This window comes from Dicentrarchus labrax, unplaced genomic scaffold, assembly GCF_905237075.1.
Source record: "Dicentrarchus labrax unplaced genomic scaffold, dlabrax2021, whole genome shotgun sequence".
Lineage (NCBI taxonomy): Eukaryota > Metazoa > Chordata > Actinopteri > Moronidae > Dicentrarchus > Dicentrarchus labrax.
In genome coordinates, this window is record NW_026136707.1 from 17193192 (window position 1) to 17265280 (window position 72089).

At 38.7% G+C, this 72089-nt stretch overlaps 4 protein-coding genes across 5 annotated transcripts in view; 1 reads left to right on the forward strand and 3 right to left on the reverse strand.

Moving 5' to 3' along the window:
• Nucleotides 1–1315: 1315 nt before the first annotated feature.
• On the forward strand, nucleotides 1316–8983 carry nrsn1 (neurensin 1). Its single transcript, XM_051406381.1, has 6 exons — nucleotides 1316–1429; nucleotides 4915–5034; nucleotides 5273–5365; nucleotides 5494–5612; nucleotides 6007–6194; nucleotides 6336–8983. Exons 2-6 carry the CDS (start codon nucleotides 4936–4938, stop codon nucleotides 6437–6439), a joined length of 603 nt encoding a protein of 200 aa, XP_051262341.1. The 5' UTR covers nucleotides 1316–1429; nucleotides 4915–4935; the 3' UTR covers nucleotides 6440–8983.
• Nucleotides 8984–10916: 1933 nt separating this feature from the next.
• LOC127366920 (doublecortin domain-containing protein 2-like) lies at nucleotides 10917–33437 on the reverse strand. 2 transcript variants are annotated; one of them, XM_051406370.1, is made up of 10 exons: nucleotides 32525–33437; nucleotides 31535–31589; nucleotides 27910–27986; nucleotides 27615–27749; nucleotides 27002–27151; nucleotides 25894–25948; nucleotides 25195–25381; nucleotides 13821–13885; nucleotides 13399–13569; nucleotides 10917–12604 (listed from the first exon to the last, which is right to left on the reverse strand). In XM_051406370.1, the coding sequence occupies exons 1-10, from the start codon at nucleotides 32809–32811 to the stop codon at nucleotides 11861–11863; spliced, it is 1926 nt and encodes a 641-aa protein (XP_051262330.1). In that variant the 5' UTR covers nucleotides 32812–33437; the 3' UTR covers nucleotides 10917–11860. The 2 variants fall into 2 exon arrangements, with proteins under 2 accessions (XP_051262330.1, XP_051262331.1); XM_051406371.1 differs by lacking the exon at nucleotides 13399–13569 and having other exon boundaries at nucleotides 32525–33432.
• Nucleotides 33438–38540: 5103 nt separating this feature from the next.
• Nucleotides 38541–56964, reverse strand: slc6a3 (solute carrier family 6 member 3). The gene is made up of 16 exons (XM_051406372.1): nucleotides 56618–56964; nucleotides 55599–55757; nucleotides 54958–55168; nucleotides 53525–53656; nucleotides 50624–50840; nucleotides 48901–49039; nucleotides 48138–48272; nucleotides 46621–46724; nucleotides 45685–45809; nucleotides 44945–45057; nucleotides 44427–44555; nucleotides 44102–44201; nucleotides 42230–42330; nucleotides 41106–41273; nucleotides 40876–40947; nucleotides 38541–40697 (listed from the first exon to the last, which is right to left on the reverse strand). Exons 2-16 carry the CDS (start codon nucleotides 55683–55685, stop codon nucleotides 40674–40676), a joined length of 1857 nt encoding a protein of 618 aa, XP_051262332.1. The 5' UTR covers nucleotides 55686–55757; nucleotides 56618–56964; the 3' UTR covers nucleotides 38541–40673.
• Nucleotides 56965–60500: 3536 nt separating this feature from the next.
• LOC127366923 (lysophosphatidylcholine acyltransferase 1) overlaps nucleotides 60501–72089 on the reverse strand; it is a 24381-nt gene continuing 12792 nt past the window's right edge. Inside the window, exons 7-14 of the mRNA XM_051406375.1 lie at nucleotides 69412–69446; nucleotides 68366–68420; nucleotides 67962–68044; nucleotides 67207–67332; nucleotides 66350–66503; nucleotides 65736–65834; nucleotides 65029–65170; nucleotides 60501–64815 (exon numbers count right to left, since the gene is read on the reverse strand). Of these exons, the coding sequence (XP_051262335.1) occupies nucleotides 64586–64815; nucleotides 65029–65170; nucleotides 65736–65834; nucleotides 66350–66503; nucleotides 67207–67332; nucleotides 67962–68044; nucleotides 68366–68420; nucleotides 69412–69446 (924 nt within the window). The 3' untranslated portion in view covers nucleotides 60501–64585. The remainder of the gene's footprint in view (nucleotides 64816–65028; nucleotides 65171–65735; nucleotides 65835–66349; nucleotides 66504–67206; nucleotides 67333–67961; nucleotides 68045–68365; nucleotides 68421–69411; nucleotides 69447–72089) is intronic.

A 72089-nucleotide genomic window follows, 5' to 3' on the forward strand; every position in this document is an offset into this window, starting at 1 on the left:
ATTACCATTTAATATTTAACATTTAATATTAACTACAAATGTGCAAGGAGAGTTATGTAACTGTATCTCAATTTGTGTGTGCATAATCTGATTTGTAAACGTGTAAAATAATGTGTAAATATGCACTGAGATTTGTGAATGTGTACAGGAATCTTCAAATGTGTATCCAATCTCTCCTCACACACAAATCTCCACACGAGTTTGCAGATCTCTGCCACGTCATAAGTGTAGCAAAAGCCACAACAGCCAATTGAGAGTCCTGTCTGAGTTGTAAGTGAATCATCTGTATTTCCAGCTCTAGGAGCAAATACTTAGACTCCTCAGCCATTAATATGTATGTGTGCACTTACAGATTTAGCCACATGTAGATATTTTTTTTACACTTATAAATCTGATTAAGCTCACACAGAGTCTCAACACACATTTGCAGATTCCTGTACACAGTCACAAATCTCAGTACACATTGACGGATTATTTTACACATTTACAAATCTGATCACACACACACGGATTGAGATACAGTTACACAACTCTCCTCGCACATTTGCAAATAGGTTTGCTACAGTAATAGCTACATAATCAAGGCTCATACTACTACAATAATATGAACCTAATAGAAGTTTGCAGGAAATGAACTACAACATTTGGTGCTGAACTTCCAAGAAAATGTTGATTATTTTATGTCATTACAGAAGGCCCACATAGACGATGCCCGGAGGTCAGCTTGATCTGTGAGAAAACTTAAAAACCTGGAAAGTAAAAAGTTTCTGATGTGCTGACTGAATGAATAACTCATGAGAGTGAGTTTGACTCAACAGCGGGCTCCTTCTCATTCTTTATTGAACGGGGATTTCGTAGCTGCATCGTGATGTGGTTTGTCTCTTCAGGTCATCGTACCTTCCTCGAGAGGAGCACTAAGATGATGACTAACACTTCCTTCAAAAGTTTTTACGTCAACGACAATGCTAAAAATAGACTTCACTGGAATGTGACTGGAATTCTGGAAACGGTGTGTGTATGTGGGTGTGTGTTGTGCATTATTGTGTACCTGCTGTGGATTGTGATACACAAAGCAAATGCCCTTGATCAGTCTGTCAGTCTATACATACATACATACATACACACACACACAAATACATAGATACATGCATTAACTCATTCATTCATTCATGAATCCATCCAGGCATGAATGTTCAATCTTGAATGGATGTCTTTCTGTTCTGCCTGGTTATTTATATTCGCCACTGAATCATAGTTTGTCATGTATGTGACGCCTGCGCAGTAGACAGCGTGGAAATCTGAATCATCGAAAGAGAGAGAGCGAGAGAGAGAGAGAGAGAGAGAGAGAGAGAGAGAGGTGACCGTAGAGTGATGGGACCCGGCTGAGGGAAGAGCAGCGAGTGATCACTCTCCGAGCTGGTAATGACAGGTAAATGGCTATTTGAATGATTTCCAGGCATATTTCTGGATGTATGGAAGCTCAGCTGATTGTTGTTGTTTGTACACAACATGTAGGGAAATCAGATTTTCTGCATAGATGCCTTCAACGATGTCATCCTCGCACACCATTATCATCTCGCACATCTGGAAGTAACGTTCGTGTGTGTGTGTGTGTGTGTGTGTGTGGGGGGGGGGTGATGTGGAAGAAAATGTTCTTTTCAACTTTATGTCACCTTTCACTGAAGTCGTCGGTGTGAATGTTGAGTCGCAGGTGTCTGTATGTTCATTTATGAGCGTTTCGGGCGTTGATCTGTATCATATGGAATAAAACTTCCACCCTGAGCTTGTACCAGCGGATGTTATTTTGTAGAGATTACGTTGTTCAGGTGTTGAAGGCGTCAGACGACGTGATTTAGTCCAAATGCTTTGATGCAGCTCGAGTTTTTAAGCTGAAAAGCGTGTGTGTCTATTTGTGTCTCCTTGGTGGGGGGGGGGTTAGGAGGACGACTGGATGAGGTCTGTTTTCAGACTGGCGTCACATATGACGTGTGTATGTTTTCCTGCTGGGTGCTGGGTGCTGGATGGGAATAATGGCGCTCCCGGTTCAACGGTTGAAATGACACGCTGGAGGCAGGGTTACTACATCGTTACTCCGCCATTTAAATCTCCATTTTGATGATTGTTTTGGATGTATTGTGTTTTATTTTTCAGAACCCTACTTTGATTTAGGTCCAGACAGGTTGCGGTTTGGTGTTGTGGGTGAGGAAAAATGTCAAAATAGGAGAGGATCCAGGCGGATGAGAATCTAAATGACCTTTTGGGAGTCATCTGCGAGCTGGTAGCTCATCCGAATTTAGTATTTAACCATTTTCACAGTTCGTTTTGATAGTATTGTTGCATATGGTTGCAGTTATCTTGATCAGTCTATCAAATAACCTAGCTATAGGTCAGTTTTGGCCATTTACTGTAAGTCTGTATCTGGGTGACTGTTGTCCTGGACCACATGAGGTCAAGGACACTGAAGGTCATTTTATGTTGTTTCAAAAACGTTTAATTGTAAATGCAAATATGATCGAGGAAAATTGGCCAGTTTTTAAAAGGAAAATCCTAACATAAATTCAAGTTTAGGGTTTGAATGGAAAATAAATTGATAAAAATAAATAAATAAATTGGAGTTTCTATAAATTGGAAAGTAATTGCAGTTCATACTCTGCAATCTCTCGTATTACCACATTTCACCTTTTTCATTTTCATTTAGTTTGATGGATGATGGATATTTAAACTTTCCTGAATGTATGCAGATATGGGTACATAGAGGCTTCCCAGCATCTGGGCAGAGGCAGATGTTCATGAGAGTTCTCATCAGGTACAAATCAGGCAGTAATATGATTAACATGAGGTTCCTGGGAACAGTGTGCCTCATCCTAATGTAGCATTTCACTCATCGCACTCATATTATGCTATCTGACTAAAACCCTGATGTTTTACATATACAGTGTGAATTCATGATTGGCAATTTATAGACACTAGACACTCTCCTCTATACATTTTTCACCAACATCTATCAACTGTGTTATCCAAACATTTACTGTATAAGGATTTCAGATAACAAAGACAGATTGTTTGACATTTAATCAAACCAATGAAACAGGTCAATCCTAAATCAAGGGTCTAAGGCTTGAGGGTGTTGTAGGCTTTACATATTTTTAAGTTTTTTGGGTAAATTTGTGATTTCGGGCTGTATAAACAAAATTCACTTGACTAGCTGCATCAAGAGACATATGTGAATGTGTAATGTCAGCTGTCAATGATGAGGAAAAGTGAGCAAGACATGTCCTCTATGGATTAGTTATTACTAAGGCCTTAAAAGTAACACATTTCATCCACAGACTAAACACACAACTTTGTGTAATGACACTGATGGCAACTCAGGCTGGAGGTTAAATGTGATTCTTTTGTTTTTAGGCCCCTTTCCTCCCATGTGACACTAGAAACGATCATATGGCCTTTTTACTGTACGACTTGCATCAATAAATTTTTGGCGATTGAAGGTTTAACTTCTCACCTGCATATCATTGCATATACAGCACCCTGAGCTCAGAGTGATTCCCTACAGTATTTAATTAGTCAACAAGAATTCAGGGATATCATTCATGCTTTTTCCTCCAGAGGTGTGTTATCATTGCTACTTTATTTTACATTGCAATGCCCACTAGATCTAGTTGATGTACATACCTCTCCTGATGCCTACTAAGCCTACTAAACCACTGGCTTTGTTTTTTTTAGATTTAATCTGGTGAATCACATCAGCTACAAATAGTGTTTCTTTGTTTACAGCTGTTGATTGTGTTTGTCACATGTGTCATAAGAGTACAGGATGCTGCTTTGGAATCATAACATGCTGAAAACAAATGTGTTACTTGGATGTGTGTCTTCACGTTATACTTCTTTTGGCATTTACAATAAACATGGCCAACACTGAGATCAATGTTTTATTCCCACCTCTGTTCCTGAAGTAGTGCAACAGAAACACCAGTTGAGATTTAGTGCTAGCTGACAAAAACTTGAAAAATAGTTATATATGTGTTTCAATAGAGGCAGTGAGCTGTGAAATGTCTCTGGATCTCAAATGGATACTGAGGGAATTGCAGGTGTGTGTGTGTGTGTGTGTGTGTAAAATAACATTTCCTAGATAGGTAGATGATTTATTGTCTCTTTTTTTTATCAGGATACAAGAGTTACTTTTATAGCAACAAAACAAAGTGGTAAGCAATATAATACATGGCAGTGTACATTCAGCTGTGACAAAATAGCTAGTTACATAACTTGAATGACCTTTATGTAAAACCACGAGTTTGGGCAAATGACTTCCTACTGCACATTATTGATTCATTAAAAAAAAAAACTTTTCCAAACCGCTCACATTAAGATTTGATAGCACATATAACTTCACATGCACTGTGATATACACAGTACTTCTTTATTTGGAAAACCATTAATTGTTATTTTTGTTGGCTTATTTGTTATGTGAATGGCAAACCTGATACATTATCTGTCTTGGAAGCACAATATGAAAAGAAAAGGAGGTTAACTCTGTGCATCTTCGGCACTCCCTGTATTCAGCCGACACAATATTAAATCTAACAAGGAGGGCCAATGTAATGTTTCATGGCTTATTTCATAACAGCAGACAAGGAGAATGCATCATTAATCTCAATCTCAATGTACTGAGGCAGCCATGCTTCAATTACAATGTTACATAACTTTCTGGTGCTGTGTGTGTGAGAGTATATGCTTGTGTGGATGAATAAATACATGTACTGAATACATGTGTGTACATGTTTATGCATGGGTAAAAGCTGGGAAGAGTTTGTCCACAAATTGTGTGGGTGGTTCCTTCAAGCAAGTGTGTGTAGTCAGGCATTCATGCATATGTGTGTGTGTGTGTGTGTGTGTGTTTGTGTGTGTCCTCAGGCAGGTAGACAGATGTGAAGGATGACTTCTTGCTCAGAGATCTGTGGGTCAGAGTATGCTGAGCAAGCTCAAGCCAGCGGGAACTGTCAGCAGTATGGAGTCCGCTCCTACCTACACCAGGTACAATGCACACACACACACACACACACATATGTGCACACATACAGAAGAGAGAGATGAGTATAGGGCATCCCTCTACAAATATAAACCATTCTCTTACATCCCAAAAAGCTTTTCTTGACAGTCTCATATTGTTCTAATTTACTTTATTTTTTTAACGTTAACAGGTTTTGTTTTTAGAATTTTATTTTTTTATATTTGCAAGGTAAAAAAAATATTTCTCTGATCCCTCATCCAGTTTTATGAGGAGTGCACAGCTTCTATCTGGGAACGTGATGAAGATTTTCAGATTCAGAGATCGCCTAGCAGGTGGAGCTCTTTACTCTGGAAGGTGAGGTGAAACAAACAAAACCACATCTCACCTGCCATTATTTGGACGGTCATGTCTTACTGCAAGCAATCTGTAATCACAACAAGACTATAGAGAACATAACAGACTTCTCTTTTTCCCCCCACCAGGTCTGTCTCGCGTTTGGCACCCTGATCTTGTTTGCAGGCCTCATCGTTGTTTTGGTGGGTTATGCCACTCCAGCCAGGATTGAAGCATTTGGCGAGGATGATCTCCTTTTTGTTGACAGGTACAGGAACAATACAATATATTAATGGGAGGGAGTGGATGTAATCTCTAATATTCTTACACAGATGTTCTGTATATTTAATTGTAATCTGTACAGTACATTCTTCCAACGGATGATCAAAATGGAGAACACATTGTTTTAATGGAATGCAAAAAGTCTTTGATATGCCCCCACTGGACAGCTGGTATTTCAGCCTAAGAAAAAAATTGCAATAAATTAACAGAGATCAAAAATCTCATATTTTACCAGTCAGTTAATTTAGTTTGAATTTGAAAATAGTTTTTAAAAAAAGATAAAATGTTTTTTCCAGTTTCACAACTGTAATCTGGTTGCACAAATATTGCTGATACACTTCTGAATAATGCTTTGAACTAAATGTCTTTTTATTGAACAGCCATGCTGTCAGTTTCAACCGCGCACTCGATGTCTGTAAGCTGACTGGTGCTGTGCTGTTCTGTGTGGGAGGCACCGCCATGGCTGTAGGTCTCCTGCTGTCTGCCTTTGCCAAAAGTTACTCCAAAGAAGAACTGTATCTGCAGCAGAAGTTTAAGGAGAGGTTGGCCGATCTGCACGCAACAGTTGGTAAGGTTTCACTCTCTACTGTCTTATTATGGCACATAGTGGGATAAAGGTTACACTGCCAGTGAGTAAATAAGGGGAATAGGTTACTGTTATACTTTTTGCGCATGAATATCCCACCTAGCAGGACTGCTTTTATCACAGGTACCCCCATAATGAGAGCACCGACCCCCGGAGAGGGAAAGGTTCCAGTCACACTTTCCAAAGTCCAGAATATCCAGCCAACGACCACAAAATCAGAGACCTGACAGAAGTCCAGATGAAGGCATAAAGTGAAGAAGTGCGTGTGTGTGTAATGACTGATCGGTGTGCAGACTGCACGTGAGTGCAAACACGTGTGTGTATGTCGCTCTATGTGTGCATTTTCTCTTTTGAAAGGTCAGCTTACATGACTGATAGTATTGGCTCTTCATCTTTATTAGCTGTGTTTGACATTAAAGCTTGATTTTAAGGTTATATGAGCGCAGAGTTAATATAGCTGAGCAAAGTTTAAATCTGCTGTTTGAACATCAGCTGTATGAAATTCATAGTAATCTCACAAAGCACATGCAGGACTTGGAGCCCTACCCAGAAAACAAACAACAAAACAAATCAATAGAACTCATCCACTGAACAACAACATCATAGATTCCACTGAGTATCTCTCTGTCCAGAGGATTCACATTTTGTAAAAGGGGTTGGTGATTCTGCTGGAGGGTGCAGAGCAGCAGATGCAATGTTTGAAGTGGTGATTGGCCCCCAAACACAGAAATGATCAAAAGAGGTAGTGAACTCAACAACCATTATCTCTGCCTTGTGTCTAAAAGGACATCAGAGGAGTGTGTCTATGTTCAGAATACTTTGCGTGTATATGTATGTGCAGCGCAAATTCATTACAACACTCACAGTGAGAGCTGTCGATCAAAACCGCACAATACGAACACATTATTATTATTAGCTTATAAATACTTCTTTTAAATCCTGTTTCCATGCAACAACAAGTCAAGAAAAGTCTTAACAGATTATCTGCTTTTAGTTCACACATCATCAGAACAGATTAGAGATAAACACATATTAGAACAGACCTTAAGGGTAGATTTCACATTTGGCATTTTCTTCTGCCGTAAGGCCTCTGACCTTGTCTCTTTCAGTGAATCTTCAGACAGGATCAATAGGCGAGACCAGACAGGCTGATGAAAGTACAATGAAGCAGACAGAACATGCAGAACTACATAGTCTGTCACTTAAAAAAGAAAAAAATTACAGATTCAAACAGATTACTTCTCAGATAATACAAATAAGGCATTCATCTTGCCTTGTATCTCATATGAAAATATTTTTTCTTTTTTACTTTACCCATGTTCTTCTTACTTTCCTCTAGACACACACCTATCCATCCAAGCATACACATTTTTGCAACATTTTGAATGAAATTGTTGTCAGCTATGAGTCACGAGTCGGTAAAAAGATGAGCAGGTGCTGCACGTTAAAATGAAGAGAGACAACAACAACAACAACAGATGTGTTACGTAACAGGCAGATGAAGAGAGCACATTCAGCTCTCCAATGTGTGACCTGTTGTTCGACAGTGCTCATTGTTTTCGGTCTATCTGGAACCCGCAGACGATTTAGATACAGTAACTGCCTTCCTGTGGTAAGACACACATTTCAAACTACCTAGGATATTTTGCTGTGTAAGCTGAACAGTATTCCGTATGTAATACTGTCGAAATGTTGCATCATCAAAGCTTTTTATTAACTGGTTGCATATTCACTTACATATTACAGTATACTTGATGTCAAAAAAGAGGTTACATCAAGAAGGTTTTATCTGTTATATATAAGCTTGGCAGTCACACACTGTAACTTTAACTTAGAAGCACAACAAAGCTGTTAATGGTCATGTTTTGCTGCTTTTTAAAACTTTTTTGTCTATATTTATTCTAAATATGTTTTTGAATATTGTGACCACGCCACTTTACATTGTTCTGTTTGTTGTTTATCTTTTGAATTCATTGCACACAGATACAACTTATACTGTAAGTTTATTACCGTACTTGGTTAGAACAATGTTATAGTGGTAGTCACAATCCAAGTGCCATCAAGCTACACGCCTCCTACTGTGCATCAGTGCTGCAGGTCCTTCCAAACAGTTCCCCCTCTTCAGATACATGCAGCAACAATGCCAGATACTTACTGTATAAAATAACAAACTTCTGTATTGGCTACTTACTCTACGTTCATGTAAGTTGACCTTTTAATTATTATTCCTACCGCCTCCACTTTTCTGTCTTTCTACTTTTACGTAGAAAAATCCTGTGATATCATTTAAAAGCATTTGGTCTTAGATACAACATGTAGCTATAACTACAATGAACAATCTGTTAACAATTAAGACATTTCCAAGAAACTTACTCAGAAACCCACAGTACAAAAAGAAAAAGACAACGTGTTATAAACAAACCCTCCTGTGTGGTCGGAGCATCATTTAGTGGTCAAAAAATGTGCCGACTTGTAGTTCCATGCTGTAAATTGTGTTTATTTTCATCCTTACATTGACCAAAGTTGAGTTCTACATTACAATACCACATTCACAATGCATACTTTTTTCTGTTTTTAATCTGACCATGAAAAAAATGGTCTCCCAGTTTAAGTGTGTCCTGATGTAACAGTGGATTCTCCCAGTAAATAAAAAAATATATACTGTAGGTACTGGAGGTTGGATTGGATAAAGAACAAATATATATCAATGTCTATACAGTATGTCTATTTTTCAAAGAACACAATAAAATTGAAATATCCACCGCTCAAAATGTGTGAAGATTGTATTTATCTTTTTATTAAAAACACACACTATAAATGAACTATGAATAGAAATGAACAGAAAATGTATCTCCCCATCACCACTGAATTTGTATACACATCACATATTGTATACATATCATATACTTTGACTGATAATAGACCTAACAATACTGGCAACAGAAATAAAAGTAATCACATGTGCTATTAGGCCTTCCAAAATGGGCCAAATTATTGTTTTTATACTAAATATTTATTTTTTTAGTCTTGCACTTCTGTACTAATTTGTCAACTTTCTCTTCACTTTGTATCCTCCTAAAATTTTAAGTACTAGTGATACAGCATTCAGTATACTGTACATGTTTAGGCAACATCTTTTTTGTTAAAGATTAAGTGTACCCCCTTCACTTCATGGAGAAAAACATAGAAAAGAGTCATCATAGGATTTGGTTTTCAATGATAAAAGACTGTCATTGGTGTTCAAACATGCTATGCCTTGATTACACTGTGTAGAAGCTCTTACCGTAATCAAGCGACACAGTCATTTAGCTAGGGGAAGTGCAGAAAGGTGTCATTGCTATCCAGAGCCTTATTAACACACACGCACACGCACACGCACACACACACACACACACACACTTAAAGGGGGCAGTGGAGGAGATAACACATAATTGATGGTAACTCCAGAAATAGCACCTTGAGGATCATCACCTCGACCAGTCAGACCGTATGACTCACATGCACATCCCCGCCCCTGCCTCCTCTGCCTTCCTGTGTCTCTTGCTCTTTGCTCTCTCCTTCTACCTCACCCTCTATCTCTCTCTATCTCTCTCTCTCTCTCTCTCTCTCTCTCTCTCTCTCACCTGTGTTCTCCCTCTCTCGTGGGATGGTGACTCACAAACACATTGACTGCATGAATCCCAATTTGAACAGCTGCAGGGATGAGAGGGTGCTGAGGCCACCATAGACACCGAATTAGATCACAGTTCACACTACAGTTTCCTGCCTGTGGGAGGCAGTTTATAGTGGCTCTGTGCAACCTTGTGCCATGGGAAAACTGAGAGGCAAAATGACTGAATAAAAATAAAAACAGTGTTATACAGTGTTAGCTACAGTACATTACTTTCTAAATCTTGTCCTGCCTGTCTTTCTGCCATAATTAAAGTTGTTCAAAACTCAAGACTCTTTGCTAACCTTTGCATCTTGGATTAAAGGCCTAAATAAGTTATGGTGAATACACATTAGCATATTAAATATACAATACAAGTAGTGAATGTACCTGACAAAAATCCCCCTAGTACATATACTGTTGTAATATTATGCTGTGTGTTCTGAGGTTTAAAATGTTATTGTAAGCACTTGAGCTCATAATATTGTTATTAAGTGTATGTGTTGCAAAGATCTAACTCCTTAGTGAACAATTCATTTGCAGATGACCATTTAAAACATAAAATGAGAATATAAAACATCACCTATTGTTTTACAGTAGGCTAAATTTAACTAACTTCAATGAACTACAATATTGAAAGGCTGCATATAGTATAACAAAACAGAACAAATACTTTTGATTTTGATAGTTTAAAGTACATTTTTACCTTAATGGAATAATACGTTTTGATACTGCTTCTTTTACTTACAGTAAAAATAGTTCTTCCACAACAGTAGTGTGTACAGTAACAACAGGTTACTAATTTTATTGTGAATGCTAAATCCTTTTCTTGGCTCACTACATTTGCCTTAAACTTGCCCACAGTGACAGTAATTGCACATCGTTAAAATAATCAAGCTTTTGTGAAAGGAGAGCATTTGAAATAAAAACTACTTACCGAAGAACGATTCCAGAAATGTGACTGAGGTGAACATAAATATCCATCCACTGTGCGTGCAATATGACAAACACTAACCATATCCACTGCCACAAAAAAGTTATTATCAGACTTTAAGTATCATTTAATTTTTTATTATGTTTGGACAAATTTAAGTCATTTTATAATGAGTTGACAGATATAAGGAGATGGAGCAAAGTCTCTTTTATTAAAGCATCTGGTAACTATGTAATTATTATTATTAACCATCATTTTCTCTTTTATTTTCTGGTAGAAGATATATATATATATATATATATAAATAAACAAAAATGCATAAGACACAGTGACAGGATTATGATTAGAAATATGACTATATTAACACATAACTTGTTGGACATTCAGACAAATACAGTAGGCTTACAATATTACACATAGCTTATTGTGCTTACTTAAAAAGTTCATTTGTATCACTTTCTTTGGGACAAAACTTCCATACATACAAAAAACATCTTTAAAAACAAGCATCTAGTATAATCATACATGTTAAAAATAAATAGATTTTTTGAACATGTAATGTATGATGGTTTATGAACTACACTTTAATTTCCCAAGTATCACTCACTACAGTGCTCACAGACAGTTGTATATTGAAACAATCAAGCAGCCCAAGAGGTAATAGTGTGTCTTAATGAAAAATAAGAGTATATTATTATAGCTTTTATTTGTTTTGTCCATTTCAAACATGATAGTTTTGAACAAATTAATAATGTTTTGATAAATAACTTTTGAATACATACCTGAAATTTTGATGGTGCTTTTTTTTTCTCTTTTTTTCTTTGTTTTTTTTACTTTTGGACATAATTTAGCAGTCAGCCATGCAAAACATCTATTAGAGGCTCCATATTGGGACACTCTCTTATCAGTGCAGATTTTACAAGACCATCTAGTAAAAAATATCTCTGAATATGTCTTGGCTTTGCTTTCTGCTCTGCCACCTTCATTATTTTTAGATTGCATTGTAAAATATTGCTTGCTATTTTCAGCACGGCTCATCTATCAACTCCATTTTCTCTTTCTTTTCTACTTCTTCCCTTTCCCGCTTTTATCTTGGTTGTCTTTATCATTCTCCTCCCCTTTCTCTCCATTTGCTGTGGCATCTTTGCGACTGGCTGAGTGTTCCTCCTCCATGTCAAGCTCTGCTTCACTTTCCACCTCTTCATCTTCTCCACTTACCTTTCCGTTCACCTTTCTCTCCTCTTCTCCGGACTCTTTGGTAGCTCCCTCTTTTGTTTTGCTCACATCTTCTTCCTGGTTACTGTTGCTACTGTTACTTCTGCTGCTATTATTCTCTTTTGTCTCGTTATCTGACTGAGTCTTCCCCGGGTCATTGCTGTTTTCTGTCTCTTTCTGTTCCTCCCCCGTGTCTACATCATTAACTTGGTCCTCACTGCTTTTCTCCCCCTTTGCACTGTCTTTATCTTGCTTCTCTTCTTCTATATCTTTGTCTTGCTCATCCTTTTCACCCTCGGAAGATGTATGGCCTCCATCTTTTTTCTCTTGACTGTCCCGGGTCTTATCGCTGTTGCTACTGCTGGACGCCTGCTCCTCGCTCTTAACCTGCTCCTTACTCTCATCCGTGACCTCCTCCTTTACTTCTGCTTCTACCTCCTTTTTCTTCTCTTCCCCTCCCTCTTTTTCACCGTTTGTCTCCTGGTTTCCCATCTTTTCATCGTTGCTAGCGTTTTCAGCAGCAGCAGACTCTTCCTTCTGTGCTTCCCTTTCATCATTCTCTTCTGTGGCTTTTGCATCATCATCTGCAGGTTTCTGTAATGCAATAATACCACAGAAACAATTTATAATCTCTAAATATTTTAACAGGCATACAGTGTAATTGGATTGTTTACAGTAATTCTCCCTGTGACCTACACTTTCCTGAAAGAGAGCGACAGCGCTATTGAGTCATGAGCACTTACAAATGAAGTGGAGCCAAGGCATTATGGGTTTTTTTCTTGAAGACTCTTTTTTTATGGCATGTCAATCAATATGCAACAAGTAGTGGGAAAACAGCAGCCATTTGTGCTTCGTAATGGCCCATGGTGTATCTAACATAAGGTAAAAGAATATGTAAATGACTGGGTAATTAAACACTAGGTAATGCACAATTATATAGTGATACATTTGTTAACAAATACAATTCAAACTAATTCTTCACATAACACATGAGTGATATAATAATAATATGACTAATATGAATGAGTTACAGCAATTATGGGTACTAGGGGTGTAAGAAAATATTGATACACTTGAGTATCCACTGTATCCACTCTCAAAAACACGATTGATTTTTGTGTTTAAATCCCCAACCGCTAGATAACAGTAGGGCTGTCCCTTAATAGTCAAAGAGAACAGTCTTAGTCGACCCAATCGGTCAATCAGATGGTCACAGAAAAACAAAAACAATGTTAAACTCCATTCGGGAGCTTGTCACCAGCTGAAAATATCAGGGGAATGTTGAATTGCAGACCTTTTCTCTTGTAACACAGGAAGTCACTTATTGGTGCACTGATGTGCTAACTGTACTAGCTGCTGCCACTAGCGGCCCTATGAGCTCACAGTACCTGGACTGCGAGCATAAGAGCCTCCCAGGGACCACGGCCAGGACCCTGTCGGAGGCCAGGTGATTTACAGCGGCTCCAACCAGGACTATGACTCCGGGACAACGGTGACACGGCGAGTTCAGGCAGGGATGGGAGTGGCGTGAGGTGGAAGAGGAGCAAGTTTGGAGCAAGCTGATTTGTAAGTAACGTTATACATCATCCATTGACTTATGACTTATTGACTAATGACTTTACCTAATGACGGAAAATATTTAGTCTGGGAAATATATAGCAGTGTTATAAACGTAAACTGAGTACTATGATGTTGTAGGCACTGTGATAAATACAAATGCTGTGTTCCCTAATGAGAGATTTACACCTAAATTTCTACAAAGATGTATTTGACGCTCCCTGTAATAGTCTTATGTACATTATCAGTTTACCTCTTCAGCCAGTTGGTCTTGAGGGGTTTTGGGTTTTGTGTCATCAGCCTTTGATTCTGGGTCATCTAGGAAATTGTGAGAAAACAGAGGTATTTTAAAATAAGCATAGCAAACGTCAGAGAGGTGGGGGCTGATTTTAAAGAAAGGTGGCTGTTTCTTGAAAGTAAAGAAACAGGTTTAAAGCACATTTCAGTGTGTGATATGACATATAGAAACCCATCTTAATGTGTGATATTGTATCCTGAATGGGCTTGTTAGGGGGGGAAAAATACATGAAGGTGAGTGATGGCTGTCATCCTGGTGTAAATACTTTGACATTTATTCCATCTCACATGTGCTTCCACGGCAAATCAGGCACAATAGACACAGAGATGTAATAAAATGATAGGAATTGCATCAAAGACATGAATAATATTGTGATGCAAGGAGTTCCATTTGAAAAGGCTCAACAAGACTAAATGAAGCAGAATACAAATCTGCACATCACAGCACTATGTTTGACTGTAATATAAAACTACCCCAAATAGGTTGCTGGTTAATTCAGATGAATCTATTGCCACTCTTGTTATGTAAAAGCTTCATGCCATCAGTTTTGTTTTTCATTCCCTAATGCAATTTTACAGGTTCATTTTTCCTTTATGTGCTGACTACTTTTCAAGACCCTAAACCCTGAATTGCTCAGTCAGAGTCCATTACATCATTTCAGAAATCCATAAAGCCTCTCCTATAAATAAGGGAGCTTTTATTCATCCTCCAGTAAGTGACTTGTTGAAATTATATGTCTTTTATACCACAGATGTGTTTTCAGGTTTGAACAAATACAGCCCAAGAGTGACACCTGGTGGTGATGAGAAAAAACAACCCAAGACTAGTTCTAGCACGAAAACAACCTCCCCAGACAATGGAAGTGTGCCAAAGAGAACCAGAAAACATTTTACGAGCAAGAAGATCAAGGTCGTGAGGAGATTCAGAGTACAAATGCCACAATAGATCACTATCTTCCTCTTTATTATTATTACTATTATTATTATTGCTGTACCTTACCACACATATACAGAAACATAATCCAGTCCCATTAAAAAGATTCTCTCAGGTCCCCAGCAGGGCTGATTGATGTTCATGTCTGATACTGGTATTCAATATTCAAAACTGACCTGAAAGGAGAAATGGGTGCCACGTTTTATCTGCTGAAGCTATTTCATTTCCTACCTTTTAACAAAGCTTATTCCATCCAAGACACAATGTGTAAGACAGACTGAATAAAGTACTTGATTGCTTGCAAGAAAAAAGGAAAATAAAAGCAGGACTACAAAAACATATCTCGCACAATTTGCCAGAGGAAACACCTGTCATTATTTAACTGTGATACTGTGTGTTTGTATCATATTAAAATTCAATTCTTAGCAACACACAGATTTGTTGGAGTACAAAATGAATATGAGTTTTTGTTTTAGTTTTCATGTGAGCATGTGCATCAAACGCCTTGGAGTAATTAACCTAAAACATCATAAGAGGAATACAACTATACGCTCTGATAAACAACATAATTACACACTTGTTTTGAAACACTGGATGAGAGAGAAATTTCCAATCAGAAATAAGCGGCAAAAGAGTGTCGTAAAAAGAAAAAAAAAAAGAACAGAACAGTGTAATTAATGTCTTTAATATTAGTTTCCATTTCTACACATACCAGTTAAAGAAGAAAAATGACTTGGGTAGAGATTAGAAGACTTTATGGAGACATTTAATGCATTTCAAATGCAAAACTGATTGAAGTTTAGCTATGGTGGGAGATGAAACGTTATGGTAATAATAACGGACCTCTTTAAGAATATTTTATGGAAATCGCCCGCATTCATTAACAGAGAGGGCCGAACGATTGAGTGTAAGCAGTAAGCAGTGGATGATCCGCCACGACTCTAAACATCTTAACGTGATTTAAGGATGAGGCACGGGCTCATGAAAATGCTAAATCAAATTAAACGCAATATTTAGAATCTCCCTCTTGCTCTTCATTAAATCCAGTAGATTTGTGTTTTGGCACTGCAAATGGCTAGCCAGTTTGTGTACAGTATGTGTGTGCATAAATGTGAATGTCTCTTTTTTTTTTTTTTTCATAATCAAGCAAACACACACACACACACACACACACACACACACACACACACACACACACACACACACACACACACACTCACTCACTCACACACACATTGCTTCTGTCACTTATACACTACTGGCACACAAACACAGACAGAGCAAACCCACATTTCAGGAGTAATGCTACATCTCATCCATCAGTGTAAGGTAAAACAAGGATGCAAGTGTAAGTGGGTATAATTACTCATATAAATGGCTCTCGCTGCCTTTATTATGAAAGGTAAAGTTATAAATGGCTGTTGTTCCAGAGAAATGTAATAAAACACAACTGAAGATGAAGTGATAGCAGGTAGTAAACTACAATAACCTCCCACTCCTCAACAATCAAATTCAAGTTCTTGCTTTAGAAACACAATAATGCATATATTCTGCTGCAGGATTTTAGCTTTGTTGGACTGCTTTGTGAAAACAAAAAAAACGACTTTACTACACCTCAGCTACATACAGTAAGACTGTGCAGCTTTGATCTGTTTTTCCATTTTATGTGCTCATCCAATTCTAGTAGCCCTAACACACTGGGGGGGGATCCAGTGTGTGGTTTACACCAGGTAACATGATGTAAATATTATACCATGAAATATGTATGGATTATATTCATCAGCTTAATTAATAAAACAGCAATATGTATGACAGCAGAAACAACCCCTTGTCGTCCCCTGTGCTCAGATGAACCCCGCACCAGAACTACATTGTCAACAAGATTTATTTTATTCAAGTGCACAGTGTACGCAACAGGTACGTCTTCTCATTCCTTCTACAGGATATGAATTTGCTGTCAATCTTCTCTTGTTTACAGAAGTTGAAGCAATGAGTTTAAACTCAGCAGGGAACCAATATGCTAATAAAGATTTTCCTTTGTTGGGCAGAATTACAGAGCTACATTGTATATTATGCCACTGCATCTTTTCATGGAAAGGCTCTTATTCTAATGAAAAAAAATGAGACAAGGTTGATGTGCATTACATCAGTGTTTACTTCAGTCCTCCACTGCAGAGTTTGAGTGGGCAACAATGTCTAGCAGAGACTTGCTGGGTCTAATATCATGTTTAAAAGCTTTTCCACTCCTCCAGGAAGCGTTTCTGAATAAAACCCACACAGTGCTGTGCAATCAAGTTCTCGACTCCACAGGAAATCTGTAGCACACCAGGGCATGAATAATTTTTTTTTCATTGCAAATGGAACTATGAATAGGTTTATTGAGGATGTATGTTGCTTTTAACAGCTCCGAAGTCACTATGCTGAAGAAACCTGCTGCTTTTAATGTTGGGCAAATCTTTTATTCCAGTTTCTCTGGTAGCCTTTATGGCATTTTTCTAGGATTAGAAGATGTCCCCAGTGCTGTGACACAAACTTGCTGAACTGAATAAAGCTTTTGACACATTACTAGAAAACCACATTATTATAGAAAGAGTACTGGACATCTCAAAGAAAACAAAACATCAAATAATGGAAAACAATCGGCTTTTGTTTCTTTTGTATTTATCCCACTTCTTGCATCGCTTGATGATGAAAAATATCCAGCATTTACTGTGCAAGCTTGTATTTACCACCCAACATCCACAGCAGGTCAATCACAGTTGGTTGTTTAGTCCTTGAAATGAAAGGAATGCTGAACAAAATCAAGCCTCTTTCACCACAACTTAATGGAATTCACATTTTGTATTGCATCCTTTTCGTTGCTGATGTGCACCATGAGACACTTATGCTTTATAAACTCTGATAGGCTGACATCTGCCTCACAAGCATACTGGGTGTTCTTGATATACTTTGGATGCCATGGACGCCAATGCTACTGTTTGTTTTGTTTTTATTTGTTGTTGGCTGCAGAAGAGCAGAATCTTTATTTTGTCAAATCCGCTTCTCACAAGTCAATCCCTTAATGGTAGAGGTTGTAGTTCTAAGTAAAAACAAATCACTGCTTTAAAGCCCACTATATTTATGCTTACAAACCAAAGCAAAAATCGTTCACATGGCCTTCACGAGCCAGTTCTTTCAGCAGATTAGCTCTGCAGTGTTAAATAAACACTCAAGTCTTGATGTACTACCTAAATCACTCCACACAACACTCCCTGTATATGACCATACTGTACAGTGTATTGCTTATTTACACCCAGCTGATTTAACCCACTCAGCACATAGCTGAGTTATGGTGGGCTGTAAAACAACATGGGTAGTAACTCTGAATGGTAATTATGAAATGTTGCCACTCAGCAAGTGGGCTCCAGTCACTGACCAGGTCTTGTTAAAACATTTAATGACTGTGTGGCTGGCCACCATGAGAAGGCCCTGTTGGCACTGAGTGTATAGTGATTTGAGACACAGAAATACAACCCAGCTGCTTTGTGTAAAATCTGATGATTTGACATTGTGCTTGTTCATCAGTTTCCCTCTCTCTGTCATGCATACACAAAATATATTTCCATGTTATTCTTAGGTTTATACAGAAAAATAGCAGACAAAAGTTTGCAATGCTAATGCTTTGGAAACACAAAATTCCAACATTGATTTTACCCATGAAATCCAGTTGTCTGCTTGTCTACTTGACACAGAGCAATACTTAAAAACTATAAAAACTGTTGCACAGTGTTTAAAAAACTTTTCTAATGACAGATATTGAACTGCATTATTAGATCTGTAGGATCCAGTGTTTTTGGAGCTTTCTTGACCCATTAAAAGTCACAATATGTCAGCCTCTGCTGCTTTGATTTTGACCTTTCTTTTTTTGTCTCTTGTGAGTCCCCCACGTTTATGGAAGTGCAATGAAATCCTGAGTCTCCCTTTAAAAGCTTTCAGTTAATCAGCCTGGTGGAAACTCTTTTTAATGCATCTTGAATACATTAAAAAGAGATATACAGGGCTTATATTGTATATAATGTCCACTAAGAATACCACTAAACATATTTAGAGTGTGTAACATAATTTGCAGTAAGGTTTGTTTTCAAGATGCATTTAAAAAGATGAAAACCGTACAGTGTCTGGAGTGTACCTTTTCAGTAGTGTAGAAAATGCTTCTTACCAAAAGCAGTGTGCAGCCCTGTGCTTAAATAGCTTTGACGTTAAATCAGAGGAAAGCTCTTCTTATCAACGTTGCAGTCAGACAGACAGAGTAATATTTATAAAGGTCATGGCTTCAGTTAAATATTTTAATATTTAATGGAGTTTGTTCTCTCACTTTTCTCACAGTTGCCTGAAATGTTACCATCCAGTGTGTTCTTGATATGAAGGTTTTATTCTGAGTGCCCTCTGTCTAATCATGATGGCACAAAAAAAGATAATGTAGAGTGTATCTATTTTATAGCAATACATTTTAAAGTCATACTAATCAATAAGTTCAGTAGCATTCAGTATGGTTGCATGTTTAATTATGGAATTATAGAACTCACGGTACGAATAATGCACTAAAACAGTCACTAAAATGGAGACAGACTAATTATGACTTGAATTAAATTTGTGTTAACACAAGCAGAACCATTTATGAAGCAGAAATACTTACACTGCTCATTCCTCGCCTTAAATCATTGTCTAGTTGTGATTTATATTTTTTGGGATATATTTCATGTTCTCTTTGCACCCTAAATTCCATTATTTGGACTTAAATTAGTAAATGACAGAAACGTATGCGACTGCATAATGACTGACAGCGACGAGCGCAGAGCACTTTGCTCTGGCAACACAGCAACTTCAGATGTCCTCCTAAGCCCCGGCTCCAACACATGATGTAAACTTTAGATCTCCACAAATGTCAGATATTTACTCTTGCCATTTAGGTTGAATGTCAAAGCTGTTTCAGTGTCTCAGGCTGATACAAACCCTGCAGACGATGATGTCCCTATCACAACTCCTCCAGATGTGCATTTACCAGCTCAAGCTAAAAAAATTACTAAAATGCGCAAGGCAGGCTAGATTAGAAGTGACAGAAATGAAGAAAATTTGTGTCATCGAAAGTGTCACACGTTACCCTAACCCTGTGCTTTACATGTCACAGCCGGCACTGTTGTATGTCACAGCTGAAACACTTGTTAACAGATTAATGTGGCAGATTAGTACAGCTACCCTGCTCTTTAATCCAGTAATCCTGCATCAAAGGGTCATAAAGAACCTTTTTCTGCCGTAGTGAAAAGGGAAAGATGAAAGAAGAGGAAGAATGAAGGAGGGATTGGGAAGGATGGCCGTGTTGTCTGAAATGTGACATATACGAGCGCGTGCACGGATGCACATAAAAACAGGCACGCACGTGACACACAAATAAATACTGTTCAGCACAGTGCTCATAAACCACATTTTTTAAGGACTTCTAAAAAACTTCCTCTAAATGTTGCCATCTCTCATCCTTTGCTGCTGAGGCTCTTTTTTTCTGACATAGGCACACAGTTTAAGACATACTGCCTCTTTGTGTGCATGTCTCCTGCCTCCCAACGCTGTTTTGAACCCTGTTTCACTCTGACAGGAATTATACGTACATATGCTAACAGGGCTAATTCCCCAAGGCAGCGTCGCATTTTATGACACCAGAGGCAGAAGGTTGATTTGGCTGGATGGCTTGTGCATGTGCTATGGCACGCATAAACCAACAGACACACGCTCACATACAGCAGTCCTCATTTCTCACACATTCAGCTTGCAAATAATACCAAGAATGTTTCCATTTGGATTTTTTTAAATACATTTTTTCTGCAAAATAAAAGATTAAAACTTTCTAGACTTTAAATCAAATTCCCTTCAAGGAAAATAACAGGAATGGACATAATGTGGATCCATCATGTAGTGTAAATTGAATTGGGTCCTGCTACATTAAAAAGATGGAGGCGAGTACATGAAAGGGAGGAAGCAGACACAAGGCATCCACTTTACGCACATATGGTTGTGTTCAAAGTGGATGTCCTTGAGGTTTCAATGCTTGTGCTGCCTAGTGTTACTGTACCTGCGTTATTTTGAAACTCACCATCTCCACACTTAGAGATTTGAAGCAAAAGGCAAGATGAACCATACTGAGCTATTGAGACTGCACAATCGGGATACAAAACTGCTCTGTAGGTGTTGTTGTGTAAAAGGACACAGTAAGAAGACCTCAGGATGTGTTTGATCAATTTGCTTGTTGTAAAATCTACTGTGAACCGAAACTGCTTTTAGATTTGTTGAACCAGCCATTTTTACCACATTGCTTTGTTTCAGGCGCATAGAATCCATAGCTGCCAGTGAAAAAAGCACTATAAATTACTACTGTATAGCTTACATGGTACACAAGTCACTTAAAATATTATGCCCTATGATTGTCTTCCAACAAATAAACTTGTATGGACTGTAAAAATATGTTTGTGGGTTGTCTGAATCATCAGATAAGTCAATCACCATATCTACAGTATCATCAGCCCCTAGTATTGAGTTAATATTCTGGCTCTGCAACCATTACTAAAAACTAACTATGAATATAGGCGCTACATCATGTTCTGTGTGATTGCATTGGTTACATTGAGACTCTGCAATCATTGTTCAGTTCAGACAAATGAATTACAACATGCCTACCTGTGCCAAAAGTATATGCCATATATCAATACTGTAATTCTCTCCATTATCTGAAGCGGCAATCTGCTTATTTTGACAGATACCAATCGTATTATACCTGACAAGGACACACAGACAAAACACACACATATCATTTTGCAAATCAAAAAGCCAACAATAGTGTCCCCCCCTCATTAATGCATGTACAGAGGCATATGCAACTTGTGTAAGAGTTCAGATAATTAGTAGACACACTTCTCTCTCTGTCAGCGGACCCCTTTCTCCTTCCCCTTCTGTTCTCTCTTTGCCTTTCCTCTCTCTCCATACCTTTCTGGCTGGCCCTCCTTCTTGAAGTACGAGGCTCTTTTGTTGATTTTCAGAGCAGCAATTTGGCCCCAGCAAGGGGCAGAGGCAAGTAAGATTCTGCTTTGATGACTCTAAATGGAGAGATTATCCAAATGAAAGGCAATTATCCAAACCCCACCCACCCCTTTACCCTTCACTATCTCTCAGCCTCTTTATTCAACCCAATGCTCATGCTCCACCATCTCAGGCTATTCATCATATTCACCACTTGATTCCACCTGTACTCTTTTTTCTTCTCCTTCTCTTCTCCTTCGACATAATATTTTCCCCCCTTCATCATCTCAACCTTTTATTTTCCTTTCTCTTTACATCCTATGTCCCCTCACCTGTCAAAACACATTATTTACTCTACTCTTTTATTCTTGTCCCTTTTCCCATTCCTGCTGATTCTCTTTATACGTATTATTCTCTCCTCTCTTCTCAAGAGAGCCACTAACTGAACTGGTCACTTAGGCCCTTAAAGAAAGGGAACACTGATAAACATCCTATTTCTATTTTGAGGTTAGCAACAACGCATATTGGTTATACACAATCTGAACATGTTTCTGAAAGCAAAAGCTAACACTGGCCAGATAATGTTTACCCAATTGAAAAGCGCTTCCATAAAGTATAACTATGTTGGGTGAAGCGTACAACAGGCAATGTGTCTTGTTGGCTAAGTCTTTTAAGCCAAATGTCTTTGTTATAGTGAGTTCAAATTCATTCCATGACCTTTGCTGCATGAGTTGTCGCACTGCCTCCCCCTTGTCTTTGCTGTCACTCACCACTGTGTTCACTCTAATGAAGCAGAAAAGTCAGAAGCTTTACAATACACCAGACAGAAACTGCTGGAGTTATCCTCAGTCTGGCTCCCAGCAGCTGATAGACAGTGAATAATGGGGACTGGCGTACCGACACACACACATAGACACACACAAAAACTAACCTCCCTGACTGTCACAACAGAGTCAGCACAGAACAGAGGGAGAATCTCCAGTTACGGGGTCACTGTCTCATTTTTTTTTTCATCTATCGCTCTCTCTATCCATCGTCCGTCTCAGTGTCTTTCAGTCTGTACATCTCTCACTCATCTCTTTTCCCCCACCCGCCCCTTTCTCCCTCTATCAAAAATGCATTTATAATGACATGACACCTTTATAATAATCTTTTGTTTTCATTCCAATGTTCCAGCACACCAGAGATCTGAAGTGTGAGTTTCATGCTGTGTTCTTTCCACAGCCTCTGCCAGTCAGCCAACTTTTTTGGCTGTGTTCCTTTTGGCACCAGAATGGGATGTGTTTACCTCATAACCAAGCTAGGGCAGGATTTCCCAAAGGTAAAATAAAACCAAAAACACCTCAGTGCTGTTGTGAATCACTAAACAAAGGTGATGTGCACACTGTTCCTACTGAGGATCTATAACCTGACCATAAGACTAAACTTAGCCGCTAATGGGTACAGAGCTCATTTGTTTTCCGTACACCAATGGGCAGCTATGATTTCAGAATCTTTTGAGAAACAGAAAGAGTGAAGATACCTGTGAGAACTGTATCTTCCAACAAGTCTCTTCAGCACCATGGACAGAGACAGCCTGCACTACACACACTACACCCAGCTTTGAAGCCAAATACATGAGGACAACATTAATTCTTCTAAACACGACAGCATTTAAAAAAATATCTCATAGGTCAAACAGTGAAGGGTGCATAAGAATGTGATATAAACAATCTTGTCTAATGCCTGATCTTGTTTTCCGAGCTGTCTGTCTGTTAATTCAATCTTTGCTCAATGTCACCCGAGGGGACCAATAATGCAACATATTTTTCTCTGCCTGTAATGCGACATGCCATGCGACCTCTTGTAGAGAGGATTTTGAGGGTGACATTACAGGTTTCAAATGCACACACAGACAAAGACACCCGCACACACATTCCTCATCCCTCTCTTTTGATGCAAAATGCCAGCTCCCTGAACCACAGGCACAATTCTCCACGCTCCTTTGGACTTCTGCTGTCAACTCTCTTGCCAGACGAGAAAACGGGCAACATCTATCATGAGCCACGAGATGACGTAATGTGGTTCACACCGCAGTAGGCGTTACAATAAGGTCAATAAGCAGTCTGCAGAAAATCAAATGCTCTCAATTCACTCTCTCATTGTTATATTCAATGTATATACCGTTAATGGAAAACATCTGTTAGTGTCCCAGAGCAACAAAGCATCTTAATGTTTAGAGGCATGCCAGCTGCCAACGAGCACACAAGTAAAGACTAACTGGAGATACGGAGTTTCTGCAGGACATTATAATATACTGATCATAAGCCCAGAAGATGACGTAATGTGTTTCTTGTAAAAGTTGTCATGCTAGACCTACTTTCAATATTTCTTGCTGCATCTTTTTGCAGAGCAACAGTGCCACTATGTGGCCATATTAGGGTACAGCAGGTTACATAAGATTTCAAAGGCCATGCATTACATCATATATCTATATCGTATAATCAAACTGGTATGGAAGCTCATGTTATGGTAATTCAGACATTGAAAGGCCAGGAAGCAGTATGAGAGGTGTCCTTAAGAAGGAGTATCTTATGAGCCACGCACTCATCTTCCTAATTGAATGCGCATGTGCAGCCACACATTTACACATATACCTACTTAGATTTTCACATTATCCTGGATTCATAAACAGCAACACACAGATAGTTTTAAACTCTTTCCCACTTTCAACAGCACATGTAGACAAGAAAATGGTGATTGGAATGATTAGGATAATGTTTAGAATAATGTTTAGATGAATACAAAATGCTACTTATAACTGTGGTAATATTTAACCCTTCTTTACTTTGGTAGCCTCTGGGTGCTGCTAGACACACATACTGTACACTCAACTGAACAACACACAATTAATGCATTATCCCCCAGCGACCCAGGAGGCCTGGAAATATTCCATCAAGGCATACCAATGAGACAGGAATAAAACAATGCATGAAAATGCATTAGTTTTTGTGAAACACATTAAATGTCTGAATCTAAGAAACAAGGTTTTTTTTATTTGGATCCAAATAGCATGTTTTAGCATGTAGGCCAACTTATAACTTATATTGTATATTAAAGTATAGATACAATTATTTTTTTCTTGTTTTTACTGCATCATTATAAAAATACTAGTTATTTTGTACCATTTTACACATATAGATATATATTGTTCTAATAATACTGATGTTTTTTTATACAGAAAACACACTAGCTTCAGTACTATCTCTCATGTCTTCTGACTTTGACTATGGTGCTGTTAAGCTCCAAAGCCACACTGTATTTGTCAGGCCTGTTTGGAATGAGCATACCATTCTGTTTGTTTTTGCATTACCATTGTCAGAGACGCCGAGGGTCATGCTTTGTCCACTTCTCTTCTTCCTGAGGGAGATGAGTCTGGCCTGAGAGATCTCTCTGACAATGGAGGACAGGTGCTCCTTACTGTTGTTACCATTGTAGCCCGGAGGAGAGGCCTTGGAGTCTCCATCACCACTATCACTGCTTCTGACTATAGACTTACTCTGGAAGAAATAGAAATCTAGTTCAGTTGATGAGAAATGTGTTGAAAAAATGACCAACAGTGCACGGCATATGATTATATACTAAAATGTACACATTATTTTGTCTCTAAACTGTCTGCTACTGTTTATCTAAAGTTTGCAACCTCCCATTTAGACATAAATGCGCAGTTTTAAGTTAAGACCAAATATTGTAAGGGATGGAGAAATGAGAACTGTGTAAACTTATTAAGTATTTAAACAACAATGTCAAATACATCCTTAAGACTGACAGGTTCTCAAGATCTTTCAACCATCTACCCATCCACTCAAAACAACTAAATGATACAGAAAATCAAAAACTGTCAGTTTTAGTTTGTGTATGTTCAAAAAGGGCTATTTCTAAAATAAAGGTTTGTTTATCTAATGCAAGCTTTTAATATGCAGAATTATTTCCAATTCTGGGATACTAAAAGAAAACTAAATAATAGTAATAATAAAAAGTAATTTATGCAAAAAGTGAGTAGAATTCTTACGTTTCCATTTTGCTTGGAGAATCTGTAGATAGGTGGTAGAGAGTAAGCTTTCATGCTGTAAATGAAACAGACATAAATCATTTTATTTTCATAAACAGTCTACATCATATGAAGTTATTGCCTTATGACACTAGTTCCAAACACAGGCATATGAAATTAAATTTGCCATGTCATTTTGGAAATCCCAATAGAAAGTTCACCTGAAAATGAAAAAATTGGAGGTTTATACACCGTTTGATATTTATTTATTATATTAATATAGGATGGAAAAGCCTGTTAATTAATGTGTGAAATGTTTTACACTACAGAGCTCTGTGCATGTGAAATGTATAATAGTACCGTTTCTTCTAAGTTTTTGATTCAAATAGCATGAACATTATTTTAACATGGCAGTAGGAAAGGCACCACTTCTATTCACAAGCAGCAAATCATCCATCTTTAAAATAATATTTGGTGCTAAGGGATGTAGGGTACAGGATATGTGAAAGCAGGAATTAGCCCTGGAGGAGTAATTAGTTTCCACACTTGAACACAAACACAAACTGAACGGTCTCCAAGAACCATCCCTGGTCGCCATAACATTCCATTTTAAGATTTCCACAACTTTTCATGACGGACTTGGGAATCTACATACTGAGGAATATTAAAAATGTGTATCATTGGTGAATGTTGTTGTTGTTGTAAAATGAATAACTTGCTTAATATAAATTAATTGTTTAAGTTTAGTTAGTATATATTGAGAAATAAGCACAATATGCACCTCTGCTGGTTTCATGTAGGATCTACTCACATGCAAAATTTGAAACTTACATATCAGTTTTTCAAGCTTTTCCTATCTGTACTGCAGGACAGATATGAGTATAGATAAGCAAGAAAATAAATTATTTTGCACTTGGCCGTGATATAAATACTATACTGTTATATACACTACTATAAACAATATTCTTTTAAATAATGACTTTCTGAATACATTCAAATATGATATCAAATAACTACAAATACAATTACAGATGTGTGGCTAATTGAATTACTTAGTAACTTTTCCTATTAGGTTATCTGTCTTCACAATATATTTAGTATCAGTATATTTCCAATATGCAGTGCTTACCCACTGACCCTCCTTGTCCCTCTGGGTTTAGTGAAGAGTAGGTCACTATAGGGCAGCTTCTTAAACCTTTCTCTTCCCACAGCCACATAAAGCTGGCCGCCTTCCAGCTGATTCCCATCAGTTACCTGGTGGCCTTCATAGGTGTACAAACTACAAAACAGACACAAAGTCAAAAGTCCCACAGCTTCCATCATGTGTTTGTACCCGCTTGTCAAAACAAGATGCACTTAAATTGCCCAATATCCTCCCATAATCATCATGTGGTAATTTATTGAGATAGTTGAAACATTAAATAAGCACATACAAGTACATACAGTTTTTATGTATCAACATAGTGAATATTCCTGTTCATATAACACCAGAGTTAAGATATGCCCATGTTAACATTGGTAATGTGAAGTAGTTTAAAGAAAATCTTTCTTTAATTTATATGCAAATGTATGCTGCTAGGTGCTGTGAAAATCTAATGAGATCATCTGCTCTAATGAAAGAACATGTGGTTTAACTCTGAAACTTCTGTGTATAGCTCTTAATTATTATTTTGTTAACAAGACAGAAATTATATCATAATGTATGGAAACAATACAGTCCATATGTAAATTTTAAGCTGTACCTTCTAACACCCCCCAGGACTTTCAAACCCATCTTCTCTGTGATCATCTCTAGTATTTTGTCGAACTGGCCAAGCATCCTCTGTTGGATCAGCAGCCTCATGGCGGGGTTCAAGACATCACCATTTGCTACCACACTAAGTGAAGAAAATACACAGGGTTGAGAGTTACATACGTATTATATATTATACTCAAATGAAGGGATAAACAAATATATATTCATGAGTGAATCTTGCTTTTGCAAAAACAAAACATGCAGCTGTCAAAACAGTGTAAAATAGTTCAAACTGAACTTACAATATTGTACATGGCTCCTTGATGGGTTTGAGGAATCGAGCTGACACAATAATTCGATTTGGTGGGAGTGGTCTGGCCTGGAAAAGAAGGAAAAAGAGTGAACTGAGTCAAAGGGTGTGTATGTGAAGCATACAGCTGCTCAAAGATTACTGAAGGATAAGTATGTAGGATTTAGTAGTTAGTTTCAACACATCACATACCCTCCCCTTCCAAGCGCAAAGGAGGAACTATAGTGGCTACAAAATGCATGGCAAATGCAGCCCTATCTGGAGCCAGTGTTTGGTTTGATAGTTCTGGACTAACTGTAGAAACATGCTGGTTCAACATAACAGCCTCCACAGAAGGCAACCTCTGATGTCAGTAGATATAAAAGAGTTATTCTGAGGTAATGAAAACACAAATAATCTTATTTGCATGTGATCATGCACTCATAAAAACATAGTTAACATATTATAAAGATTATCTGGCACACAAATACAGCTATTTTATTCTTTTTTATTTATTTATGGGTCCTAATAAGAGGGGCATATGACTGTTCTGAAAGCTTGTTAGCAGACTAGTGAATCCAGTTGGGATTTAGGGACAGCCCTTGTTTCCCAGCGGAGACTCAGAACAACAGACATGTACAAACTTTAGGGACTTTTGCTTTGGGGACCAACGCTTATACTGGAGTCCAGATGGTAAGGACAACATTTAAGCTAACTCCAGCTCCTAAATATAGCTGCCCATGTCAGAGCAGTCATCAAAGCTAATACAGTACATGCTCCAGAGTTAGACCTGCTTGGAGAATCAGAGCCACCAAGAGTGGCAAAAGCTTGATGTAGCGCAATGTGTTTATATTAGACAATAATGTGTTTATTAATTTAGAAATCCATCAACTTTTTAAATTGTTGTTATGCTTTCTTCTCCTTTTGCTGTGAGAAATTTCAGCAAATGGTACAAAAAACAAGATTGTATCACATCAAAACCTTTTACCCCTAAAGCCAAAGAGAAAGAGCTATTGTGCACACTAAAAGAATCTGACTCATCTCTGCGACAGCAAAAGAATGAGCCCCTGGTAATCCTTTGAGGTTGTGAGGTTGTGAGGTTGTGAGGTTGCAAAGAGTGAGCAATGCAGGTCATATCCCATAACACCTGGTAACCCGCTGTGACTCTAAGACTAAGATTTGGATCCTGTGAGAGAGAGAGGGAGAGATAAGGGAGGGGGTATATTAAAGGTCTTCTGGGGTCTGTTAGTGCATCCTGGCAACAGAGATGTGCAGGCCTGAAGTAGAATTAAAAAACTTCATAAACCAAGGTGTGGGACACATTCAGAGGTACTGACTGCACAAAATACCATAGAGATGCTCTTACAACGCAGAAGATCATTAAACTTTAAACGGCATTTAATTTTACATATTTGCTGAAATAATCAAATTTCCCGAAAACGCTGCTTGTTAAGAGCATGCAACTGCACTTTCATTTTAACCATTACACTTTTATGTGAACACACAAACCACAGAGACTACTTTACACCACATAGCTAGTAACCACCGCAAGCCGGGAACAAACAGACACCAGCAAGTCGAGGCATGGATCAGTCACTAGGGAGCTATTAGAAGTACTAGATTTGTTTTTCTATTGACATTAGATCATTTTAATCATTTCAGTATCCATGCACATATTTAGCCAGGCAAACAGCATCCCTTTGCACTGTTAGTGCTTTGATTACACAGATTTAATAAGCAAAATGATGAAACCTACAGTAAAGCAGATACCTTCAACGGAAAACCAGGACCAAGGAAATACTACATCTCACACTTGCTTGATTCCGTCTAGAGAGCACAGATATTAGATGTAGTTAAATGAATAAGCAAGGTCAGTACTTATTCATGATTTTGTGTATAACTAGGTACATCTTGTCTGGTGGGTGACCAATGTTCATCTCACTTAAACACTCCACCGGCATACTCACATCACTGTTTACTGAAACGAGCATGTTTGAGCACTACTTGAAGTGGGTACTCTCAAACCCATCCAATCAAGCATGAAGCATTTCTTATAATAGCAAAGACCATTATCAAAGTGTGGATCCTGAGCTGTGGTCAAAATAAGCCACATACTGAATGGTACATCTGAGGAAGCAACCTTCTTAAGTCCTTCCTATAACGCTCCGGAATCAATAAGGACAAGAACAAACTTGCCAACCATCCAGCAAGCTAAGAGTTCTCATCATTAATCGACACAATCAGGCAGGTTAAGTGGGGTAGTGATGGGGAAGCAGGGTCCTCATGAACTAAATTGGCTCATTTTATGCTTGCCACGTAATCACAGCGGCAACAACAAGCCCTTGAGGTTATCTGTGATGAATGTGCTCCTTGCTAGCGGGTGATAAGACAAAATCAAGAACACAGAGAGTAGCTCCTGATTCTCTTTATATTATTAACATGTTACAGTGGACAAGCAGGGCACACACAACCAAAACTTCTGAGGGTCTGGCCAGGTACAGAAGTCAAAGAAAAAAATGGGCTGCACGCTTGTAATGCAGTATACCCTGACAAAGGTCTTGTGTGACCCATTGTTTTCTCTGAATAGAATGAGCATGTCAAAACTTTGTACCTGTTTTTTTGCCATATTGTCCCCATAATAACATGAATGGAGTTAATATGGCTTGGTATTGAGTGCCAGTACACATATCTGTGCCTTAGCTCATTTTTGGAAAGAGGACCTTCAGCTGACTTTCAAAGTAGATGAGCTTGTGGGCTGCCTGACTTTAAGCTGCTCTTGTTTTGGCTGTGACTTCATAGCTGGTGATTAAAGATGCATTGAAAGGAGGGATGATTATGATCCATAAATCAATAATGCATGGCCACTGAGACGACAACAAAGTGATTCTTCACAGAGAACAATAGAGAAGAATGCTAAACATTACACCTTGCTTAAATGATCTTTCTAAAACCTTAACACTGTGGGTGGGGACGGGAGTGCAGAGGTGATGTTCCCAAATCCTCATGTATCTTGCATTTAGTGTCCGTTTCAGATGTTGAAAAGTTGGACTGAGTGAGGATAATGTAACTGAAACTCTGCCCCTATGTCGAAAACATAGCCGGTGAAGGGTTTCCATGTGGCTTACAAAGAAAAACAAAAAAATAAAAACATCTCAAACATGTTCAGTGTCTGGAGTCTGGAGAGTTCTGGCACGGAGAGTTCCACAGTGCATGAGTGACAAAATGAAGAAGTAAAAGACACGAAGGTGGAGTGGAACCTGAGGATCTAATCTGGCAAGGGCATGTGACGATGCACCACACCCCACGCCTGTCTGGATGATTGACATCGATATGTAAATTATGTAAACAGGTTCCATCTCTGCAGATTGTGTTTATATGATGCCAAGGATTATACAGATTTGGAATCCCAGGCTACAGCTATTTAGCAGCTGTACCTTCATGAAGTGACACAGTAAAATGGAAACTTTCTGATTATATGTTTCCTTGTTACACTTAGAAACATTTCACAAGTAATAGTGATTGATATTTGATCTGGATGAATTCATCTGTACAAAGCTGGGGTCAAGTCTAAAAGCAAATACACACATGAACACATTGCAATTAGCTACAGCTACTGTACTACTTTACTTTTTTTTTACCTGCATAGGAAGAGTCTGCATCATCCTCTTCCTTCTTGAGCCAATATGTTGGTAACTATAGACAAAACATAAAGTGAAACAAAGAGGTAAAAGAGTAATTATGTAACAAGCACAAACTAAAAAGTGTTTCATCAATTAGGGATGTGAATGCCCTGGCAAGTTAACTTATAGGAAGACATATCCTTTAACTTGGGTTTTGTTAGCTGTGCTGCCATAACACAGCTAAAGTAATATCTACCTTTTGTCTAAGCACAAGTAATTTAAAGCAGAACGCAGTGTGTGTACTGTAGCTACTTATTATGCAAAATAAGTGCAAACATATTTACTGTCCATAAATGGTTAATTGATGAATGTATTTATCATCTCTTGCATTAGAACTGATTTTTACACAATTCCTCCGGGTATTGAAGCAACAATGTGGTACGCAGTTCATTATATATTCTATCTTTTGATCGATACAACTTTCCCAGACAATTTAAAAATACCATTGTCAAGGAGCATGGTAACAGTTTACAAATTTTGTGGCGCTAGAAAACCTTCACCACAGCATCCTATGAATAACTTGCAGCATAAATCTAATTATATGCAGTATAAGTCCACTTTATTTTTAGGCAAGGGCAAAGCATGCTTCTCTAGAGTGCTGATCTAATTCTACCTCATGCTGTGACTCAGCTCTGGTGTAAAACTGTTGAGTCACATAAACTTTAAGAACATGACTCAGTGAACAGGCCTGATGCCCAGTGACTAAATGTATGTATCTATAGAGTGGCTGTCTGACTGTGGAACCCAGTTAGTGTGTGCAGTGTATCTCAGCTGAGATTTAAATCACTTACTATTAACAGTAATTAACTGCAGGCAATAGGCTACTAGTAGATGTGTTAACCCTTGCATGTAATACACCTGTATTTACGCATATGTAGTATTCTTAGTCAATGTGAGAGAACAGTTGGAAAGTATTTATTATGATGCCTAACGTTAGTTTAGTCTTACTCCAGCCTTTTGAATCGCTCCCTCCCAGCAGCGACGTACTGCTCCCCGCTCTGCAGGCTCTCCAAGCAGTCCACCTTGTGGCCTCCTCTCGGCGTGTAGATGTTTCTCACCGCTCCAAACGGGGCTTGTATCCCGCCGGTCACCTCTCTCAACAGAGTCTCAAAGTTGGACACCCTCTTTTGGTTTATCACAATGCGGCGAGCCTCGTAGTAAGGATCACCGTTTCGGAACATGAAAATGTTCTTCACAACGGGCTGTGAGAGAAAGTTCGGCTTCTCCGAGCTCATCGTTACGCGTAAAAGCAGGCTGGCGCGCGACGGAGGGATATCTTTAGTTATAATAAACTGGCAACTAGTTGATCCCAATCGCTAGAAAAAAAGTTATAGGCCATTACAATGACATTAGAGCTGGTCCATCCTGGCCAAATGTTTAGGGTTGAGTGGAGTTGTACGCGGCACGCAGGTCTTCGAGAAGGTCAGCAGTTTGGATACGAAGACGTTTAGGGCAAACGGAGGAGTTTACTGAATAGAAATATAACCACATGCATGGAACTGTTGATGTGTCCCGGCATCTATCCCCAAGTTTGAGCAGAATTTCACTCAGCTACAGAGGGAAACGGTGCAGAGTCATTCGCTTCGTGTGCACCGCTACGCAGCAGGTGATGGTAAAAGCCTAAACGGGTGTCTGTAGTTTCCCCACGATGTAGGCTGGGCATCATGGGAGCTCATCTGTTGGGATGTATCTATGGGAACACGCCGCTGTTCTCTTACCGATTACCAGGGACATCACACGGCCGTAACCAACAGGTAGTCAATCATTAACTGATGAGAAAAAAAAAAACAGACCTAATTAACAATATGCACCGTGTCAGTGTGTAGGTAACATAATCGAAAACGCTCTGTGGGCAGGAAAAAAAAAAGAAAATAAAAGTCGACCAATGTGTGAGCCTTAGACGGTGAAACTCTCCAACAGCCATGTGAGAAAGTTAATTGGGCATCAGGAGACCAATTGGAAACCCGGGTTGCCGGTGACATCCCGAAAGGACAAAAAAACATGTTTGTTTTGTGTACCATATTTGTGTTGCACAACAACAGAGAGAGATCTGTTCTCTGTGTCCTTTTGCGCATTATTGTCAAGTGGCACACTTCCTGTTGCAGCAATTAAAAGCCAGATGAATCCGTAATGTCAGGACTAATAAGTTATTTTTCGACCAGTTTTCCTCAGTGGAAATGCGTGCAAATGTGTTCCCACTATATGACGCAATCAGATAGTATGATGTTTATTTATTTATACATGCCGTATAACAGCTGTGACATTAGCTGCCTCAGTTTGGTCAGCTGCTGTAGGTGCCAGAGGAAGAGCAACATCAGAGCAATCATGACCAAAACCTCTTCTTACCTCTTTCCCTCCTCCTTCACCTATAGCGGTCATGACCTCTTTCATTATCAGCAGCAATCAGCGGCACAATTACTGCTCCACTGGGGCGTGTTAGGCAGGGGGTGCCAACATACGGTCAGTCAGGGACACAATTCCCAAATAAATTTAAATATAGTATCCAAGTATAGTAATATGATCAAATGTAGGCCTAAATATACTAATTATAACGCTTTGGCTTGTTGTAACCTACAGCAGCTCTGCCAGCAGCCCCCAAAAGTGCACAGCTGCACCCCAGAGCCCACTGTTCAACATACTTACTGAGATGCGATTCTCTCTTGAGCCCACCTGATGGTGTTGGTTCACACTATGCAAGAATTAAAGGTTCAGCATGAGAGTATCTGCAGATAAATCATTTCTGAAGAACATACTAAAACATTTTTATTGTAAGCTGTATTGATAGCATATATAGGCTTCTACAAAATATACAAATACAATACAAATGAATAACTCCAAATCAGAACACAAAACAAACCAAGCCTATTATACAGACTAGAATAGCTGAGCAGTAAAAGGAAATGTGTCTACCATGTCTGACACAAGGATGTTTGCAACATTGAAGGCAAATGAGCTGGTTGAAATGTGTGGTTAGGTGGTGCTGCAGCAGCATCTTCTTGGGGGAATGTTCAGTAGCAAAGCCATGGTCATATGTTTGTCACTTATTTCCAGAATAAGGCGTTCTGTTTCTAAAAATGCATTATAGCAACAGATCTCTGTTAATTTAGATAGTGGAGAACAACAGGATTAAGGTTACTGCCCTACATGTCCTCAAAGCAAGCATAGCCTACATGCATTTTTATATTACTTTACATTATCTATGACGGTGTTTGCAATAAGTGGAGAATTTATTTGTGTCTCTCAAACAATTTCTGTATGGGACTTCCCTAGGGACAACTCTAAAATGATTAGGTGATTTTGATAACATGTCGAGTCCCTGAGTCAAAATCTAGTTTTAAGAGTTTTATTATTTAAGTTAATATCATGCTCTTTCCTAATAAAATTGTATTTATTCAAATGGCAACAACTTACACAAATTGCATGTCTCCAGCAAAGGAGGGCTGGTTGTTCTAGACTTATTTGGAACATTGATGCAAGTACATTGTGCAGAGGCTCTGCCCTGTAGGGTCAGTAGGGACCCAACAGCATTTTTTTTAGCCCTCCTAACAGGTTAAACAGGACTCAGTAAATGAACTTGCAGTTTACTACCAAACTTTTAGTGGAGAGGGATATAAAACATGGGGATGCAGTGGTTGTGTGTAAATCTGATCATACTTGTTCAGCAATTCTCATTTATCTTATGTAGACAGCTCACAATAATGGAAGTATCATTTGCTCTTGCCAAACTGAAGAAAGGCTTTAAGGTTGCTTTGGCAGTTTTTTATATGTTTTAAAGTGTGAATCTGTTTTGCATAGGGCTTTTCAACATCCCACTGTTTATGAGATATGAAAAAATATGTCAACATTTGTCTGCAGTTCATAAATTGACTGATAATTACCCTGTAGCTTGACAAACATTCTCCATTCATTGATTATTTAGCAAATATAAGCCAAAATTATGTGTTTTCTTCTTGGACTCAGGCACCTGGGGTGTTGCATGAACTTGTTGACTGTGTGATATGTGGAGGTGATAATTTGCCAAAATATTGTACCTGTAGTGACGTGTAATGCAGGTTTTGTGTCAGTAGGTGGTAGTGTACAACAAGGGAACAAGTCACACACTGACTCAACACACACACACACACAAACACACACACACACACAGGCAAGTGGGTCTCAAATGTGTTTGATGAGACCTTTTGGAGGACTTGATCAAAAGCCTGGCAACAGCACTTTGGACCACTTATAAGTGGTCTAGGGAAGTGTTGCTAAGGCAGGTGAAAAGGAAATAGCAATATTTCATACAGGGCGAAACAAACCTCTGAATAAGCATCTCTATCTCAGTTAGGGACATAAAGGTTTAGCAATGATCCTCCCACTGCTAGAAGCAGGAGCAAACAAAACAATTATATCACCCAGGACAACGCCTAGTAAGAACTTCTGTTTCGTCAGCATTCAGCTCAATTTTGTATAACTTTTCACAGTTTTGCGTTACTTTGAGGTTAAATCAAGATGTATAATTGAATACTGTCTGGAGAAATCTTTAAAATGACTTATGCTGGTGAAGTATCATGTAGCTACAATGCCAACAGAATCAAACCCAGGACAGAACTGTGGGAAGTTGATTAGGCAGTTTCTGAAAAACCCCTGTCTGAAAGGTAAGAGGAGAACCACTCCAAGGCTGATTCAGAGATTCCGAACCCAGAGCCCGAATCAAGATGCAGGTCCACACCAAAAGCCCCAATGAGATCCAGTACTACCGACAAATAACATTGTCTTCCATCACTGTGCACCAAGAGCTCATTTGAGACTCTGACATTCCCGACCATGGGCAAGGGGAAATCATTCAATGGAGTTGCAGGATACGACCATGCAAGGTTCACCAGACACTCCTTGCTTCTTTTTTCCGATGACTCCTTGTTCCAGAGCCATTTCAGTTTCACCTAAACACCAACCCTTTCCCCTCAACCTCCTGTGGTGCCTGCAGGAACTTCGGTGGTGGATTCAGAGCAATGATCCACCACTCTGATGTACACATCTGGAGTCTGGTGATCGTACATCCAAGCAAGTCTATTGTTAACCAAAAGAAGAACAAACAGAACAACACACAGGACAGGTAGGGAAAGACAAGACAGACGGGCAGTGGCAAAGCCAAACAGGCTCCATCATGCCAATCCTGTCTGTCAGTTTGGTCATCAGTACTGGAGAGATATTTCAGATAAAGCCACTGGTTGGTTCTTGATTGTGTGCATCCTTTTTGACAAAGCCAATATCATATAGTGCAGTGCAACTCTAAATAAGAAAATCACATTTCCTTCCACCTCTCCTTGTGTATATCCTTTCAGTTTCAACGTCAGTAGCAAGACATGAAATTATACATAATTGCTGTTGTTTATTGGATGTGATAATGGCACCTTTTAAACCCTATCCTCGCATGGCCAAAATTGCTTTGAAATTGTCCTATCTTGACAACATTTGGAAAACCACATAGCTAACATCTGTCAGAGCCCTATGTCAACAAATGGAGGAAATATGACATCAACAAACACACATTTAGATTGAATAAGGACCATCTTCCATGTCATATAAAATATACGAATAATGCCACATTGTTTATGATAAGAGTGACGCATCTTCGATTGAGTTCAAGTAAGTTGTATATCTTCACTCAAGTCTCTTCATGCTCTTAATGCTAATGTTTTTTGATATCTTATAGATAGATATATAGATAGTAATTCTGTTCCCAGCAGCAGTTTGTTTTAGGATACTGTAAGCATATCAAGCCAATTTAGTCACACAGGGACAAATGGTGCAGGGATTTTGCGCTTAGTCAGGGATGAAATACGTGGAAATGGCAAAGATGACACATTTTATCCACAAAGAATTTATTTCTGTCTTTTCCTCTATTAAGGCTCCAATAAATAACCCATAAAAAGTAACTACTGAACAAGACTATAATTACTGGACACTACACCCACATGCACAACAGGAGGTTGGTCTGTCCTGCCCTAAATAAATATCAAGAATGATGGTCAGGCCACCCGTTGATAAGAGATGTCAATATATCTGAAAGCTTTTTAGACAGTAATCATCCCCAAATGTTGTCTGCTGTGTATATCGGGTCCTCTGTCTGTGCGGATTGTCCCCATGACAGTATGGTTTGACTCTCTGGTTACTATAATGAACACTGCTGATTCAGGGTCATGCTGACCTATCTTGAAAATGCTCACAACAATTAGAGGTTATCTTCAGTATGCTGCAGTATGTTTCCCTTTTTGTGCTTTCTCTCTCTGGACATTATGCATATTGATCTGTTTGGAGATTAGATGACCAATGTCTCATTTGGGAATATTGAATGCACCATTATGATCAACTATTAATCCTTATTTATTCTTGGCAACACAAGCGTTAAAGAGGAACCGTGACATTTTTGCTACTAATGATGAAAACATTTTAAGACTGTTGTAGTAAGCATTTTCAACAATGATTGATAATAGTGTAAGTATAGTGATGGAATTACGTAATATGTCATTCAATTTAACAGTAATTGAGGGGGGAAAAGGGTTGTGTGTGTATATGCAGACCTGGTGCTATAATAAGGAATAGTGTACAATTATTGAGCAGTTTCAATTATCTGATTATAAATAATGACATTAATTTTTAACAAATACATCTCTGATTTGTTTCCCTTCTGGAATCAAGCTTCTTACAGTCACTAAAATGTTAGGATAGTGAGGAAATCTACTCTCCAGGACAAAGGACAAGTGGTAATTTTGCCTTGTTGGTTTAATGATGCAGCCAAAATAACAAGGATGCAGTTTTATAAAGTGCTGTATGTGTCTCTATCTGACCTTCTATAGCCACTGCAGTGGTAGAGAGAAAGGGATAAAAATGCATCACGGAGAATTTTAACTGAATCACAAAACAAAAGAAAGAGGGAAAGAAAGAAAAAGGCAAAACAAAGAGAGAGACATTTCAAATGTAATAATTTAATTAATTATACTTTATTTGACAGTACAAAACAAAGTCATACAGTCAGAAACACCACAAGGCACAGTACAGCAGCACAGGCATACAATTTGGGACATAATAAACCCTTCAGTGTGTTACATGTACCACAAGGTGAAAACAAGTCATTGCTGACCAGTCTGAAAAATGATGTATGGTTTCTGAATAAACAGAAAGAGTTCATGAGAAGAAAGTTTATATGGATTTTACATGTAATTCTCATAAAGATCCTTAAGGCTAATATGTATCAACTTCACAGTAACAAAGCAATAATCCATATATATATATACATATATAATCTTGTTGGTCTTGTTATTCAATATCATACAGTACAATACAATACAAGCCCCTCTACATTACATTTACTTACACAGATATATAACTTAAATTACTTCATATATTTCATTACACTCTATTTGTTTGCAGTTCAATAAAAAGCAGCTTTTTAAACAGTCTTGAAACACTGAATAAGATTCTGTAAACGGTAAAATTAAAGCTTTATGCTTTCTGGAAATGTGACAGTCATAGCTTTCAAATCACCACCTGAATCTTTGGCGGGGGGGGGACAAACACACAACTAATCTATAATTTGACAAATGAAAAGTGATTTGTGGTAACCGAGAAGAGAGATTGACCTGGGACGATGAAGTTAACAATCAAGTGGTCTATTGATTAAAAGAAAAAAAATCCCTTGGCAAAATATTCTCACGTGAGCGATATCTGAATGTGTGAGTTTATTTTAGTCTTTGGTTGATTAGATCAGCGGTGTGGCTGATGATGTGGTTCTTGTCAGTGTGTCGGTGACAATAATTAGGAAGTTGATAAGTTTAGGAGTGTTCAAGTATTAGGGCTTTGAGGCACCTGTTTAAAACTAATTAAGTCTGATTATATACAGGTTCAGTTTTAGTATTGTTTTAGAATATATTCACCCATGTGATGGAATGACAGTGTTACTATAAACCAACTGTTTTTTGGTTAGTCCATCTAACAAGAGCAAGGTAAGAGGAAGTGACTTCTATTTTCAGACAATCAATCCTATTGATTTATAAAGGATGAGTCATTTTTTTTTATGAAGACCCCCCCCCCCCAGTGCTTAATCAGACATAGTTTTAGTTTATTCAAATGATATGATTTTCTATTGATGTACAAACTGTTCTTTCCTGTAAATTGTTCTCATGTAAACACAAGTAGGTGTAATTTTCTCAAAGTCTGCAAAAAAAATGTGTGTATTAACAGTCCTTAAGAAGAAGAGCAAGTAAATAAATAAATATTATAAACAAGACATGGACTTGGATACAGTAAAACCTGTGGCATTCATTACATGCCTGACGGCTACAAAATCGTGGCGTTTTGATCCAGAATAACAAATTGAAAAAGGAAGATAATTGACGGAGAACATATAGAACAAATACAAATTATTTAAAAAAAGAAAAATTGATTTCCAACAGCAGATCCTGCATTTTGGAAATTATCTCTTCCAGATGTGTGTAACTCAATCATCATCTTCACCCCATGTACATAAAGAAAATACTGCAATTTAATCGTTTTAATGTGCATCTTGCCTCAAAGAAATACCATGCCACTTTAATTATTAATTATGTCCCACTATGCACTTGACATAATGTAAAGTAAACCACTGATCCTCTCATATGTTCTCTTTTCATTCTCTTGAGGGGGTAATGTAAGTAATTCCAAGAACATTTCTCACACTGTAACAAGTGCAAGTGCAAAGTAAAAATAACTAACAGCTTAACAACTTGCACGGTATTCCTTCAAGAAGAGTTTTTTTTTCATTTATTTATGGTGGAAGCAGCCTGAACACCACATTTCCTGTTTGACTGAATTCCATTCAGCAGTGTCAACACAGTGGTGGAGAGGGTCAATGCACAGCTTCACACATCCACTGTTGAAATTAAAGAACACTACAATTTCTATTTTTGTCGGCACTTTTAAATTGCTCCCACCACCACCACCACCACCATTGTGATCTTTTTAAATGGCTTTTACTTTCTTCTTAGCTCTTCAGGCCTTTGCTGTGCATCCATTCATACACCCAATGTCCATACTCTCATTCTCTCTCTCTCACTCTTTCATTCTCTCTCTGTATTTTTCAGACCACCAACCAGTGATGCAGCTGTGTGAAAAAAAAATGGAAAATGCCCATGAGATAAAACACAGTATTATCCTACTGTAGTTGTAATCATGGTTCAATTCATTTAAATAGGCTAAAAGTACATAATATTATCAGTATGAATATTTGTCCTGCAGACATGTGAGTAATAAGAATAAATCATAGTTAAGTCAGCACTTACTGTGAACTGCCGAACTTCCCCATTGTCTACCAAATGATGCTCTGTCTCTGGGGTGATGGCATAAGCCAGTCTCTGTTTCAGGATAAAGAACGAAGAGAATAAGCATTTCAAAAAGAATACTATAACTTTAATGAAAGTCAAGACAAAGCTTACTGAAGATAAAAGATTAATGTTAATATTTGAAATTGCAATAACACATTTGCCCTCACTAAGTCATAGCTCTGACTTACATCACAAAACTTTCCCGGCAGCGTGCAGAGTTTGTAGATGGCGTAGAGAGGCACCATGGACATTGAGGAAATGGCGAGACACCACCCCACCATGTTAGCCCATGGAGGAAACATGTAGGTGCCATAATTTGGAGGGTTGAATGTGGCAAAGCTCACTACCACCATGAACTATGGAAGAAAATTATTTGAATACAAAAGAATGTGGGAAACCACCAGTTTAAAATAGATTCACTGGTAATTCCAAACCTCTTAAGAGAAAATTTGTAGCAACAGTGGCAATATTTCTGTTGTGAAACCATTAGAATTAGTACATAATAAGAAGTGGTGGGTGTGTTCAATAACAAGCCATGTGTTCCAACTATCCCTAAATCACACCTCTCAGCCTCCCAGGTAACAAAATTGCAAAGATACTAGTACAAACAGGCTCAATAAAGAACTTCATTGTCAAAAGTCAAACCTTAAATCCCCTTCTCTCAAATCAAGGGTTAAAGAGATTTATTGATCCTGTCTTTTGTGGACAAGGAGTTTTTTCTATATGCATCTTTTGGCCAGAGCCACATGGTTGAGATTCTGAGTAAGAATTAGCCTTACTGTGTGTCTTCTTTTATACCAGAGATACATCAATCAGCCATAACATTATGAGCACGGATTATCTGGTTATCATGGCACCTGTCAGTGGGTGGTATATAATTAGGCAGCAAGTGGAAATGTTTTCCTCAAGTTGATGTGTTAGAAGCAGGAAAAATTGGCAGTGTGAGGATTTGAGTGACTTTGACAAGGGCCAAATTGTGATGGCAAGACAACTAGGTCAGAGCATATCCAAAACTGCAGCTCTTGTGGGTTGTTCCCGGTCTGTAGTGGTCATCAAAAGTGGTCCAAGGAAGGAAAAGTCTCAGGGTGCCCAGGTGGTTATGGCTGATCAGTGTATATTTGTGAATATGTATACTGACTTCAGGGCACAAAAGAGGAGTTATATCTTTCATGTGGTTTAGGAGCATGTGAGGAGAAACTGGAAAACTCCAGACTTGTCTGTTTGACTTAATTCTACACTTTTATCCTGCTGTCTACATGTAACTTGTCTTGGTTAAGGTTCCAATGTACAATGAAACTGTGCACAGACTCACCAGGAGGAAGCAAGGGCTGACAAACTTCCAGCACAGCCTCCAGTACAGTCCTGGTCGCTGGCCAATCATCTCCTCAATGTCATCACTGAATCGGTCTACTCCTGAAACACATGGAAATGCTTGATATTACTACCAAGACATGGTTAAATACAGCCTTTGCTAAAATTGTCAAATATACATACTCTACAGTACTGCATATTAAATTCACAGCAGGTTTGGGGGTACAGTCCTTGTTTTTGCTGCTTAATACATTTTATATTTGAGAATCTTTGGTATTGGAAATATTATAAGGTAGTAAGTGTGCATGGTCCTCATGCACAATTTTTAAATCAAAAGTTTGCAGTAAAGAAACCCATGGCACATAAGATTGTTAGTAAAAACGAAAATACAATTTACAATTCAACTATTTCCAGAAACTAAAGTTACTCTGTTACAAAGTTGCTGCACCATTTTTTACCTTATCGCATCTTTCCTTCTCTTTTATAAACCTGGCTGCACATTTTTATCTCGTGCCTTCCTGCCTGGAAGGCATCTCTCACTGCGGAGGAATATATCCAGACTGACGACCAGTTATTCAGTACAGTAAATGTACTTATGTAGTGGACAGCAGAACGAAAGACCACAGTGGCCAGGAGTCAAGGGTTCCTGTCAGCTATTATGAGGATGGGAAAAAAAGGTCGGCTGAACCCTTAGGCTTGATTTATCTGGCTTGCCAAGGTCAGGACCCACCAAAGTGGGGAAATATGCTGACCGCACCGCCTGGGGGCTGGTTAGTATTTAGCCCTTTATGGATCTCGTCACCGTCAGGTTCAGTATACATGAGACATAAAACTCAATACAGAAGTTCAGGTCAACCAGTTTCCTGACCTTTAGATTGTTTTTATAATATTTTGTGCCAGCTGGTGTTTCAGAATTGCGGTGAGTTTTTCACACTATGAAAAGTCAGTTTTTTCTTTCTTTCAGCTGGTGGTGCTGTAGGTGAAAATACTGTATATGCAAAGGTATATTTCCATCATAAAGAAGTTGGTCTTTAGCAACTAATACACCAAAACAAAAGCAAAACAAGAAGGAAGTAAGGAAGGGAGAGGACAAGAACCCAAACAGCTAACTCTACTGTAATTATTTGCAGTAATCAACACATATGGGGTTGAATTTTGAGGACCTAACAAATAACATATAGTACAAACAGGATATTTACTCTTCCTTCCATGTTGTGCTGATAAAGTGCTGGGAGAGTACAGTAAAGAATCCCCCTTGAGACATGTCATTCATGCCAGAAAACTCTTATCTAATGCAGAGATAAACAATAGTTGAGACAGATTCGGTGTGTTGGAAGAACTAAACCTAAAAAAGCATATAGTGGTGTAGAGATAGTGGCAAAACTGTGTAAAATTGAGCATCGATAGAATTTGGACATCTGGAGAGAAATTGACTTTGAGTCCCCCCCCCACTTGCCACCCACAACAATCTACAACCTAGCTATTAGACAGCTGACTCCTGTCCATGACAAATGGGAATTGCCTGTTCCCCAGCTGCAATTTGCTTTATGTGGTGGCTCACCACTGCTGAGTGAACACAGAGGTAAAAACTGGCAGCGGTCAAAACGCGGCTCATTTAACATCACCCAGTTCTTATGAGCGCTACAGTATATCCTTGTACCTTACAGAGACTGAAGAGGCCAAAACCATTAGTGGGAAGAGACCCTTTAGCTGTAGTATCCTTACGTCTAATAGAGCTGTGCTGCATTGAGGCACAGCACACCTATACCAACAGATTTCTCATCAAACCCTTAATATAGGATCAGCTTTGCTGACCATGACAACATGAATCATCTGTTTGTCCTTCCTCTTTTCACCTGTCCATCTTCCTCACCATAAAACCATGCGATGCCGATGGCTTCAATAAGCACTCCAAAGAGAATCGATGTTCCTGCTGCAAAGTGGTCCAGCAGAGTGAACACATACATCCCTCCCTGGAGAAACATAGTGAATGTATAATAACTGTGTTATTATATAAAGTTTTATCATACAGGTTACAGAGAGAAAATCATCATTGGATTACGACAGTGTTACAATCAGAGCTTGTGGGAATGATTGAATGTATATATGAAATTGCTACAGTGTAACCATAGTGCAAAGATGAATATTAACAATCAAATAAAGGCAACATGCAACAGACTGCCCAGTACGGGACTTACATTTGTAACACAGAAGAGGGATATGAGGAAGGTGGAAACAACAATGAAGAGAGTGAACAGCTCTCTGTGCTTGTGGAGGAATTTAAACTCATCAATCAGCCCTGTGATCACAGACTCCATCCCACCCATCTGCAACAGAAAAACAAGAGTCAGAATAAAACAGTAAAAGTCAGCGATAAATGAGCTGCTAAGTCGTTGTAGATGTCCAGCTTTTATTACACAATTGCTGCACTGAAGCTCCAAAAACTATATGGAAATGAAAATAGTTTGTTCCACATTATGATGGATGTCTGAAAGCTCTGGAAATTAATTACAGTACATCAGTTAAAATACGCACTGTGGATATTGTAGCAAAATCACAACCTTTCTGACACACACATAGGGAAAAGGCACACATTACCTCGCTGAAATAACAGGTGTCTATGTGAGTAAGTGTGTGTGTGTGTGTGTGTGTGTGTGTGTGTGTGTGTGTGTGTGTGTGTGTGTGTGTGTGTGTGTGTGTGTGGATGGATACTCACCGCACTGTCAATGCCCAGTGTCAACAGCATGATGAAGAAGATAACCGCCCACACTGATGACCCAGGTAATGTTGCAATGGCTTCTGGGTAAATAACAAACACCAAACCAGCACCTAAAGAACAAGAAATTCAAGAGATTAAGGTAGATTTTAGACATAACATCAGCCTCCAAAATAGATTGCTAAAAAGCAAAACAAATGGTTAAAGAGCAGATATAACATACTTGTTATAATAAAAGAATCAGGGGAATAAAGTCTGGTACACCGGAGGGGAGTTTGTGCAACATGTTTCATTTTAATCGACCTGTGAGCAACCCAGTTCCGCGAACCGCATTGGTGGCATTTGAATCCAGTCATTGGGTTCATGAGGGTTTCTTCATTGATGACAGTCCTGGCAACTAAAGATAGCTCATCTTAAATATCGTTGACTCTTGGAATAATCAAATAATACGCATTATCCTGCTTCTACTGAGCTGTTTGCAGTGTCATTTAATAGCACCCATCATGGAATAACTCTAGAAGTAGCCTGCTGTGGGTTACCTGGCATTAACAACCTATCAATATATACCTTCCACTCTCTTATTTCACACACCACATTACTGACATGTGAGGAGAACACACAACAGGTTAGACACATAGTCAAATATGCAAAGTGCACTAACAAACAGTATCAGTGAGCTCAAGGAAATCCACGCCAACACACCAACACCACATTACAAGGAGAGACAAATAATACCATACCATCTCTGGCAACTTTGTCCAGGGCTACGTTGTGCTTGTAGGACATGTACCCAAGGAAGGAGAAGACCACAAAGCCGGAGAAGAAACTGGTCAAAGAGTTGATGGAGGTGGTGATGATGGCGTCTCTGGATCAATAAAAACAAATAGGATGAAAAAACAACAGTGCAGGATGGGAATGTAAAACATCATCATCGTCAGTCATCAGCCATCACACAGTCAATATCAACATAATTGACGAGCCAGTCAAGTGAAGAGTATTTAAGGCCTGTACCCTCTTAAGAATGCTAGCTTGCTGTAATGAGTCTGGGTTGCAGATCAGTTTAGAGATCCTTGATAAATGTTATGGATTAGTCAGGTAGTCAATGTTGGTCATCAGTAGTTTGTATAGTTTAACCTCCCTCAGTTGCAAAAGAGAAATTTAATTTAAATCAACAAATAAATTAGTTGGTCAGTGGTGAACAGGGGTAGGACCCTGGTGTGTGAAAGTGTGCAAAAGTGAAATAAGGTGAATAAATGTACACATGCAGCAACAGTGTCCCACAAAAATGGCATTACCATCACAGTCACTACTTTTAAAAGACAAGACATATTTTGGAAATTTACTTAAATATATTTGCAGTGATGCTCAAGGAGGAATCCTCAAGGTGGACAGTGTCATGTGTCAGTTATCAGAGGCATTAAAAAAAAGAAGATAAAAGCCTCCTGCGGGATGCTGATGATTTTCAAAGAGTGCGACAGTTTTGATTGGTGTTTCGGCTGTCTGTTGCACAGCATGGTGTCAAAGACATAGCGGGTTTCAAGGAGCTTCAAAGGTTATTGTAATTCACCTGCTCATGTTGCGTGCATGAGTTTGTGCGTGTGTGTGTGTCGAAGCAACTCCCTGTCCTCCATTTGTCTCCGTGAATTCCCCCCACTCCTCTCCGTGTGTGTTTTTACCTGTAACAGTTGTTGCTGAATTTGTTGTAGCTGGAAAAGGCAATTAGCACACCAAACCCCACTCCCAGAGAGAAACAGATCTGTGTCGCTGCCTCTATCCAGACCTGGGGAGCGACAGAACAAGCACACTTGTGTGAAGCGGCAAACAAAAGGCACAGGAGAGGAAAAAAGCCATTATTAGGGATAATTGCAGGAAACTCATTCAACGGCAGTAGATGAAAGACGCTAGTGAATACGGGGGGTAATTTTGCAAATTACTGCTCCATGCATCTATCTAATCTAATTCTCCAATTGCTGCCATGCATCTCTGTATCTCTCTCCTTCTTGCGTTCTCTCTCATTCTCCATAACTGAGTCCTTTAGTGTTGCATTCTCACTTATTGAGCCTGCTATTAAGATACTGTTAGATGTGATAGTGGGTTTCACAGATTAAGAATAATATTAGAAACAGTGTACACAAACAACTTTTCTCACATTATTTTTATGCCTTGAGGAAATGCCTCACTAACGTTACTTAACAATGTGAACCAATGTTGTGTTTGACAGGTAATATCAGATGATATGCATTAACCAGACAGTTAATGTGTAAATTGAGTTCACAAGAATAGGCCCTCATTGAAAATGAGAGATGATACATTTTTCCAGGAAAGAAAGGAAATTGTTGTGTAGTGTGTGTGTGTGTGTGTGTGTGTGTGTGTGTGTGTGTGTGTGTGTGTGTGTGTGTGTGTGTGTGTGTGTGTGTGTGTGTGTGTGTGTGTGTGTAAGTTGTCTACTCTTTCACATCCCTTGTCCTGCCTTTTAAATTAATTTACTATTTTCTTACAGTTCTCCATTCCTATGCTTTTTTTGTTTATTTTTTTGTTCTGGGCTCACTGTTACGGTTACAGTTTACCAAATATGGGAAATTGAACACTCATTACACTACTGCACAATCAGCATTGAAAATAGCAATATTGCCGTGGTTCCTCTTTAGCAGTAAAACCTGGTGCAAAGCCTTGCAAAGGCCTTACCACAGGTTGTTATCTGCTTACAATGAAGATTTTTTTCAATTGTTTTCAATCACAAGTGAAAAAAAATTGTCATATAGATTTTATAATGATTTAGACAAAACATACTGTAAAATCTACCGTCCATCACTGTGAATACTGTCACTTGTCACTTTTAGAAATTTCAAAACAATTAGTTAACCTATTGCATGCTTTCTTTTGCTGTTAGGGTTAGTCTAAGTGTAAGACTACCATAGCACATTAGCATGATATAGTTAGCCAAATATGTTTCAAGATACAAGCAAAGTATTTTTCTAATTATGATTTGTGATATTGGGCTACAGTATAAAAATACAATTGACTTCACTTTTATTGCAACCCACTGTTTTCACATCAGGTTTCTAATGTAAGATAAATAAAAATAAAAATAAACTTCAAATATCAAAGCTTTCCTTTAGAATGTCATTCTTCTGCACCCCCAACCTTCCCCATCACCTCTTCCGTGTCTCCCCTCTCTTCTGTCGAAACTCACCTTGGGGTCACAGAGTCTCAGGAAGTCCACAGAGAGGTAGGCCTTAATGCCATCGATGGCTCCGGGCAGAGTGACTCCGCGGAGCAACAGCACAGTCAAGACCACATAGGGCATTGTGGCTGTGATCCACACAACCTGAAAGGGTTGCACAAGGTACACGCACATACACATACACAATACGCACACATTTACACAGACAATGGATGAAGTGCATGGACACATTTATATACACACAAACATTGACCTTAAACTGCTTAGTGGATTTAAACTGGCCTAGAATATGCAACATTTTCTTCATGCATATATCCTAAAGTAATTCTATAGCTTATGGCTCACTTAAAGGTCCAGTGTGTAACATTTAGGAGGACCTATTAGGAGAAATGGAATCTAATATTATAACATAATATTATAACATATAGGTATGTTTTCATTTGTATATCCCCTGAAAATAAGAATTGTTGTGTTTTTGTTTCCTTAGGATGAGCTATTTGTGTTTACAGACACCGCTGGTCCCCTTCTGTGGTGGCCGCCATGTTGAACCACCATATTTGACACATAACAGACAAATCAAAAACTCACACCTGGTGGGATAGGGCCATTCATATTATTTGTGCATCTTTGAGGCGACTGTGGTTTCTCCGTTACGCTTGGAAAGAATGAGTTGCAATCTGCCTCTACACCACTAGATGTAAATCCTACACACTGGACCTTTAAAGATTCTTGAGTAGGAATAATGGTACTGTAGAACTGTGTCATTTCCTACCTTGCCAGAGGTCTTGACTCCCTTCCACAGACTGAAGTAGAGAAGAACAATGACTACAGCTAGACAGGAAGTCAACTGCCAGCGTGGACGGCCCAGATCATTGATACCATTACTGTCCTGGATGTGGAGCACCCCTCGCCTAAGGAAAGACAGTATTCTGGTCAGAACCACGACCACTCGTGAGTCACCGTTTATAGTGTATGTATTTATATTTATCAATCAATCAGATTTTATTTGTATAGCACTTTTCATACAAGCAAACTATTACACAAAGTGCTTCAGTAGGGTATTGGGTACCAACAGTTTCCCTATTGCACTGTACTACAATAAAGGGATTATAGTATGCACATGCAATAGTAAGTGTTTCTTAAAGTAAGTGAACTACAAGGGTAAACTATGATGACACAAAGCTCAATTAATCTATTAAAGTTCTGAAAATGTGTTTTTACCAGAAAACCATCCAATGTATTCTCATTTTAGCAACCTTTAGAAACACACAACCTCCTGGCCTTGAACCAAGACATGTTTTAAAGCCTGCCAAGCTGGAGGACAGTAGTACAGCTCTTGACATAGTGACCAAGCCAGAGAAGAAGGTAGAAAAGGGCAAGTATTACCTAACTGCATCTTAGAGTCCTGCAGAGCTGCACTTTGAGCTCACCTCACCAAGCAATATTTCTAGGTTACCCTGAATGAACTTATTCTAGATGTAACACTGGATGCATTCAGGATCTATATGGCTAGTTTCTAGCAAATTACAATAACCACGCAGAGATATCTGCAGCCCACCCGAATGTCATTATTATTCAGTTGAGCTATACACCTGGATCTTGGAAGCTGAGTACCTGGGGTTCATGAGTGACAAGAGACATTTAAGACCCCAGGAAATCTGGCTTCATGAAGTGTTGCTACATCTGTTGCAAACTTTTGCATTTTAGTAAATCAAAACAATCACGACAGCCGGTCAAGATGGGAAAACCAGATTGACCATTAAAGGTTTAGATTTGAAAGTGTATTTTTATGTTGCATTCTTTAAAGTTGAAGTTGAACATGTGTCACCTGAATGACTATAATATCACTGATGGCTGACACCTTAATTCAGATCATTTCAGAGACTAAGATGAGACCGAATAAGATCAGCCAGCGTTCCACTGATGTGGTCAAATTGTCTGCAGGTGGTTCTGTGTGAATAGCACACTGCCATTTCAACTAGCATGGATGAAAAGCCTCAACTGTCACAACAGAACAACCCCTCACTTGCTGCAACAGGAGACACCTGGTCAGCTAAATGCAGCCAGACTCCAGATCCATTTTGAGGAAAATATTTATGATGTTCACTTTTAAATATTTTATTTTATGATTTATAATTAGATATTCTAAGACATTACTATGTCTAGACAAAGGCCTGAGAGTAATTACAGTAACTTCAGTTATTCTTTAGAGAGTGTGTCCAGCCAACTCCACCATTACATGGCAAGAGTGCATTGCATCAAACTTTTTTTCTTGTGCCTGCAGTGGAAATGTGTGGGTGATAAAACTGAAACTCAGCCAAAGAATGTTTTAGTCTTTCTAAATAAATTGTAATGCGCATTAAAATTTATAGACAGGCAGTTAGACTTACAAAATAGCCATATTGTTGTACGGTTGGGCTTTTTTTCCCCAATTAGAACTAACTACATAGAACAAATATGAATAAATAAATGTTAGAGCCTCAAGGCCAACTTACTCAAAGTACTCCTGAGCAGGGGTGGACTTGTAAATGTCACTGACTGAGCTGTTGTCAGCCCAGTCAGAGCAGTTAGGACTGTTCCAAGTGTTGTTGCAGTGGACCCACGGTAGCTCGCTGGTAAACGAGGAGAAGAGGTAGAACAGTGCCCAGGAGATGATGACATTATAGTAGAAACCAACGTAGAGGGAAATGAGGATCACTGTAAAGCCTACGCCTGTTAGGGGGACACAAATGATTAATATTTATACACATTAATGACAGAGATACAAACACAGAAGGGGGGGGGTTAACTATGTGCACAGATTAGCACCTGAGATAATGGAAAGGGCACCTCAGTAGAGTCCATCATCCCACATGCCCATCAGTGCCTTAGCCCTTCTACGTTGTTCCTGAATTACTGCTTTTCATTACTGACTTCCATGGCTGCAAATATTGTCCAGTATTGAAAGTAACTATGCACACATACTTCTACTTTACTTGAGTATTTCTATTTTCTGTCACTTTATACTTCATTTAAGAGGGGCATATAAATTCTGGTTACTTTTCAGATTAAGATGTTGCATAAATAAACATAAAATGAGCTCATGCAATATAATGCATTGTTAAAGACTGAACCAGTGGTTCCCAATCTTTTTGCCTCATAACCCATTCCAAAAAAGCAGTGGCTCTCTCTCTTTCTGTCTCTGAATTTCATCTTTCATCTTTCTACTGTCGACCATCAGACAAAGGCATAAAAGGCCTGTGAAAAAACATATAATTATTAACTTTAGATAAAGTTAGATTCAAATAACTTTTAAGGCCCAAAAGGGTAAAATTATCCAATGTTTTACTAAATGAAATTAGAGAAAAGTCAAAATATGAATACATGAATACAAATTTATGTCGCACAAATTACATTTTTCCTGTTATGACTCTTTATCTTGTGACCCTTTGGGCTTTCCATGTCCTACAGTGCTATCGATCTGCATATAAAGTAGTTCACTGATACCTCAGTAACACTCATAATGTAATATATGATAATAAATGAGTCAAAGGGAGGATGTTCTGGCAGAATACTTTTTTCCACCAGTGAATATGTCCAGGTGGGAGGATGCACATAAAACACAATTGAAAAAGCATATCAAATTATTATTGTATATCTTGTTTTAGTAAATGCAGCAGATCAGATTATTGTCTTGCTTATGGGACCAAACCTCTGACTTCTCTTGGGTGGTGACTGACATCACAGTCACATTTTCACACTTTGATGCATACTGTAGGCTGTTATCATGCACCATACAGTGATGTGCTGATATATGCGCTCTCACCTGTCTTTAAATTGCAAGAATGTTTAAAAAGATTGTGAATCAGGTGAAAACAGTTCCAAACTTAGGCATTGCTTTACTAAACAGTGGCACTCTGACATTCAACCACCTTGAAGCACAATCTCTTGCTCAGTATGAGTACAGTAGCCTATGATACATGCCTGCGGTCTCACAGTAATCACTACAACTTCTGAAGATCCTCTTCACGCCTTAATTATCAACACATCTGCCCTTTCTATAAACCTGAAACAATGTCCACTCTTCTAAGGCTGAATTTAATTGTTAACCTTTGCTAAGAGGCATGACCACAACTATGCCTTATCGATTCCTTTGTAATGTGGATGTGATATTTGTCCAGGGAGCAATGCCTCTTATTAGCGCCACATGCGGCCATGTTATCTCTCCATCTCCCTCCGTCTCCCTTTCTCAGTCATTTTTCTTCAAACGCATTGATCCCGAGAGGAAACCAGCTTGTTGATCAGAATAATTACTGTCAATATGGGCATGTGTATGTGTGTATTTGAATAATTACTGTTATCCCCCCGCTGAGAGACAGAGAGAGAGTGAAGCGTGTGATTAGAACGTCAACCTACTCAGTGTGTGGTCCCTGACAGACGGCGCGTGTTCACACACAGGAGGCACACGCTCAGAGACACACACAGAAAAACACACGAAGGAACACGTACACACTGTGGGCCACCTTCAGACCAACAAGGACATGATGTAACAAAAGACAGCGGTATGGCATCATACTGTGAAGCAACAGATGGTCTGCTGGTAATAATGGTATTTGAGGTTGTATTTCTGTTGCATCTTTGGATTCATAGTGAGGTGTTAAATATGGATTTAAGTACAACTATAACTTTTTTTTTAAATAATGAAAATTACAAATAAATTTATATCAGAGCAGGACATACTGTGCAAAGTCAGAGATGGATAAATACACACACGTCACAAGCTTGTAAACTGCATACAAAGTTGAACCAAGCAAAGTGTGTTATTATATTTTCAACACTGACTTTGCTCAAAAACACGAATCGTTCTTAATGTTTGTTTCCCCCATTAGTGCACGTTCGGATGGCATTCTCCTCAAATGCGCTTTGCTTATCGATGTGTTGAAAAGTACCACTAGAGAGTGTCAGCCAGTGTTTCCACGCCACTACTTGACAGAAGGATTTGGACAATCAGGACAAAAGTCTAAAAGCCCAATTTTCATTTGCTTTCCATCTCAGTGCCAACAGAACCTGATGTTCTGGGGAGGATAAACAATGCCTGTCGCTGCTCAACGCAAAGACAAGCAGACAAAAGAGACTGGCATGTGGACAGACAGGCATGTGGGCAGACAAGCAGACAGAAAGACATGTAAATATTAGAGAGGGTATATCAGACAGACAGGCATGTAGGCCGACGGACATACCATGACAGGCAGATTTAATACACATGTGCAAGCATTCAAACATGCAGGTGTCAACAAAGGGTAATTTCCATGCGTACCTCCTCCAGTGTGGGCATGTGTCTGTCTGTCTGTCTGTCTGTCTGTCTGTCTGTCTGTATATCTGAATATGTGTCTGTAGTATGTCGTGTTACTTCCTACCTTTAAATATGGGGCAGATCTTCCAGACCCCTGCTGCCCCCTCTCTGTTATACTGTCCCAGAGCCAGCTCCATGTAGAAGAGAGGCATGCCTGCTATCACCATGAAGAACAGGTATGGCACCAGGAATGCACCTGCACACACAGAGAAAGGTAAGACTTCCCCTCTAGATTAAAGGTTACACTACAAAATGTTATACAAATGCATTTCAGGAGAGAATAAAAAGTCATATCCATTACAAAGTTGCCTTTTTGTAATTAAATAGTACTTTGTAAATGATATTTGTTTAATTTTGAGCATAATTATGCAAACCGAACCAACAAAAAATGGGTGACAACATTCATCGTCTATCAGCTGATGCCCCACCCACATAAAATGTTTTAATTGGTTTCATTCTCTTAATATACACCAAATACAAACCATTACATGGTTTATGCAAAGAGCCCACTGAGGAGAAACTCCAAGCAGGGGGGAGTCACCTTTCTTTGCATTACTACACCCTGTTAAACATCCTCTGTGAAATTGGCCAGGTTCTTTTTTAGATTATGTGTAACAGCCGATGCAAGGTTTATGGAAATATTATAATCTGCCACAAATGATTGGATTACATAGTGCTGGTACCGTCACAGAGGAGGGAATATAGTGATTATCAACAATAGTTTGGGTTTGGGGCATCACAGTGGCTTAGGGGTTAAGACGGCAACCACAAACCACATCATCCCTGGTTTTCAACTGGTCATTGAACCTTTGTTGCGTGTCGTTTCTCATGTCTCTCCCTTCAGATTTTTTGTCATCCCTCTATCCCCCAAAATAATGTAAAAATATTATATAATTTTGATTAATTGCCTCAATATTTCCCCTAAATACAGTTATGACATCATGTAGAATTTGGGGACATACAGTCAGCCTTGACTATGGCTACAGTATCATTTACAGCTCTTAAACGTAATGAGAGCTCTATGTTAAACAGCCGTAATTAGTGGCAGTGATTGTTAGAGCTAATCTATTCGGAGCAGCTGTGGTGGTTTTTCCCCTATTTTGATCTCTGTAAAGGCTTAAAAAAAATCTCAAACAACAACCAGCGAGAACAAGGAGCTGAAACACACGCACACGCAAATCTGCATACATGGGCAAATAATCTGTGCATGCACATGCATGCGCAAGCAGTACACACAGGTGAAAATATACAGTATACAAGTGTGTGTGAATGATTTTCACCTTCATTTCACCTTTTCCTCTCCTTTCTTTCTATATTTCACTATATTTTCACCATCAACCCTTCAGTTCCTTCCTTCAGTACTCTCATAGGAGAGGGGGATGATCTTATTCTCTCACATGAAGTACACCTCCTTCTTTCACGTACTTACTCTGGTAGGGGACCTTTTAGACATGACACAACATCACCTTTACCCCTCCCTCCTTTAACACATCTCACCTCCTCCATTCTTATAGCAAAGGTAGGGGAATCTCCAGACATTGGCGAGGTCCACGGCGAACCCGATCACAGACAGGAGGAAGTCGATTTTCTTCCCCCAGGTCTCCCTCTCCTCCTCCCCACTGGGGTGGGTCTGAGTAGGGGTTGGAGCCACTAAGGTGGTCGAGGTGAACTGAACCCCATTCTGCTCCTTCACCAGGATCAGCTCCACCTAAAATAGAGCAGACAGATCACATTTACATGTACAAGCATGTGTATGTGATTTAATGACTCTCTTTTAATCTCATCCTCATGTTATAATTCTCTCACTTCCCACACATGGCAGACAGTGACAGTCACCCTCATTTCATCAATGCTTCATGCACCATAATGAGAGTAATATTTATCATACTTATAGGGAGTAATAACGTGAATTGTTAATGGTGCAAATTAAGCACATTTTAACTTCCAGAAAATGTGGCTTTCGTCACCATTATGGCAACCACTCAATTTTAAGTGGGTCTGCATAAACAGACCAAGTCAGAGAGAAATGCACTTAATTAAAGCACTTGCAGCGTACAGTGATCCAGTTAGGTTTTCTTTGATTGAACTGCGTGCCATTAATCCACTACAATTGTGTCTACTGTCTAATCTGCACTGACCTCTTTGGGGCCCATGGTGTTGGAGGTGGGCTTTTCTGGGGCTACAACTGAGGACATCAGGCCAACAGGGACTCTCTCCGTCAGCATGGAGGGGTGCACAGCCTTCAGGAGCGAAACGCTGGTGGTTGTAGAAGAGGAAGGAGGGTGCAGCTCGAGAGCCTTGAGTGCAGATTAAGAAAAACACAAGATGGAACTTTATTATTCCCCGTCTGGGAAATTGGGTTAGCACTGCAAAAGTTACAGGGTTCAACACAACAGTCAGAGAAAAAAAATTCTGCAATAAAAAAAAAAAAAAAAACCTTAAAAAAAGGAAAGCAAATAAACATGAAAAATGATGGTGTTTTATAAAAATGTTGATGAAACTGTAGGGAGGGATATATTTTATTAATTTCAAGCTTTAGAGTGGAGAGGGAGAAAAGCAACAGAGAGTGCTAGGATCCAGGCTGAGGGCGTGGGGCCATCACAGCGTGCTCATTTCATATTACACTTGTTGATCGCCATTTTGCTCACAGAGTTGGCCCAGTGTCCGCTAACCCTGTCTCACCACAACATGTTGTCCACAAGATTTAGCAACTGATTTCTGTTTGGAGCTTGTCACTAAAATTATGTTTATTGAAAAAAATATATCAGTATTAGGCCCAGTTTATTTCTTAAATATAAGAAAGTGATCATAAAAAATATATATATTCAAATGTTCTACAAAAAGAAAATGTACAGAATTATGTCATAAAATAGAGCTGTTTTGATTTTTTTAGAGAATTGAAAACATGTGAATATTAAACCAATGTAACAACCCAATCTTTCCAGCTATCATATCACCATTTAATCCTTTGTTATTTCACTAAACTGCTAAAAAATTTGCCAAATGTAATCAGTGATACTGTATATTTTCTGTCACCATATAAAAACAGAGGTATATAGGTTACGGCAAAATTCTGTATTATTACTGATAAAATTACTTTTTAAATATGCAACACATTACTAAACTAGAAACATTTTGCAGGAAACAAAACACTCACCTTTGAGAAATGAAAGGTGAAAGCTCCTCCAGTTGTCAGTTTGGACAATTTAATTCCAGTTGTGCTGATGTTTTTCAGTGTGCTGCAAACTGATGCTGACCATATTTACTCAAACCGTCCTTGATAAGTTAGACCCAGAGTGAAGCAAAAATGTTTAGGGACATAAAAAGAGTAAATGAGTAAGATATAGAGTAACAATAAGACAGGAGATAAGGAAAAACACAGGGAAAGATGAAAGATGACAGGAACTGGTAGTCTATGAGTTGGAGAACGCCCTCCCACCCTCTTTGGCTCCTGTGACAGACACACAGAGCCCAGAGTACCCTGTGGTCTGGTATGGAGATCTGTCTGCGATACCACTCTTGTATGAGAAAAAAATCAACACCCCCCCCCATTTCCGTCACTCTCCTCCCTCCCTCCTCACCCGAGCTTCATCTGTTCCTCCTCCTCTTTCTCCCATCATTGCATATTTTCTCACCTGATTGAAGCATTTTCCTGGACGACTTTTCTTCTGTGTGAATCTGTGCGGTAACACACAAACATAAAGAAACAAATATTTCAACATGTACACACAGATACAATGAGATGCCTTGTCAGTGTAATATTTAAAATGTTTTGTCATCCCCTATCATCACTTAAATAAATAGACAGCAAGTTGTCTATAAAGTAAGCACATTATGGATCTTTCTTGATCCAAGGATATGACCGCTGTGGCATAAACATTAAGTTAGTTGGCTAGTTAATACCTCCAGTATTATCTGTTCTTCATTAGACTGTGGTATATTCATAACAAAAAGACCAATGGAAGGCATTCACAACATGATATAATGTGAAAATCCGCCAGGTAATACTTTTTTATAGAAATCGTGTAGAATTAGTCTCTCGAGGGATGCAATGTTTTAACAATGCAAACTGGCAATATCAGACTTGGGGGGTTTAGGGTTAGGATTAGGGGCGTTATTGTCTAAGATTAGTCTAACAGGGAAGAAAAAGCCAGGAGTCCAAATTTTATCCCATTTATTATTTTATACATGTGGGTGGTACAGTGGGACAGTTGTAGCTAAATCTTATTTTGTTATCATGTTAAAGTGACTCTCTCAACAAATAATGAAAGCAGTAAGATGCTGTTGGTGATGGTTATGTCTTCAGCCATAAATGCTGTGAGAAAAGATGTGAAAACTAGAACCCTGAAAACTTGTCTGACATCTGAAGTTTTTCTAAAATATATTAAATATTTTAGTCTTTTTGGGGGGGTCATTTCCTTATTGATAGGACAGCAGAGAGAAACAGGAAAGAGAGGGGGAGAGAGAGACGATGATATGCAGCAAAGGGCGCCGTGCAGGACCCAGCCCAGGCACATGGCACACATTCCCACTGAGCCACACAGGCACCCCCAAGTTAAAGGCAAAGTATAAAGATAATAATTTTCAACAGTAAAAAATGTACAGTGTCAGTGTCCTGGCAACACAACATCAGTTATCAGATTCTGATTCCTGATTGGCTCACGGGAGCAAGCGATATCAACTTCTTTCAACTCAGCCCCGCCCACTTCAAACCACTGAGAAAGCTCTTGTTTGAAGTAGCAGAAACTGAACAGAATTTTGTGTTCAGGGTGGACCCCACCGCTCACAGTAGCACTGATAGAGACAATACGTTATCAGGGCCTTTAAATACACTTTATAAAACATTAAAGTTCCTCCCTGCCACTCTCCGTGACACCAGTTGCCGTTTTTCTTTTCCTCTCTTTTTGCTCCACCCTTCAATAGACCCCAGTGGCCCCGCCCATCCACCCACCCACCCTTGTCAATAGGCAGAAATCTCATTACCTATAATGTCTGACAGGCCTAAACACAATCAGCTCTGACACCCAGACCTCTCCCATTTCAAACTCAACCAAAACAGGAGCGGTGCATTAAATAACACAATCAGCCGGTTCCCCACGGACAGATTTATGACCTTCGTGTCCACAATGACAGCTTGTTGTTTGCAAGCCAATCGCAATGATCAATCGGCCACTAATCCACAATACTAACACCGCCGGCACCGCAACGCACACACCTTTAAAGTGCAATCATCCATCAAGCCTCAGGGCTCATATCAGAAATTGTTGGGTCGATGTTGGCCGCGCTGGATGTGTGAGGTTTCTGATGGAGCACGGACAACGATGAGGTGAACATAATCGAGTGTCTTGTTTCCATAAACACAACAGCTGAGACCCACAGAGAAGAAGGGCGCAGAGGAGGAGGGGAAAGAGCAGGAGAAGGGTGAGGCAGAGGAGGAAGAGGGATAAGGAGAGGGCTGAGGAATGGTGTGAGGAGAAATTTAGGGGAAGTTTATTGTTTATTGTACAAATCATGTAATCTTGGGTTTTAAGAATCATCTGATTTGCTCTGTTCAAGCTTTTATATCTGGATCTTAAACACAGACTTCCATTTCACCTGCTGAGAAACACAGTGGGGACTCTTGATGAGAACTCGTTCAGCAGACTAATAAATGATGCATAATAAGATCTGCAAGAGAGAATAGTTCTTGATTAAAAGAAACATTTCATTAGTAAGTAATCACTTTAAACATTCCACTTTACTGTGTGTGGAGTTAATGAGAAAACGCCACGGGCTCTTTTTTTGAAGTTGCGTACCGAGAATGAGAGCAGCTAAAGCCTTGTTACACACATACACTGGTGAGGCGGCTGTATGAAGCAGTGCTCTGGGCTAAACGCTAACGCTGGCATGCTCACAATGACGACGCTAACGTGCAGATTTTTAGCAGGTGTGCCAAGTTCACCACCATCTTAGTTTAGTGTGTTAGCATGCTGACATTGGTTAATTATCACTAAATTCAAAGTAGCTGAGGTTGATGGGAATATTTTATTTTGCAGGTCCAAAGAATAAGACACTTTAAAATGTGGAATGAGGAAGCGCTACTGGATCAAAGTTACTACATTTCATCCTCAGGGGGGATATGGAGGCTAATTTCATAGCAATCCACTCAAAGCCACCACCCACTTGTGGTGCTAGAGATGACCGAAGTTGTTTATATTGTCTGGATGTTTCACAGGGGGAGTGAATCCTTTGACTGGCTTGTGACACCTGAGGAAAAGTCAGGGGATCATTAGGATGCATTCTCGGTTCATCATGAATGTCTGCACACAATTTCATGACCAAGCCACGCAACTTTGGCATGGCTAGTTAAAAGTTCAGAATATTATGCCATTATGTCACTGTCATAAAAAAAAATCCCCCCAAAAATTCCACACACTGGCTTTCTGCAAGAAAGTGATCAACATCAATGAAAGCAAAGACTGGCCTAGTAAAGGGGAGCTTAAATAAATTCAATTTGCGGGTCCACATCATATATCATAGACAGTCAATTCCTGCTGCCAGGGTCTTGCTACTTCTACTTGCACCATGCATCTCCTGAAATAGAAATGATGTGCAATAGAGCTATTTGACAAATATAGTAACTTCAATACAGTATAGCTGTATACACTCGACTGCACAGCCACAATGTTACCTCAAGAGGGAGACATTTATACAATAAGCCAGAAGGTTACTGTAGACCTGCTAACAGAAAGGCATATCTCTGTAACAGCGAACCTGACATCAACATCACTCTCTCCTTAAGAGCTTGAGAGGATGAAGAAAGATCAGTTGTGATATATATGGATATGCAGTCTTTTGGCCATCACTGTCAGTCAATACATTTCAACTCAGTGTGGCTCAGAGTGCTTTAAGTTAAAGTCTAAGTAACATTACACTTTGACCAAGATGCAAAAATAAGAATTTCCTTGCCATGTTGTGGTAGAACTCGTCATACAACACACTAACACAATATCAAGCTACCAAACACACACACATAATCAATTATACCATTGCGACAGAACTGTGTGTTAACGTTTCTTTTTTTAATTCAATCCAAGAGTCACATTAACAAGTTACATCATAGTAGTCCTGAACAGACAAATTCAAAGTAGCTTGCAGTCATGACTCTTCATAATCAAAATGCATTAACAAAATAAAACCTGTTGAGTATAGAAAAAGACAGGAAGTAAAGCTACAGAGAAACAGAGTTCAGTTTCTTGGTCCACAGACAATAAGCCATCAGAAAGACACTATCGCTCTGTCAGAGTACACAAGTCTTTCGTCTTAGGCTCATTACGGGACAAACTGTGGTAAGCAGGCAGCAGTAGCATAAATACAAGTTCATCTCTTGCAGGTTTACATTTTCTCAGATTGACAGCAAGTATAAAAATGAGAGTGACCTCTATTGAGGTATTTGAAATAAAGGGGAGTGAAACAAGTGTGAAAAAGAAATGGACCCAGTATTTTTATACAGCCCCAATGCGGAATTGTTCTGAATGTAAATATTGAATATATATCTATATCTATATCTATAGATATAGATATATATCTATATATAGATATATATAAATAAATGCACATATTTGACTTGCTGATGAAATATAATATCATCCTTCAGATGTTCAAATGGAAATCTGTTTAAAATAAATAAACACCGTTGCATGTGGGGTTGCTGTGGCATAATACATTTCATTCTAGGTCAGGTCTTGAATATTAATTCTTTGTTTCAGTTGTAATTCACAATCATATTCCCCACCTATGTACAAAAACAGTATGGTTTCCCTCATACATACAGACTGAATTGTATAGTTAACCACCTGCTGTAAAAATCACATCACTTAGGATTACATTTAATACTTATCCATTCCACGGTACAATTCAAATCTGTATGTTGTTGCCAAGTCCTACGAGTTTACAAAGTCATTTCAAGCTACAAAATTTCCACAATCCTGAGACAAAGCAGAAAAGTAGGTCTAAAAAGTGGGTTTAAACTAATTCTTACAGTATGAAACAAAATTTAGAGCGGTCAGCCTCCTTTAATGTGTGATCCCTAACTTCCTCTGTGCTCCCATTATTGCAGCAAGTATATGAAAGCAAAAACTGTTCATATTAACAAAATGGAGCTGCAATACTGACCCTACAAACTTACCATGCTTTAAAGCAATGTGACATTTCTTTACAGAAATAAAGAAAATAATCTAAAGTGCGAGCACAAATACATACAATTTAAAAGCAGTAAGGGGGAAATACTAAAGGATTGTGATTGAACGTGTTATTTTATGTGTGTGTGTGTGTGTGTGTGTGTGTACAGTCTACAGTGTTTGTGCAATTGCGGCCCGTCATGTGGTGGCAGACATCACCTCAAGGCCCGACACACTCACAATTTCAACCTGCACTGCTTAAACATAAAAAAAAGTCAATGGAGAGAGGGTTCAAACAGGATAAAAAGTGTACATTTGAAAACCATGATTGCTTCGGAAAATGTCCACTGGAGATCAGCGCTTTGAGTAGCTTCTGATTGTGACAAGATTGTCTATACATTCTCTTTTTTAGCATAAAAATTCTATAGATTCAAGGCTATCGGTTTCCATAAGAAATCTGCATTTTGTTTCTAAGCAGTCAACTCAGCGATAATAGTAATAATATAACAACAATAAAACTTTACACTGTGTAGGAGGAATACAGCACAAAACAATTGCAGTATTATACAAAAGGAAAAAGAAAATGTGGCTCATTTTTTACCATCAATACAATCTGCAGGAGAGAAGATCACAGATCTTTGTCATGGCAGTGAAAATAAAAATCATTCATATACGTATATCAAAAATTCACAAAATGTCCTGCATTTGGAATATTCAAAATACATATCAGAACTCTTCAAAAGCATACATCTTGAGAAGGCTTAGGAGATGTGAAATATTGCTTCACTGAAAGCCATAATGGGGATTCATGTACAGTATGCATGGTCATGAATGTGGTGGGAATGTGAAGCTCACCGACATGATGAACTTATAGAATAATAATAAAAAATAAAAAAAGTTGTAAATCCTTATGTGATATCCATAAACAAAAGATGAAACCATGAATGCACAGATCCCGAGTACATCTGGCTACACACCGATTCTAACAGAGGTATTCCCTTTAACAACTTGTTGTCCAAAAAAAAGCACTGTGCATTTTGAGAAGAGCTTAATCTAACTTTCATTTTATGTTTTTTTAATGTTTTCTTTTTATTTTGTGTGCTTCCAGACAGAAAGAAGATGAAAACAAGCCAATGACTTGTTGGCAAATGATTGAAATGAGCATCAAAAAGTTGATTGTATTTTCAGATCTTCAGACAAAAAAAAAAGGACAAATTACAAAATTTCAGGGGAAAATTGTTTAGTTCTTCTTCCCAGTATCAATCAAGATAACCGTCTTAAAATAAATAATTTAAGGGCTGACAAACAGCTCCACTATTTGCCTGATTTGAGAATAAGAAATTCGTTTTTTTGGAAAGTATTTCTTCATTATAATCAAATTTGAAAAAGCATAGGCCCACCCGGCCTGTGATTATTAACACATTTAATGGTTACAGGCTGCATGTCAGTGTTCTAAGAAGTAATTAAAATCACATTCAGTGACAACTATTTTTGTGCCAATTAGACCACCATTAGCAAAAACTTAACAACAAGACATAAACCACAGTTGGATATTTTTCAATTCCAGTTCCCTCAAATTAAATTTGAATCTAACACTGAATAAAAACGGCACACAGTTCCTTTCATGCACGTCTGAAACATACCATGAAGGTCCAATTTACAGGTTACCAAGGGGCCGATGTTAAATTACTACATCCGTCCCCACACACTGGAATAGGAATTTCAGACTGACTGACTGTTGTGAAAAAGTAGGAATGATTAAAAAAAAAATGTAGCAGTGTAAGGCAGAAAGGGAAGTAGTATGACCTTGCCTTTAGAATACCCAACAAAGCCACCTAACTTAATGTGCTTTCAGTGGCTACACATTGTGAATCCCCCCCCCCGTCCCGTCCCCCTTATCGCCATTACACCACTGACTGAAAAGGACAGTACAAACAAGACAGGTGACGTTAAATCACCCAATGCATTTTTGGTCCACGTTGTGTAATTTCAACAATAAAAAAAAAGACACTTGAATTTAATAACATTGGTGAACATCGGTGAAGTTGAGGAATAACTGGGCAGAGGAGTACTGATGTCCTAAGAAAATAAAGACATGCGCATAACCCAGTGAGCGTCAAAAATGATGACATCATACAAGTAAAATTTTTCATTTTTGTCACTGAAACCCTGAGCTAAATCAAATATATCATTTTATGTGTCTCCCACACACGATAGGCTCGTAGCAATGATGACTGTCAACTCACGAAGACCTGAGTTCACCTCAAATGTGGCTACTGTAGCTCAACACTTCGAGTACTCACACAATTGTCACTGGTACCCTCAGGTCTTCCTTCTTTAAACGAATAATCCACAATACTGCTCAAAATAACATGAGCCCATGCATTCTGCACTTTCAGTTAAAAAAGGCAGCTACCATTAAAGAGAGAATATAGATAAAAGTTACCAAAAAAAAAAATTAAAAAAGGAGAAGAGATTTCACTAAAAATTAGACTTCGCTGTCCAGGGCTTTTGTTTTTTTCTTGCTTCCCTCATGTTAGAAACATGCACGTCAGTACTATGCTGGAGGGAAACGAAAATAACATCAAAGAAACATTTGCCCCAGGAATTTTTGTAAGTGCCTGCCCTTCAAGTATTCAAGCATTGTATCTGGAACAGCCAGTGTTTGGCATTTTGACGATCCTTGCTATGAAAAAACAAGAAAAAAGAAGAAAAATAAAAGAGGGAATTTACAACAAAATAAACCGTTACCAGGCTGAAAATAACCTTTGACGTTTCATGGACACAATACTAATAAAAAAAGGGTACGGTAAACTTCTTCATTTTTGTAGTTGTGATTACTGAAATATAGTCCCTTACTGTTCAAACAAGTAACTAACTAACCTCTGCCCCTCTGCCCCCCCTCCTACACAACACCGTCTCACCAGGAGAGGTGTCTCTTTCTCCCACTACATGTTTAAACCTTCTTAGTTGTCTTTCTTGAGGAGTCCAGCTATTGTGCCATGGTCGTTGGGGCTGAAGTCGGGGCAGATACCGTTAGCTGTTTTGGTGGTGGCAGTGCCTTGCAGATTCGGGATAGACAGGCTGGGCTTTATTTGGTGACGGTGGCAGGGACCGCTGTGGAGGCCTGTGTTTTCTGTGTACAGGTAGTCCTCAGCAAAGTCCGGGTGCTGCTCCAAAAAGCTTCTGAACTTGTCTGTAGAAAAACCACAAGAGGGCGCCAGACACAAAGGTATGAAACAAAGCCTGAAAAAATGCCAAGAGAGAGACTGCACTTTGAAGTGGCCTGTTTTTTTTAATCTAGTGCTCCGCATGAGAGGATGAAAAAGGCCACTTCTACTACTCTTATGACCAAGCAAAGATTAAATCATATATTCTATACAGAAATATTTATTTATTTTATTCTTACCAAATGTGATCTTCCCTGTGTCTTCTTTGTCGATGGCAGTAAACAGACGCGACACGCTGAGGTGAGTCACTCCTAAAGCAGTCTTCAGGATAACTGCCAACTCCATCTCTGTGATGGCACCGTCCTCGTCTGCCTCAAACATCTGGAGAAAATACAATGGGAAGAAATGCTGATGCCATCTCTCTCTTTTTTTTTTTTTTAACGTAACACTGACAGGGTTGTCAGATTAAGAGCCAGTTAAACTGTTAACAGAGAGCCCTTTATCTGAAATAATTGGTGGTATTATACATAATAAATGTGTACTCAATGGGTTTCATGAGCCCTAAGGTCAGAGAACTTGCTCAATTTTAAGGATTAGGAGAAGCAATTCAAGTGAAACATGAAGAAGACTCAAACTCGAGTGGTTTGGTTTCTAAGAAGCCACAGCGATCGGTTGCAATGATAACCCATGAATGCACACTTCATCTGACGTAATGAAATGCATAACATCTGGGCATGAACATGTGAAAAGGTGTGTGTTAATGTGTCAGTATGCTACACACTAATGATGGAAAGAGCAATTTAATCACTCTGCAATTCAAAACACCAGACAACCTACAGTAAGTGGCATTTTAATGTTGCAAATGTCATGCTGATGTTGAGCAAGCACAGAAAACTCTATTCTGCCTGGTGGTTTAGAGAAGTGTAAAACCTGAAATAGAACATACCTTGAAGGCCAATTTCATCGTTTCCAGAGTTCTGGCAGGTCTGCATACGACAGATAAGGCTATCACATATTCTCTTATATCCATGCAGTTATCTTCGTGCTGAAAAAAAAAAAGGGAAAACAAGATGTTACGAAAGATGAAGACAGAGGATGTGAACAAGACTACTTATTTATTTATTTCCCAAAAGGAGCTGCAGCTGATTGTTGTTTAGGTCATGAACACATTGCTGCAATAAAACCTTTATTGTTTGTTTGGGTACTATGCTGCAAATGTATCCCAGAATGAAAAGCAAGGTGCTGTGATTAGTCTCAACAAAAAGCATCTTGTATTCAGTCGAGCTTCCAGGCTTGTCAGTGTTTTTATAGAAGCACTTTATCAACTCACAACTTGGAATTAATTCAAGTCCTAAACTGAAGCAGAGATTGCTTACTACATACATACTAAACCTCTAGTTATATATTGCAACTATATTATTGTACTGCAGTTCTATTTTTGCAGTGGATGCAAGTATGACAATGTGAAAGTCATCATGAAGAAAGAGACACAACGTTACTAAGTAATGGTCACTGAGGAAGACTAGAGAGTTGTGAGTGAAAAATCTCCATCGTCTTTACCTCATCGAAAAGAGCGAACATGTCTCGCAGCATGTCTGAAACTGGCACATCAAGGAACTGAGCAAAGTCATCCAAGCCCAGCTTCTGTCCCTCCAGCTTCCTGGCTCTGTTCCCGTACTCCTGCAGAACCTTCTCTGTGTTCTTGGGTTTCAGCCTGGGACAGCAAGGGGAAGATACTTTATGTTAATTAATTACTTGGCCATAGTGTCAACAAGGATATTTACAAAAGCTACAATCAAATAAAGAAGGAAAGAAAGAAAGAAAAAAGCAAAAGAATGAAAACCATACAGTGAGTGCAGCAGTGAGTGATCTTTTTCAAGACTGTACCCTGGAGTTGCATTAACTTCTTTGTTAAGCTGCATTATATTGAATTGTTTTCAGTATTTCGTCCATCCTATTTACATTCTTTCCTTCCCTGTTTTCTACCACCTCCCCCATTTTCTCTGTCCGCGGTGCTTGTCACTGCCAAGTGTTGGACCAGGGAGGGAGTAGACAATCATGCACCTCCTCCAATTTACATTGCCAGTTCTTCTTTTTATGTGCCAGAGAGGAGTTTCACCAGATAACTGTACCGTGTGGAGATTCACACTATCCCCTTCTAGATCCCCACCTGTGCAGGCACCTGACCAACCAGTCACTAGCTCACTGACAAGGACACAATCCCCAACTGCCTTCCCACCCGTGCATATGACCAGTTGCGTTTGTTGGAATGCATAACCGTGCCGAAATGCCACTGCCAGAAACTGAATCCGGGTCCCAGCTGTGTTAGGTGAGTATTTTGCCCCTGTCTCACCTTTTTGCCCCTTCTTTGGCTCTCTTTGGTGGGAGCATTGCATTGGAAGGTTTAAGTGACTCACCCCAGTCTCCTGACGAGCTTGGCATACTCCAGCAGACAGGTGTCGACTGGCAGTCTCAGCTGGCCTTCTGCCATGGCCAGCTGGCAGTCTTCAAATGAATAGTCTGTGATGGGTACCCCTAGGGCTCTGAGGAGAGCACAGAGGAGACAATGACAGGACATCAGTATGTGCAAATCAATACAAAAATTGATTAAGGCTCAGTAGTAACAGTAGCAGCCAGTAGGCTTTTTTGTCCATCTGCAGAACCTAAGTTTCTCATTCTAGGGTTAAAATGGTAAAGAGTATGGGAGTGTATGAGAACACAGGTAGTAACTGTAACCTGAGTACTGCCTGAGAGAGTTTATATGAAATCTGTATGAATCAACATTGGATAGTATATAATGTGAATATTAGATCAGGAGTCATACTCAAAGCAGGATGACAGTAATGAACTTACACACGATTAATACTCAAAATCAAAAATCAAGTAAATTAAAATGTTTCTTAAAAAAAAGTTTGTAAAAACTTGGCTAAATAACAGGATCTGACTTTGTTGATGAAACAGCAAACATATGTCTTCCCTTGCTCTATGTAAAAGCGGCATTAAACAATCTATGCAAGAGATGAACTCTCTCAATTACTGAGACAGACAAAACAAACGTACTGTATGTTGCGTTGGGTGGTTTTATGTGAATAACATAAATGAGGTATCAAGTAATAACTCAGCTCTGCTTTTTATATATTCAAAGGATGAACTGCAACAAATTTGAACTCACTTAGCCATGACACGTCTCACATTGATAGCAAAGAGAGCAGGGTTCCTTTTCTCCTCCTCTGATGGTGTGTAGATAGGAAGGAACTGCAGAGAGGGGCAAAGTTGATTAATTAGGCAAAAGTCCGAGATTTTTTCATCTATATGTATGCATGGAAATATTCATTAAATTATGTGTATATGTATTTACAAGTATATATATATATATATATTAAATTTATTGAGGACAACTATTTTTTTTCCCTTGCATGAAGTTAAGAATACTTAAAACCGAGATAGGAGAATAATTATGAGTCCGTACGTAGATAAGGATAGGGAGCCTCTTTTGATATTGCACACATGTTTTGGAAAATACTGGAGTAAGTACTGTAAATACTGCAGTATGCAGTATGTGGAGAGAACACTTACCTCAATTACAAACTCGTTGTGTAACTGGCAGAGTGTCAGCCACAAGATTTCAAACCTGGATAATAACAGGACATCATCAGTAAATCCCAGTTTTGCTCATTTATTCAGATAAGCAAAACTTACAGGTCATAATTTATATTACTTTTACAAACAAATCTTCTTAGTATTTTATGCACCATGCTCAATTTAGAGCATCAGAGCAAAGGGTATGAATACATATGTGAATGTGGTATTACTATCAAACGTACTATGACCCATTAGGAAGGAAATGTCTCTTATTAATACTTGATATGGACATGCTTGAGTTTGTGTATATCGTTTGGACTTTTAGTTAGAAAATCATTTTATAATTCTGTTCAGCTGAGCTGGGAAGCGTACTGCATGCGGAGACCCAGCATAATAATGGAAGCTAAACCAAAACAGGACATAGTACTCTGAGGAAACTACAGAGACAGATAACAAGGACAGTCTTTTTCCTCCAGCCATAACTAATCTGCTTCCAGTCTATTTGAGATCTCATTGTGGAGATTCTGGTTCAGACCACAATGTTCATTTCCAAAATAGTACCCTCCACTTGAGAGGTAGAATGTAATCAATGACCTTTACTATGATACATGATAGTGAGTGTAATTTAAGAACCAGTCATTGTGCTCTGGTTACAAACAAATCTAATACATAAAAATAAAAATATAATAATAATAATAATTATTATTATTATTATTCATAAGAAGAGCGGAGACAGACACTATCACACACTAGCCTACAGAAATGTATTCGTAGATTTATTTATAGACTGTATTGCCATAATAATTATCTTCCTGTACAGTGTGGTTGATGATGTGCACCCGCATGCTGAATGAGTGAATTATTCATTTATAATATCAAGTTTCAATATTTGCATATTTGAGCTTACATAGGGGTTTATTTAACAGAATGAATTTTACTTTAAAAAAAAATACAGAATTCAAATACGTGTTCAACTGTAACTTAACAGCAAGTACAAAATGAAGCACACTATATACAAAATGAAGAAACTGTGTACTTACGCTCCAGGCCCTTGCCACGTCCATGTGATTGTGTCCTATAAAAAGTACATGAAGTCAAGGCATTATTAAAAACATAATAAAAAAACAGTTGTTCTTGCCCTAAATATGAGAACAGGTGTTTAAATGTGGGAGTTATTTTAAATGTGGACATTTAAAATCCCAGCTCAAGGGTTTACATGGGTAAGTACACAGGTCTCCTAAACAGAAACATACTTGTGTTAAAGAAGTAATGTGGAATTCCTGGCCACATGATCCAAAACAATAGGGGGTAGCATTTCACCTCCTCCACCCTTAAAGCCATGACACCGATTGCTTACACTGGACATGTGTAATAAACCTTGCAATATCCTCAAACATTGACAGTTAACTTTCCAAACTCTCATGACAGTAATGCCAAGTAGTTACAATATGACCGTGGGCTCGTTTATTTATCCACGCAAGTCACTTAAAATTCAGTTACTATCATTACAGCAGAATGAATCCAAAATAAACAGATTTTGCTGTGATCTGATTGCAATAAATGGATGACAAGGATGGAAAAATAACAACGCGATGATGGCAATTTTTAAAATGATACTGTCAGGTTGGGAAACAAGAGTGACGCTAAATCTGCTTTTTAATCTCAAAAGTTTAAAAAATAAACTCTCCATCTCGTCTGTAAACATCTCATCCCTGACTATGGATGTTTATTCCTCAAGAAAGTCTAAGTCTGCCTTTTTTGTCTCTCTATAGCGCTCCCACAGCCTCAGTAGCCTGGGGACCCCGACACTAGCAGCTGTCTGTGGGCAAGCTATCGCCTCTCTTCGTAAAATAAGGGACTACATGCAACAGCTAATAGTTTCTAACTGGTTAGCGTGTCCATTTCAGTAGATACCTCACATTACATAGCCGTCCATCAATCAATCAAACATATAAACCATAATAGAAATACAAACTAGATGAAATAAATGTAAAATACAATATAAAAAGTTAAAAATGTCATAGCTGTTACCTCTTCAGATTCTATAGATAATGCTCTTTTTTTTTTAAATGTTTAAACACTGATGAACTATAAGTCTTCCCATAGCTTACACATTGCTCCTTTAACTGGGTTTTTTTTTAAAAATCTTTTTAACTTAAAAAGAAAACCTGCTTTTACATGGACAGTTCTGAAATCAGGCTATTGCAAAAAGTGGAGTTACTAAAGAGCATGTAACACAGTAACATGCACTTTAGTAACAATTGTGATTTCTGCAACTGACCTCAAATATTGCAGAACATCTAAGCACTACCTCAGCCAGTATAAGACGGCACGGGTATGCTGGATTCATAAGATCCTCAAACAATTCCTTCTCACAGTGTCCTCAGTTGAAGTTGGCTTTCCACAGCCTCACTAACAAGCCTGGGCAATGCATTGGACTTGCCTTCTGAATCATATCATGATTAGCCAGATTCCCAGTCAGGCCATCAGAAAGTTGCTGTGCATGCTTCACTGAATTCTTCTCCTAACCAGACTGAAACAACTTCAACTAAATCAGCCTCTATGGCTTGCCAGTAGGTGTCTACTGAATGAAGAGTCCATTGTTCTACACTGAATGTAGTGGTGAAGGAAGCTGATAAACTCCTGTAGGCTAGCACAAAGTTGCTGAAACTTGAAACTCAAGCTTCTCAATTAAAGCTTTACCTTTATATAAATTTGAATTACAAATTAAATAAACAGATGTAAATGATTGATATTCATAAATAAAACAAAATAATACAGTCACTCAGAAATGCTGCTGTGGCCACGGGTCCTATATGCCTGTGGCATGTTGTATCTACATAACTACCATACTCGACCTGATTACCAAGCCTTTAAACAGACTACAGACCCACATGATATCTGTGGACCTCTGGAGTGTGAGCAGCCACAGTCTATCAGTGAACAAAGCACCATGCAGACAGATATAGTGTGACTTCTGATGGCACTGATTGTGCTTTTCTGGCTTAAATAGTAAATATCAAGGCATTTATCTTTGGTTTTAAATTTAGGTTCAGCCTATTTACCAACCGACACTGTTTTAATCCCATCACCCGACAGTAGGTAGCAAAACTTTTTGTACCATTCCCCGCATGTAAAGTATGAAAAGCCATTCATGGATGCCCCTTAGGCAGTCAGTGTTGCTGAGATTATGGGAGGTGCATCCAAACTGTATGGAAATTTGGTTTTATGTCCAGGTCCTGAAAATGTCAACATGGACTGATACGGCAGGGATTCTTAGAATCTCTCAGTGAAATTAGTTTTGCAAATTGTTGATTAACCATTAATCATTATTACCACTAGCTGCCACCACCAGCTGCCCATATTTAACCAATATCGTGTGTGTCTCCCCCCCCCTCTATGACAATTGACTTTTCACTCTGCCATCAAGTAAGGGCACTAGGTATGAACCCTTCTGATTTCCAACAAAGTAATAATGTCCGAGTATAACCTGACCATCAAAAACTACAAAATATGACCACGACACAAAGTGTTCTCACAGTACTGTATGAGATTCTGCTGAGTTTGCAAAATGCTTCTGCATTACTCAGAACATTTTCTCCTTCATGGATACTATATATATCTGCAATATCTTTCTTCCCACCATGTGACCGGCAAGATCTTTACCTACCCACTGAGTGAGACAGATGCCAAGCAGGCTACATTCATAATATACATA

Coding starts and splice junctions, on each gene's coding strand:
- slc6a3 (XM_051406372.1), bottom strand. CDS start 55,685: ATGCTGACGGAGAGAGTCCCTGTTGGCCTGATGTCCTCAGTTGTAGCC. Junction 55,169..55,598: donor ACACCATGGGCCCCAAAGAG/GTCAGTGCAGAT, acceptor GCTCTATTTTAG/GTGGAGCTGATCCTGGTGAA. Junction 50,841..53,524: donor GATCTGCCCCATATTTAAAG/GTAGGAAGTAAC, acceptor TCCCCCTAACAG/GCGTAGGCTTTACAGTGATC.
- LOC127366920 (XM_051406370.1), bottom strand. CDS start 32,811: ATGAGCTCGGAGAAGCCGAACTTTCTCTCACAGCCCGTTGTGAAGAAC. Junction 31,590..32,524: donor GAGCGATTCAAAAGGCTGGA/GTAAGACTAAAC, acceptor TTTTGTCTATAG/TTACCAACATATTGGCTCAA. Junction 25,382..25,893: donor TCTCCAAGCAAAATGGAAAC/GTAAGAATTCTA, acceptor TATTTCTTCCAG/AGTAAGTCTATAGTCAGAAG.
- nrsn1 (XM_051406381.1), top strand. CDS start 4,936: ATGACTTCTTGCTCAGAGATCTGTGGGTCAGAGTATGCTGAGCAAGCT. Junction 5,035..5,272: donor TCCGCTCCTACCTACACCAG/GTACAATGCACA, acceptor TCCCTCATCCAG/TTTTATGAGGAGTGCACAGC. Junction 5,366..5,493: donor GGAGCTCTTTACTCTGGAAG/GTGAGGTGAAAC, acceptor TCCCCCCACCAG/GTCTGTCTCGCGTTTGGCAC.